Genomic DNA, 72,089 nt, shown 5'->3' on the forward strand with positions numbered 1-72,089 from the left:
AACCACACTTCTCTCGAGTTTCCTGTCAAAGTAAAAGCAGCAGCAAACTAAATAAGGATCATCTCACTAATGTATTACTTTTCAAAATTTCGTCTGCTTCTACCATTAAATGATGCTGACATTTTGAAGCCAGATTTACAGTGTTTTTTGAAATTTTCCTCTAATTTCATTCCGCAAACAGGTTTTTATAAAAACCATATATAGGATTGTAGTACTTGCGATTCTGAGTTATTTGATAGGAATATTGTGAATGTAGTCTGCAAAGCTTCATAGAAATCTGCATTCAAATTCGAAAATTTTGTGTGAACATTTTTTAAAAATCATATTTTTCGGCCCTAATTTTAACAATTGTTATTCGATTTCCTCGTACTTGATTGCACATTTTAGTTTTTTACGTTCCTGATCCAATAAATCATTCCTCGTGAAAATCCATCTACTAAAACGCGAGTTACGAGAAATTCCAAAGTAGAAAAATCACCTAAAATTGTTTTTGAAAATATCGCGTATTTTATCGCGTTTTCTGCGGATCGTTTCCAGTGCAATGAAAAAACTAGTGCAGCATCTTCATTTTAGGGGAAACAGAGATTTAAAAACTTCACTGAAAAGGGAGCTACATTCATTTTATCTCAAAAAATAGTGTGTGATGCTACATCCACGGTTCTTGATTGCTCGCCTTGAAATAGATATATATCGATATAGATTTTCATGGTGAACATTGAAATCGGATGCGGACAAAAATTGTATGCACTTTGCGCAAATTAGAGATATTTTATAGGTTTTTTAATGCTAGGATGCAGCCGATGCTACATCTTAGCCTCCAATGTAAATTTCGAAAAATATATATAAATTAAAAGATATGGCCTTGCTGTACATGAAAATCACATGCGGACAAAATGATTTTAATAATTACGCGATTTACACGTATTTCAAAATGCATATACATAAATTAAAATGGGTTATTTGACCTCTATTTCCATTTCAGAAGCTTTGAGATATATCCTCCTCAACCCAATTACCTTCCCTAATGGGAAAGCTTTAATATGAATGTCAATAAAGCAAAATCCGTCTATTTTATTGGGAGATTTAAGCAAAACTAAGGAAATATTTCTATAGATTTTTCCAATATTTTCTACTACATAATGCATGTGAAAAAATATGTTGTCAAATAAAAAATTCTTTTTTGACCAAAATATGTGATTATTTTGGCTGTAACATCAAAACTATAACACCAATCTGTACGATTGTAGTCTCATTTGATTTGCCGTGAAGTTTAGATCCACAACAAATTTTTATGTAATTTTATGACCACTAAATTGGCCTTAATTTTGAAAAAAGTTGACTTATATTCAATAATTTATCAATAATTTATCATTCCGCGAATTCTGTGTAACATTTTGCAGGTATTATGCAATCTACTCGCTGAAGTCACTTCGAGAGAACTTTTTTGTAACAATTGTGCATATTAAAATAATTAGCGTTTTTATAATATTTTCTTTCTTAAAAAGCGAAATAAAAGCGCCATAACTTTTGTCCGCAACAACCAAAAATTGGCTCGCGACCAGATTCGTACTGACAATTTTTTTCTTAACCTACATATCAAAAATCGTTGATGTAGCGCAAAAAAAATTATCCGTTTTTTCTGAAATGGAATATGAAATAATTGACAATATTCCTGATATACACTTTCATACGAGCAAAATGTGCCTCATCGAAATAATGGTTTTAGACCCCAAGTATGTTTGGACGAAATGTGTTTGGAGTCGACTGAACAATGTCCGTCCGTTTGTCTGTCTGGCTGGCTGGAGCGCACGATTCGGTTCAAACATGCGCCATATCGGTCTACTACTTTCGGCACCTCCCCCACAAAATTTCCAAAAAGTTCGGAAAATTTGTGGGCACGATAACTCTTGAAGGGAGTAACCGATTTGGTCCATACTTTGCACGTCGTGAAATTTCTACCAGACTTAGATAAGGTTCCAATATGGACTCGATCGGCCCACTCCTTCGGGTACCTCCCACACAAAATTTCGGATAAGTTCAGTTTAGGACCTGCTCTCGAATCGCTTTGATTTTTTTTTGCAGCAACTTGTATTCACTTGGGTGCCACCGTGGTGCAATGGTATGCACGCCCGCCTTGCACGCAGAAGGTCGGGGGTTCGATTCCTCGGCCAGGCAACATCAAACGTTTTTCAACGGTGGCAAAATACCCCTCAGTAATGTTGGCGACATTTCCTGAGTATTTCAGCCTTGAAAAACTTCTCCATAAGTGGTGTCTTAAGACACGCCGTTCGGACTCGGCGATAAACAGTAGGTCCCATATCATTGAGCTAAATATGAATCGGGGTGCACTCATTGATATGAGAGAAGTCTCCCTTGTCCCGTATGGGATGTTGTGGAACAATGTTTTTTTGTTTGTTTACTTGTATTCACTTCTCCCCATACGACGGAACAAGTTTCATCAGGGGCAAGTCCATACTTCCTGAGAGAATGGCCGGAAAGGTGCAAAAAGCCCCTATGACACCTTATGTAGTGGTTGGAGCGCCAGATAACTCTCGAACGGAATGACATGCTTTGGATCCAAATAGCATCTTTTGGGATCCACGCTCATATAAAATTCATTGCTAAAAACATGACATGCCAGATCACTTGCACCCATGATTGAATATCATCTTTGGCATTGAACATTTTGCTGGGAAACCTTGCTGACCTCTTACAAAGCAATTGGCCCCAGTGTGGAATGCGAATGTTAGCTCTACTTACCAGAGTGCCGCACTGAGGACTGCAACAGGGTGCCATCTCATGACACCAGTGTATCGTCTTCATGAGGAAGACGCAGTTTTTGCCGGTACATGATGCTGTAGTCGATGCCGTACCTCCTTGGGTGTTACCGCCTTGAGCGTGAGCAGCTCCAAGGCGAACACGAGTGATTTTAACCTAATTCAATTCTTGATACCCAACATGTCCCTTGCATGTGAGCTGGGACGACACTATACGCTGCCCACCTAAACCCCTGTCTCCCGATTTTTTGAAGGAAACAAATCCAGTTTGCAGAATTTTTGAATCATGATACAAAGGGGATTATTCTTATACGATAATTCGGCCTGAAATTTCGTATTTAGTCTTCGTTGGAGATATAAAACTTTTCACCTGAAGTTTGTTGGTATTTCCGATTTTCGGTATTTCGAAGGTTATAGCCTCAATATCCCACCAAAATTACTGAAATTTGGTTTAGTCTCCGTTGGGGGTATACAGCTTTCAACCTGAAATTTGTCGGTAGAGGTCCACGTTTTCATATAGTCTCCATGGAGCAGTACCACAGGATTTTCGGTATTATCAAACCGAAATGGGTGAAATTTTGTATTAAGTCTTCGATGAGGGTTTAAAATATTAGAGAAGAGAATTGTGGGTACAGGTCCACGTTTTGATACAGCCCCTACAGAACAGTACCTTCCGATTTTCGTTATTTAGAAAGATTGTGAACACAATATCCCACCGGAATGGCTGAAATTTGGTATGCGTTGGGGGTATAAAACTATTCACCATAATTTGTAGGTATAGGTCAACGTCTTCATATAGCCCCCATAGAATGGTATTTTGCTTTCAGCTTCATTATCAAACCGAAATGAATGAAATTTGGTATTTAGTATAGGAAACATTCCAAAACATAATTATCAGTACGGGGCCACTATTTGACATAGCCCACATATAAGGGTACGTCCTGATTTTTTGTATTTTTATCGTTGTGTCCTCTATGGCCTACCGAAATAGATGGTAGTTGGCATTTAGTCATCGGTGGGGGTCAGAAAAATTTGTAAGTAGCTGATTTCGACACTCATGAGCCATTTACCAAAAAACAAGTATAAAGGTCTGAGTATATAAGCTGCTCCGCCAGGTTGCCTTGCTTTCCTGCTTCATTTCTGACATAACGCAAAATAAAGAAATAAAGAAGGCCGAGCCATTTTCGAACTAGGTTGCCCTTTTCTTCATTATTCTTTTATTTTTGTTATGTCAGAAATTAAGCTGGAAAGCAAGGCAAGCAGGCGAGGCAGCTTATGTACCCAGGCCTTAAGTGTCTCTTTCCACTAAAGAAATAAGTATAAGTATCACTTGCCACTTGTGTACTCAATTACATTAAGTGATGTTTTCAACCCTTATCAACCAACCGATTGTCTTTTCCTCACCGAATGAGGGAGAGCAACGATCTCAAAGAAGATGTACAAGACACTTAAAAAACTTGCTAAGTGTTTAAGACACTTGTTTTTATTTTTGCATTTCTTATTCACAACATTTACATTTTTAAAATTTCAAGTGCAACAAATTATTTTATTACTTCGAATTGATGAACAACACTATTCCAATGGTTTACGGACACTTCCCCCTCATTTCATAGTCTGTTTGAACGAAGTTTCATAAAATTTTCCGTCAAACGTATAAAACCGAAATAAATAATTTCGAAACCACTTATCAAAGAGCAACCCATACAGATGCCAATTACACCGCCAATGTTTGCTGAAATTGGAGACATTAATTAATTCGATTTTATTAGAAAAATAAAATAAAAAAACGTACACAAAATTTGATACCAATTATAAAGCACATTCTTCTGGTAGCGGGTACCATAAGCTGTGGGATAATATATTTTTACCAAACTTATATCTTTGGAGGTTTTAGGAACAGAGTTGCTGAAATAAAAACGGGTAAAAAATTTAATAAGTTAAATGGAAGGATTAGATTTATATTCAAACTTACATAAATTTAATATTATCCGGAGAATCATAGTTATCCTTTAGACTACTCTTGGCCTTGTAAAAGTTGTAACGATAATATGTGCACAGAGGCAAGCACTCTGGACAACTTAACGAGTCTATAAGTTCAGCTTGTAAATGTTGATTCAAATTCTCTGCGGGCGGTTTATAGGTCTGCCAAGTAACTGAAAAAGGGGGAACAGCTAAGTACAGTACTGTAGGAACAAATTTTTCAAATATATATTGTTGGTGCAACAATATATGGTGCAATATGTATGGTGGCTGACACTAAATATATGGTTGCAACAACAATATGTATTTTCAGATTTTTGAAATACGCTATTTAGGTTTCAGAATATGATTGCTCCTACAATATATTTTCTCTGCTTGCAATTTACACCAGAATCTAAAAACTTACTTCGATATCTTTCCAAACATTCGGTATGGGCCAAAGAACATTGCACCTGTCCTGACTCACTATCATTGTTATGCTCCACACCATCTTCAAAGGCATAAAACGGTATACAATTACATAACGATACTATGCTACGAATTTTACAATTCATCAGACAACCAGCCTGACCATGGGCATCTCCTATATCTTCGTTGGGAAAATAACAGCCACGTTTTGCCACCGGATGACTTTTAGCTTCATTGGTGGTAATTTGTGACACTAATTTAAGTCGTATGTCGATGTCGTCGCCAGCATCAACCTGAACCATACCAACATGTCCAGTAGAGGAATCGGGTATTTGCTGTCTACCAAATATTTCTATCGTAAATCCTGTTAAGCTGTCATCGGCATAAAAATAATCCTTGTTGGTGGCATTTAGTAGAAGGACTAAACCCATATCGGCACCAGTGCGATTGATATAAAAATAACTCTCTTCAGTTCTAAATAGGTAGAATTTAAAGGCAGTTTAAATAAGAAGAAATATATTTTTCCCTCCTTACCTCTTATATTGGTAGTTGAAGACGCAGCAAAGACCTCTAGTGAAGGCCACCAATTGAAATTCCTCCTCACAACTAATGGCCTGGCCATCCCAATAACATTCCATTAATAAATCCTCACATTTGGGCGCCAATCTCCTTAAAACCTTGCCCACATTAAACGGCTTGCTGCCCATCCTATCGAGCAGATTTTGTAAATTTTGAGCTTCATCAAAATCAATTGAATCGGTATTAAAGAATCCGGCAAATAGTTTCAATTTATCCAGCCAATAATCGTAGAAATTCAAATCCAAAGAACCGCGGGATCTACAAAGAATTTGGGGGGTTTAATTTTACAGTGACACACAAAAGTCTTCGTACTCTAGCCATACACAATTTTCTGAAGAAGTATTTGTGTTGGCTTTACTTACATATTTTGAGCAAATTGTCTCATAGCACTTCGACTGAGCTTATTGTGACTGCAAACGGCAATTGAGGGAAAGGGTACTTCCCATATACTATGCTCTTGCGGATCAAGTGTGGTTACAGTGGGTTCGGCCAGAAATGAAGCCATTGTTGAGATGCAGACATACGTTGCAAATGACACACCCATCACAATAAACATAAACCAGAAAAGTCTGAAAGTAAAAGCAATTGATACAAATTTTGTTGTGGTGATGATTTTTTTTTTTTTAATTGCATATCCCTGCACCCAATGGACAAAATATGAACTATTGTGAGTAAAATATTCCAAACAAAATGTCTTAAAAATTAACACTTAGGAGGCTCCCCTATACGTCGATGTATCATATTTCGATGAATTTTTATTTTAAGATTAGATAATATCTTACATATAAGGTGATTCGAAAAAAAACCTCACGCCCAAAATTATTTTTATTTTTATACCCTCCACCATAATATGGAGGGTATAATTAAATTTGTCATTCCGTTTGTAACACATTGACATATTCGTCGGAGACCCTATGAAGTATATATTCAAAGATTTAAATTCATAAAGATTGGAAAACACAATTGTTAACATTTTTCAATAGATGGAGTTAAGCTCTGTTGCTACGATATGATAACAACATTCTGTTAAGTAGTTAACCATTTCAAGCGTTTTTAACCGCCAAGTTCATATTCAATGAACTGGAAACTGCTATGGAATACAATTCTGAGTCCAACTTTTTGCTTTCCTACAACTTGTATAAGCCGAATTGCTCTTTAATTTTATCATTAACATACCCCTGTTGTTGGTAAAATGTTTATATACTTTGTTTCATAAACATTAGTGCATTATGCATTATCTTTTCCAGTCTTTACAGTTCAATGTCTTTGATATATTCTTGGTCAGCATAAAATTCTAAGTCGATATAACCACATCCGTCTGTCTGTTGAAATCAAGATAGACCTTGCAATTTTTGTAATTTGATATAGAAGTTGTTAATGTTTGGTACTGAAAATTGGCTTTATCAGTGTACGTTTGATGTAGCCCCCATAGAACGGTACCTCCCGATTTTCGGTATTTTAAAGGTTTTAGCCTCATTATCACACCTAATGGCTGAGATTTAGTATAAAGTCTTCGCTGGAGGTATACAACTTTCCACGTCTTCTATGTCGGCATAGGTCCACGTCTTCACATAGCCCCCGTAGAACCGTATCTCCCGATATTCTTTATTTTAAAGGTAATGGTCTTAATATCCCACCGAAATGCCTGAAATTTGGTACTTACACTTCGCTGGGAATGTAAGTCTTTCTACTGGAATTCTGTTGGTACAGGTCTTCATATAGCCTCCATAGAACGGTTTCTCCCGATTTTCGGTATATTAAATGTTATTGCCTCAATATTCCACCGAAATTTGTGGGTATACATCTTTCCAACTGAAGTTTGTAGGTATTGGTCAACGCCTTCATATAGCTTCCACAGTTTATACAGTTGGCCATTCAGCCCAAACTAGTTAGCCCTGACTATTTAGTTTGCTGTCAAATACATAAAATACAAAGGAAATCAAATCATAATAATGAACAATCTATTATGTTTCTTGTCAAATGTTGTTAACAGAACTCTGAATGGCCAACTGTATAAACTGTGATAGCTTCCATATAACTGTACCTCCCGATTTTCGGTATTTTAAAGGTTGTGCTTTAATATCCCACTGAAATGGATGAAATTTAATATTAAGTCTTCGTTGGGGGTATAAATCTTTCCATCTGAAATATGTCGGCATAGGTCCACACCTTCATATAGCCCCCATAGAACCGTATCTCCCGATTTTCGGTATTTTGAAGGATGTGTTCCCAATATCTAATCGAAGGAAATGGATGAAATTTGCGGGTCGATTATCGATAGCAATCGTTGAGTGGAGTTGTCAGTTGTCAAAATTACTTTATGTATGGCAACCTTCAACTGAAGTTGCGAATCTCAGTTGACGAACCGGCTATTTTTCAGCAACCAGTTATTTTCAGTTGCATTGAATATTTTCGAGAAACAAGAAGTAAAATTGAAAGGAAAAAAACATTTTCTTAACAATTGTTGATTATTTGCACGATATATTAAAAATTAAAAAAAATGGAGTGCAAATCCAATGTGGACATGGGTTCCATCTTTACAGCCGTCTACACCACCAGGGAATTTCGTTTTTGAATAAAAATGATTTTTGTTTGGTCTTTTTTCCTCCTCCGGCAACTTCGAAACGATCCAATTTGTCCTTCATCAAGTGGACAACTTCCTTCAATACGTTCGACAATGTAGATAGAGCCATGCAATTGTTGTAATCATTGCCATGGGGGTATTGCTGTTGATCTGTCATCCTTTAAGGTTTCCAAAATGTTAACTACGGCATCCTTTGGCAATCGAAAATACGCCTTAAACCTAAAATAATTTACTGATTATACAGATCTACCCAACATCATCTTCAACTTACAGTATAGATGGCAATTCCAATGGATTCGACTTGTCCCTCAAATTCCTTCTAATAGATGTCATGTCCTCTACATTTTCATCAAAAAATAATTCCACCCCAGACATATCCATATAAGGTATATGCAAGAATTACAACAACTAACAAATTTACAAAAACAACATTGTTGTTATAGAAAATTAAATATCAAAGAAAATATTGAATAATAGGGTCGTTCTTAAAATTTTCTCATGAAAAACGTAAGCTGTGTTCCTTTACTTACCTGAGGTTACCATTTTTAACCTGCAAAGCGTTCCTCAACCCCGAAAAGTGTGCAAAACTGGAAGCAATTTTTAAGAGAGTGAGAGTGGGGAGAGATTGAAAATGGCTTTCTCTTCTACCACAGGCTACCAGCAAAATTTCTGCAGGTACAACTGATTTTTCGACTTTTGTTTGACGATTATTTCACAATGAAAAAGAAAATGGACGAAGAACAGAAGAACAGAAGAAAAAGTCGAACGCTGACAAAACTAAATTAAAAACTGTGAAATAAAAGACGAAAATTGATTTTTTTATATTTCTTTTTGACATTGTTGCCAGATCTTCCATTTTTCCGTTCCTTTACTTTTCTGTTAAAAATGTTCATGAGAGAGCAATTTTGACACTTTTCTCTTCTACCTCCCTTACCATTAAAAAAGTAAAGGAACAAAGCTATAAATACATTTTGAAAATCCTCTAAAATAGAACAAATTTGAATCGAAATGTAATTAAAAAGCATTCAGAACTGTCGTGGGAAAACAAGTATGTATTTCATCGTAGCAAATTTGGAAGTTTCAAATTTAATGAGTAGACCCTATTACATTTTGAAAACCAAATTTACAAAAAAAAAAAAGTAAAAATCCAGCTGATTGTCACTTCTACCTTCTATAAATATGCCTTGATTCCACTGAACCATTGCAGAACTACCAGGTAGTGGTATCACACCAGCTGATCGAATATGAAAAGTCAAATCCCTTTATAAAAAAAATTATTATAATTATTAAAATACTAATGAAAAGATCAGATCTTTTCATTAGCATTTGAACCAATGCAAAGGAAGTCGTGATAGATCCGATCTTTTCATCAGCATTTGAACCCATTCCATCGATCCAATAGAGATGAATTTTGTGTTTTTATTTATACACATTTTTCTAAAAATAAGAGACTAATTATTTACAACCAACGTTGATAAAAATCTCGTCGTTATGATAATGTCATTGTAAAGGGTTGGTGAAAATGACATGCCAAAGCATTGGTAGAAATGACATGCCAAAGCATTGGTGAAAATGACATGTCAAAGCATTGGTGTAAATGACATGCTTTGGATCCAAAAATGAACAGCATCTTTTGGGGTCCACGCTCATATAAAATGCATCGATGAAGATGCTAAAAAGATGACATGCCAGATCACTTGCACCCATGATTGAATGACATCTTTGGCATCGAACATTTTGCTGGGTATCGATTGAGTCCGTGCTTCTGTCGTAACAATCAAATATCGACTGGTTCTGATAAATCCATCATAGTCTGAACGTACTGTTATTCTGGCTTCAATGTTACAACTCGTCAGATGATTTAGCCACTTTATATTCTTTAAAAACCCGCGTTTATTGAGGTGGAGGTCGATGAAAAATATTCTTTAAAAAATCCACGTTTATTGAGGTGGAGATCGATGAAAAATATCTTTACTGAGTTGAAAATATTCGTTAAAACAAGTAAAAAGTGTCAGTCGGCTTTGCCGACAGATACATACCCTCAGCCAATGTGAAGTGAAACTTTCACCTACGGACAGATCGAATGTATTTAAGGTCTTGTGGTCCTTTTGAACTTGCCGACAAAAATCTGGATTAGGAGTTAACTGCACTAAGACACAAATGTTGAACTTTTGTGGGTGAGGTACCCTTAGAGAGGACCGATATGGGCCATTTTAGAAGTTAAACTAAATTTTGACAAAATATAAGGAGATCCAAAGTTTGGACCAAATTGGTTGCCCCATTCAAGTGATATCGTCATAGCATTTTAGGGGCCGGAAGTTGTGGACCAGTATTGCCCCATGAAAATAAGTTGGGATATAATATGACGAAGACCCAATGTTGGACCAAATCGGTAGAACAGTTCGAGAGTTATCGTGCTCTTCGACAGCCACATATGGTGACATAGGGTTTTTGTTTACACCTTTCGGGCTGTATTCCCAAGAAATATGGACATGCCCCTGAAAAAAACCTTTACCGTCGTAATGGAGGTAGCGAATGCAAATCGCTTGAATAAAAATCAAAGTGATTCGAGAGCAGGTTTTAAAGTGAACTTATTCGAAATTTTGTGTAAAAGTAAACAAATATAGTCCATATTCGAACCTGATCTATATCTGGTAGATATATTAGGATGTGAAAAGTATGGATTAAATCGGTCACTCCCTTCAAGAGTTATCGTGCGCACAATTTTTCCGAACATTTTTGAACTTTTGTGGGGGAGGTAACTGAAGGAGTGGACCGATATGGCTTATCTTCGAATTAAAATTATGTTTAGACAAAGGTCGAAGGCGAAATTGTGGACCGAATCGGCAAATCCATTCAAGAGTTATCTTGCGCTCCAACCACTACTCACGGTGCCATAGTGGCTTTTTGCATCTTTCAGGCTATTTTCTCAGGAAGTATGGACTTGCACCTGATGAAATTTGTACCGTCGTATGGAGGGCAGTGAATGCAATTTGTTGCAACAAAAGTCGAAGCGATTCGAGAGCAGGTCCTAATCTGAACTTATCCGAAATTTTGTGTGGGATGTACCCGAAGGAGTGGACCGATTGAGTCCATATTGGAACCTCATCTAAGTCTGGTAGAAATTTCACTATGTGCAAAGTATGGACCAAATCGGTTACTCCCTTCAAGAGTTATCGTGCGCACAAATTTTCCCAACATTTTCGAACATTTGTGGGAGAGGTACCGGAAGGAGTGGACCGATATAATCCATCTTCGAACTTAAACTAAGCTTGGACAAAATATTGCGAAAGCCAAATTTCGGACCAAATCGGTTCATCCATTCGAGAGTTATCGTGCGCACCAGCCAGCCAGACAGACGGACAGACAGACAGACGGCGGACATTGCTAAATCGACTTCAAATTGTCTGAAACACATTTTGTCCAAACATACTTGGGGTCTAAAACCATTATTTCGATGAGGCACATTTTGCCCGTATGAAAGTGTATATCAGGAAAAATGTATAAAATTGTCTTTTCCATTTCAAAAAAATCAAAAAAAAATTGTTGATACTACATCAATGATTTTTGGTACATAGATTAAGAAAAAAACAAGTTAAAAAGTATCAGTCGGCTTTGCCGACAGAGATATACCCTCAGCCTGTGCAAATTGAAACACTTTTTTCACAAGAAAAACTTATGTATTTAGGGGGTTTCAAAATTTTGAACCGACAAAAAATGTTGATTAGGATTAAAGTTCAAAAATTTTGCGGAAAAGGTACTTAAAGGAATGGACCGACATAGACCATGGGGGTGCCATAGGGGGTTTTTACACCCTTCGGACTGTTTTCTCAAGAAATATGGACTTGCCCCTGCAACAACTTTTACCATCGTAATTGAGGCAGCGAATGTAAGTTGCTTCAACAAAAATCAAAGTGATTCAATAGCAGGTCTTAAAGTGAACTTATCCAAAATTTTGTGTGGGAGGTACGGGATGGAGTGGATATTTGTCCACTCCATATTCCATATTCGAACCTGATCTATATCTGGTAGATATTATGAGAATGTGTAAAGTATGGACCAAATCGGTCACTCCCATCAAGAGTTATCGTGTGCACAATTTTTCCGAATATTTTTGAACTTTTGTGGGGTAGGTACCTGAAGGAGTGGACCGATATGGCTTATCTACGAACTTAAACTAAGTTTGGAAACAATATTATGGATGCCAAATTTTGGCCGGAATCGGCATTTTCGTTCGAGAATTATCTTGCGCTTCCACCCAAAAACATGCTGTCATAGGGTTTGTTTTTCAACTTTCAGGCTATTTTTCAGGAAGTATGGACTTGCCCTAAGGAAACTTGTACCTTCGTATAGGGGACAGTGAATACAAAATGTTACAACAAAAACCAAGGCGATTCGAGAGCAGGTCCTAAACTGAACTTTTCCGAAATTTTGTGTGGGTGGTACTCGAAGGAGTTTACCGATTGAGTCCATATTGGAACCTCATCTAAGTCTGGTAGAAATTTCATAATGTGCAATGTATGGACCAAATCGGTTACTCTTTTCAAGAGTTATCGTACGCACAGATTTTCCGAACATTTTCGAACTTTCCTTAAACCTGAACTAAGTTTGGACAAAATATTACGAAAGCCAAATTTTGGACCTGCTGATTCGGTCCAAAATCCGTTCGAGAGTTATGTTGCGCTCCAACCACTACACACGGTGTCATAGGGTTTTTTGTAACTTTCAGGCTATTTTCTCAGGAAGTATGGACTTGCCCCTAATGAAACTTACAGCGTCGTATAGAGGACAGCGAATACAACTTGCGTAAACAAAAATCAAAGCGATTCGAGACCAGGTCCTAAACTGAACTTTTCCGAAATTTTGTGTGTCATCTAAGTTTGGTAGAAATTGCACGATGTGCAAAGTATGGACCAAACCGGTTATTCCCTACAAGAGTTATCGTGCGCACAAGTTTTGCGACAATTTTTGAACATTTGTGGGGGAGGTACCTGAAGGATTGGACCTATATGGCCCATCTTCGAACTTAAATCGAATCTGGACAAAATATTTCGATACCGAATCGATTAATTCGTTCGAGAGTTATCGTGCGCACCAGCCTGCCAGACAGACAGACGGACGGACATTGCTAGATCTACTCAAAATTGTCTGAAACGGATATCGTACAAACATACTTGGGGTCTAAAACCTTTATTTCGATGAGGCACATTTTTGGTCGTATCAAAGTGTAAATACCCTCTTTAGCCTAAAAGCTGAGGGTATAAAAATCGACGTTTATTGAGGCCGAGGTCGATGAGAAAATATTCTTAAAAAATCCACGTTTATTGATGTAAATATTGATGAAAAAATATTCTTAAAAAAACACATTTATTGAGGTAAAGTTCGATGAAAAAATATTATTTAAAAAAGCCAAATCTCTGTAGTACCATTTAAGAGAAATAATCGGCCTATACTCTCATCAGGTAAATTATATAAAATTAATTTTAAAAGTGTATGCATATGGTGGTGTATGTCTCCTAAGCCAATATAAGATTTCACTTATTTAAAAATCTAAAAATTTAAACCTTTCACCCATCATTTGTACAACTCCCCAAAGTATTTACTCTTTAATTAACGCCAATGAACTTTAATCCCATAATTGCATTATTTCACATAAATCGACAATTGAACTCAACACCGAAAAACGTCAACTATCTGATTGATGACAATTTATTATTGCACAACATATTTCATAAATTCTTCCATGTCAATCCAACCGAACGGGTTGTCGTTGTCCATTCCATCTGAAAATACTTACATACTTACCAAGAAGCGCATTACCTACCTTTGATACTTTCGCCGTCGTATATAATACAAAAGGCCAAAACCATTGAGACTTGTTTTTTGGAAATATTCAACCAATGTCTCTTTGGCAGCTTCATAGAAAATTGAAGCTGAGCCTGAAGATGATGGCGGTGCTGGCATTTTCGTAAAGTTTATTAAACTTTTGTCACTTCGATCGATTCGTTACACGAAAAAAACAAAAACACAATAACTCAAATGCAATGTTTGTTGTTGTTGTAAAGAAAGTGCATTAGCAGAGAAACAAACTGCAAGAGTCTAATAAGTGTATCCGAAATGTCACCAAAAGCGTTGACACTGTTTTTAAGGCTACTACAGTACTATTACCACTGCGATTACTAATGCCGCCGTTAATGGTTGCTTTTCGCCTTTGAGGAATACAGGTGCAGACTGTCAACACCAACCTTGTTGGCATGAAACCTTAATTTTGGGGGATGGCGAATTTTTGGCTTGTTAAGATTCTAATCGGAGGTAATAATTGAAAAATAATTTAAGGGGCGTTTGTGAACACAAATGTTTCTTGATTTTGCTGGAAAGGGAAGATTTTTGTGCAAGAGTTGTTGTTGGGCGGGTGCCAACGTACTGCTATGGTATGCATTGCCTGGTGGTAATCAAAAAATTCACGTTTACTTGGCTAGTGATCCATGAAAAAATGTTTTTTAAAACTCCAAGTCCATGAAAAATTATTTTATAAAAATCCATGTCCATGAAAAAATATTTTATAAAAATCCACGTCCATGAAAAAATATTTTATAAAAATCCACGTCCATTTAAAAATATTTTATAAAAATCCACGTCCATGAAAAAAATATTTTATAGAAATCCACGTCCATGAATAAATATTTTATAAAAATCCACGTCCGTGAAAACATATTTTATAAAAATCTACGTCCATGAAAAAATATTTTCTAAAAATCCTCGTCCATGAAAAAATATTTTATAAAAATCAAAGTCCATGAAAAAATATTTTTTATAAAATCCACGTCCATGAAAAAAATATTTTATAAAAATCCACGTCCATAAAAAATATTTTTTTTAAAAAATCCACGTCCATAAAAAAATATTTTTTTAAAAAATCCACGTCCATAAAAAATATTTTTTTAAAAAATCCGCGTCCATAAAAAAATATTTTATAAAAATCCACGTCCATGAAAAATATTTTATAAAAATCCACGTCCATGAAAAAAATATTTTTTTAAAAAATCCCCGTCAATGAAAAATATTTTATAAAAATCCACGTTCATGAAAAAATATTTTATAAAAATCCACGTCCATGAAAAAATGTTTTATAAAAATCCACGTCCATGAAAAAATATTTTATAAAAATCCACGTCTATGAAAAAATATTTTATAAAAATCCACGTCCATGAAAAAATATTTTATAAAAATCCACGTCCATCTAAAAATATTTTATAAAAATCCAGGTCCATGAAAAAATATTTTATAAAAATCCACGTCCATCTAAAAATATTTTATAAAAATCCAGGTCCATGAAAATATATTTTATAATAATCCACGACCATGAAAATATATTTTATAAAAATCTACGTCCATGAAAAATATTTTATAAAATATCCAGGTCCATGAAAAAATATTTTATAAAAATCCACGTGCATAATATTTTTTTTAAAGCCCACGTCCATAAAAAAATATTTTTTGAAAAATCAACGTCATGAAAACATAATTTTTGAAAAATTCTCGTTTATTGAGGTGGACGCCAATTAAAAAATATTCTTTAAAAATAGAAGTTTATTGAAGTGGGCGTCTATTAAAAAAATATTGTTTAAAAAATCCACGTTTATTTGGATGGAGGTCCTTGAAAAAAATATTCTTTAAATAATACATGTTTGTTGAGGTGGAGGTCCATGACAAAATATTTCTTACCTTCCATTAAAAAATTCACAACGATCCCTAAAACAACAATAACTCAATTTTTAATATTTTATAGTTTTTTATTGTATTTCTCTTACAGAACTATAAGACACATGCTTATTCTTTTGTTTTTAGAAAATATTGTAAGTTTTTTAGTTCTTTATGTAGCATTTTTTCGTATAACAAAGTTATGAAACATAATAATGAAGATGTTTTGCTAATGACAATGTTCTTGTTTACAAAATGACAAATGGTTTGATATATGTATAAAGGATCTTCAATGTTTCCCTATTTATTTTTATTGTTCTACAATCTAGACATCACTATTTGAGTGTTTCACATTTCTTAGGACAAAAAAGGAAGAAACAAATAATAAAAAGGAAAAACAAAACATGTGTGTGAATTGAAACAGTGTTTAATGGAATGTTTAAAAATACGTATAAAACATATGCAATTGTTGTAAAACATGTACATACATACATTACACATAAGGACTAATTAATTTTAAAATAGCAAAAAAATAAATACAAAAATATAAAACGATGAAAAATACAATAAATACATTAGGTTAAGATTTGATTTATGGAGACTTTTTTCACTTTGATGTAATAGACATTAACGAGATAAAGTATCGTTTATTTTAAAGAAAGAAGAAAGCAAATAGTGGTCATATGTAACTGAGGCGTGGAAGTAGTTTTTGTTTAAAACAAATATTTAACACAAAAAATAAAACAGGAGGACACTATTGAGATTAAAACATCTTATATATTTTAACATATTTTATATGTATGCCGATTCATGATTTTGTGGTTTTAAATTTGTTGATATTTTTTCTAATTCTACTTAAATAGTAAAATTGTTAAAAGATTTCTCACTAATACTTTTTTGCTTTTCGTTTCTTTATTGTTGTTGTTAATTTATAAAAGATGAACTTTCAAGTGTTTTGTTAATTAAAGAAGGAGCGTCTGCTATTTGTTAGGAAAATAATCCTAGTCTATTACGTTAGTTACATGATCACACATAAAAATTTAAGATTAAGGGAATGTTGTTGTGTATAATTTTATGGGAAACATTTAAGTTTGTTTTTTACTACAAAAACAATAAGAATTCTTACTGAGGGCACCACAATTGTATCTTTGGATGACGGTTTGGCTGCTAAGGTTTATAATTGAAATGATGAGCCCAAGAATTTGTGTATAAAGCTACATAGACCTACATTTTTGTTTGGTTACAAGGCCAACAAATATTTTCTCGTCGGAGATTGTTTGACCTCAGGGTTGTTAATACAAAATTGAATTGACTTTCCGGGACTTAGGGTTTCTTATGTCCCGAGAAAAATATGAAGTCCCGAGAAAAATAATTGATTGTATTAGACATCACATCGACATGCGGTGAAATTTTAAAACGATCCATGATTAAGTCTTAAGCTGTTGTACCAGAAGTAAACTACAACACGGAATATACGAATATAAGATTTCGAACATTTGTTGATTAATTTAGAAGTTATAGGAGCGCTATGGTTATTTTTAAATTGGAATCTAGTAAGCCTCCGGACACTACGCGAAAAAATATCTTTCCATAAAATAGTTCACAATCCCTCCTATGAAAACTTTGGCTTTCAACACCCTCTCTCACCAACAAACTGACAATTGCCGCAAGGAAAATGGCCTAATGTAATTATGGACTAAGTAGGTGATTCTAGGATTTTTTTTATATCGGGGAATAAACACGTCCTGAAATATAGAAAATTTTGAGCGTTTGTAAAGGAGGTAGATCTAAATATGGACAGATACCACATATACTCAAAGTATAGACCTTTTGTGAGAGAAGTAAAAGGGTCAAATATTTTATGCCACAAAAATATCATAAATTTATTAGAGAGAAACACAACTATGGTTGGAGACCACAGGGGTTCTCGGGAAGTATTAGTAAGAGCCTAAAGAGCTTTGTGCGGTAAAGGTCAAAATACAGAGTTTTTATGACTAACGATTTTGGTTAGAAGCTATGGAAATTTGGAATCTATCTTGGTCAGTATTAACCCCTTGTAATCGCTAACGCTAACGCCAGTGCCTGGAGTGGACCAATATAGACCAAAGGGCATTATGTGAATTGGACTGGAATAAAAAAATATTACGAAAATTCGCACCACAAAATGAAAATTTGTCGAACGGGCCAACAATATATCGCGTCTAAAACATCTGAATCTTCTAGTTCCAACCATCTAGGATAATATTCGTGAGTCCGGATTTTACACCAAACACAGTCAAATTGTGCAGGGACACAATGTCCACATAAATAATTATATTTAAAACTCTCTCAACGTTGACCAATAAAACCCTCGACAACTTAATCAAGAGACTCTCAAATCTGAATCATAATCTCGAAACCGATTCGCGATCGCAAAATGATTCTGTATGACTTACGAAATTTCTGGTTGGTATTCATAAGGTCTACGCCAAACCCCATATGTCTACTTCGAAAAGGCGGGTCGTAGATAACACGGGACAAACAATATGACGAAGATTTTTGATCACTCATCCATAGTGTAATTGTTAGCAAAATTGCAGCAACAAATCAACTGCCTGCCCTTGGCCGAAATTTGAGACTTTCTGTTATGGAAAGATGCCAAACATTGCTACGAATTAAGATTTCTTTGACTAGTTTTTACACTCAAAGTAGAACCTCATATGGGGTTTAAGGCTTTCTTCTGAACTTTGAGGGTATAATTTTTCGGGACATGGGCTATATACTTGAACTTCTCTATAACGAACTTCCCTGTAACAATTACTTCTCCATATCGAAGTTGTTTTTAGGGTACAAGTGGGAATTTCAAACAAAATAATATCTCTTTAACGAATTTTCTATATAACGTAATAATTTTCTGTCCCCAACCACGTTATAGAGAAGTTCTACTGTAAATCGGAATCAGAACAAAAAGGGCTACATACATACATATGTTTCCACAACATCCCCGAAGGGACAAGGGAGACTTCCCTCATATCAATGAGTGCACGCCGATTCATACTGGCTCAATAATATGGGACCTTTTACTTTTTATTGCCGAGTCCGAACGGCGTGTCTTACGACACCACTTGTAGAGAAGTTTTTCATGGCTTAAATACTAAGGAAATGTCGCCAGCATTACTAAGGGGAATTTTGCCACCGTTGAAAAGTGTTTTGATGATGCTTGGCCTGCGATTCAAACCGCAGACCTTCTGAGTGCAAGGCGGACGTGCTAACCATTGCACCACGGTGGTCCCCACAAAAAGGGCTACGTTTGACAAAAATATTGACATCTCACGTAAGGAGCCGCTGATGAGAAGATAAGCCAAATTGCATTGAACAAAACTGGCGTAAGTTCGAAACAGCAGAAAGACATCATACAATTTTTACAGGTGGTTATATCCGCCCAAGCTAGATTTACGTACTATTACAGTCAAAAAAAAGCTCTATAATTGCTGTCATACCGTGCTCGACACGCGGAAGAAGATTCAATCTCTTAGTGGAATAGAATTTAGAAGGTTTCCTCAAGTCAAAAATTTACTATATCCACATTAATACTAGCATCCAATTTGGTCCAAACTTTGGAAGATAGATTTAATCGGAATCAGAAATATTGTACCTTATTTAGTCTTTGTGTCCTGCTCACAACAATATACAGTCGGACCTCGATTATCCGTGATGGTCGGGACCGGAGGCATTACGGATAATCGATTTTCCCGGATAATGGAGGCAATGCTTTTATGCAGTATTTGAACATATTTTTTAAGTAAAAATTGCATAATATTGTACAATAATATGAAAATCTGCAGTTTTTATTAAATTTGTTACGGTAATCCACCAATTTTAGAAGGAAACATAATATCAACATCAACAGATTCATCTGAATTGACTTTGTCCCATGTTTTTGTGATACGGTAAATACACAAATTGTGATATACCGGAGAATTTTCAGTTTTCGTTTGTTTACTTTTTTGTAAGCTTAATCAAATTAATTGGAAAGTGTGTTTTTACTCCCGGGTAATGGAGTTTATAACGAAAAATAGAAGAAATGGAAAAAAGTCCAACATTTCTTTTCTATCACGGATCGATTCGATCGATTCACGGATAATCGAGGTTCAACTGTATATAAAGATTTTGTACAGTAAGTTGTCTAAAGATGGGAAAGAAAAAAAAAAACAATTAAAAAAGTATCAGTCTATAGAATTATACCCTCAGTGTGTGACTTCCGTATTGTCAGTTTCTTTGTATTCGTGCATGAAACTAGGGGTTCTTTGCACCATATTCAGGACTCCATTTAAGATCCATTTTAGTTGGTGTCCGTAGGGCTTTAGGGTAACGATCTTCGTCAGTATAGACTTTCACACTAAAAAGAGGACTACCTGCTGTTAAAATGTCAAAACGATCCCAGGTCCCTAAAGATCACATTTGCAAAATATTTTGAAATTTTGTATTGGGGGTTACCAAAAAGAGTGGATCGTCATTTATTTTTAATATTTTAAGAGTGAAAGAAATGTTACCATGCTCAAAGGTTGAGCCCATGCCAATGGCAATCGCTTCGTTTGATAGTTATCGTCAGATATTTGGAACATTCGTGGAAGCATGGATTTGCCCACGAAAAGGACCACAAGAAGTACATTCGGTAAAATTGTCAAACGATCCACAAACAGCCCAAACTGCCCCTAAGCAAGAATGGTAAACTTTGGTGAGGGATGTTCCCGAAGATGGTCTATATTTACGTCGACCATAAATGCCCAAAGACGTAACCCACAAAACCAAAACTTTACAGGAGGAGCAAAAAACGTTATAAAATGAAAAGCTATTCTATAGAATATCAATCTTAAGAGGCCGAGTATTTGGAGTATTATCAATCATGTACGAATGGTTGTAAATAATGAATCTAAAACCGCGAAAACGCTTGGTTTTGGGATCCGTCATTACATAAATATCTGCAATTTTATCCCATTTTCCGAAATGCCATTTCTTGAATAGGATCGTTATTTTTGAACGTAGAAGCTTGAAATTTTGCCAGAGCATGTATTTTAGCTTTATGTATCAGATTCAATAGAAAAACGAATTTCGATTTTCATGTGGGTTACTTCGGGCATTTATGATGACGATATACAAATGTGTAAAAAGTTACAGACCCAAAAAGAGGACAGAAAACCTTTGGATGTCTTCTAAAGAACACAGAAGACTTTGGGGTCTTCTAATGACAACAGAAAATCTTTGGAGGTGCTCTTAAGACAACAAAAGACTTTTGAATGGACTTCTAAAGCCAATAGGAGGCCTTTGGAGGTTTTCTTAAGATAATACAACACCTTTGGAGGCCTTCACCTTTGGTTCCCTTCTTGGAACTTGATGTACGTTTGTAAGAAATACGCAAAGTTTATGATCATCAGTCATTTGAGTTGGTGCCGGCGAGACTTAGAGCTTTAGGGACATTATCTCTGAAAGTATGGACTTGCCCCGAAAAAGAAAAAAATGTACCGCCGTGAAAGATAAGATAATAACGATCCGAGAAGTTTACCTAAACTGCTGATCTATGTTTGAAAGAAATATTACGATGGGCAAAGTTTGGACCAAATCGAGTTCTCCCTTTCCCTGTACCACTTTAACGAAAAAAGTTGAACTTTAATGGGGGGAAGGACCCAAAGAAGTGGACCGAAGTGGAATTTTCCCTTGCCAATAATTTTGATTGGTATATTTCCTGACCATAGAGAAATTAAAAAAAACGAATTGCAGCTGATTCGGCTGAAAAGCTTTGGTGGCTACACCAAACCTTGGAGGTCTTCTAAAGAACACAAAAGACTTTTGGACGTCTTCTAGAGGCAACTAATGACCATTGGAGGTCTTCTATATATAGCAGTAGACGCTTGGAGATCTTTTATAGACAACAGAAGATCTCTTGAGGTCTTCTAAACACAAGACCTTTGGTAATCGTCTAAAGGCACTTAAAGATCTTTGGAGGTCTTCTAAAGCCAACAGAAGATCTATGGAGGTCTTCTAAAGACAATCGCAGGCCTTTGCAGGTCTTCTTAAGAAAACCGAAGACCTTTGGACTTCTAAAGAAAATAGAAGATTTTTGGAGGTCTTCTTAAGATAATACAACACCTTTGGAGGCCTTCAAACACCATAAACGGGTACTTCCCTTCTTGGAACTTGATGTACGTTTGTAAGAAATATGCAAAGTTTCGGATCATCAGTCATTTGAGTTGGTGCCGGCGAGACTTAGAGTTTTTGGGACATTATCTTGTAACGTCGTGAAAGAGGTCGCAAGCACAACCTGCTGCAAAAAAAAATTAATAACGATCCGAGAAGTTTACCTAAACTGCTGATCTATGTTTGAAAGAAATATTACGATGGGCAACGTTTGGACCAAATCGAGTTCTCCCTTCCTCCCTTTACCACTTTAACGAAAAAATTGAACTTTAATGGGGGGAAGGACTCGAAGAAGTGGTCCGATATGGCTCATCGTCAAACTTGATCTAAATTTTGGACAACATATTAGGAGAACCAAATTTTGCATCAAATCGGTTGATTTGTTCGAGAATTATCATGCGTGCCAGCCAGTCAGACGGACGGACGTAGCTACATTGACTACAAATTGTCTGAAACGGATTTCGTCTAAACATTCTTGTGGTCTAAAACCATAAAACAATTTCGTCGTATCAAAGTGCACTATTAGGATAGCTCAGCATAACATCGTCAATGCTGCTGAGCTACGATATCTTTTAATTTTCCAGTTGCGTATTCGCTGAAAATATGAAAGCTTTGCAGTTAGTAATAGAATGGACTGATCATCTTACTATCATTGACGCAACTTGAAATGGACGAATTGTCTTGTAAATGCAAATGTATGATTCATTTTTAAATTACACTATGCAACACTGAAAATGCAAACAACTTCTGGTATGCATTTTTTACCATATTTAGACTAAAAAAAACCCTAGTAGGGTTTTGTCCTGTCAGATCCAGTTCGGGTTTTATGGCCTCATCTAAACCGGGCTAAATCTATACTTTTTTGCAATTATCAGGCCTTTATCTCAGAAACGAATAGGAATTTGGCCTTGCTGTCTTTAGCAATATTGTAGCCCTAAACTAGTTTGAAAAAACCACATAAGAAAAACTCCATCTAGGGCATCAAAATATAGAAAATATTACATAATTGCTGAAATTCTGTTCAGTATCGTCTAAACTATTGGGAGTTGAACAATGTAACCTTTTGCAAAAATCTTCCAAATAAAGTTCTCAACATTTCTATAGAACATTCTGAAACTCTAAAATGCTTACTTCATGTTGTTTCAGCGGTATTTTGCTTTATATCTTTTACAGCACCTATTTCAAACACAGTTCACACCAACAGTTTTTTCTCGCATTTCGGATTTCACTACATTATTGACATTTTCATTAACCCCCTGTTTTTGTAACTATTTTTTGTTCGTTCGTCTATGTTCGTAATAATTTGAGCGTCCATAACTCTGCCCTTAAATGACATACAGATCTAATTCTTCGTAAACACGTTCTATATATAGTTAAGAATTCCTCATTCAAAAATCAGCGTTCCACATTTGCGCTAAGGCGAGTAAATCGATCTTAAAAATTTGACAATTCGTGTGAGAACATAAAATTTTTTTACAAAAACTGGGGGTAAATCATCTTTGAAAAATATACTGAAAACAACGGCATAGAGGCATTCTACAACAAATGTTCTGAAGAGTTGTGTATTACATTCCAGGGAATATTTTTCCAGAAGAAAAAATTCAGAAAAATTTAACGGTTTTGGAGATACGGTGCGAAACGGTGTGAAAGCAAAACTGAACTAGGGTTTCTTGTCGTCTGGGTTGTACTTTCAAAAAATCCTCAGTTCGAATTGTTTGCACAAGATCACCTTAAAAATGTTGCACAGTGTTACCAACAATAGATAGAAAATAATCTATTTTGGCTTGTTGAATGTTGCGATATTAATAGGCAAAATTGATTTTTCATCACAATCTATAAATAAGTAAAAACTATATGTAGTAAATAAAATAAATTAGAAGTGTTCTTCATAATTAATTTGTGAATTGTTGCATTACATGATATATGTATCTTCTCTCTCCCAAAAGAGACAAGAGAAACCAATAAGTATACTCCGAATCATATTACCCCAATGATATAGGACAAAAATGCTTGCATTTAAAAAATTAAAATTTTCTCCCAACTTTTACAAATTGTGTAGTTTAGCGGTGAGATGTCTATATTTTTATCACACTATAATTCAAATTTTAAGCCTATGGGAACATTTTGCAACCCATATATATTTCATTATTTCCCTAAAGTACAATCAAATATACAATTAGCAAAAGTGGTGTGGCGCTCACTCAGTAAAATGGATGGTAAAAATGTCAAACAAAAGCTATTTTGGTGGTTTTGGCTAACAAAGTTAAGTATCCAAAAGAAAACTTAGATGCTTTAGAAACTATAAAAAATGTGTGTTTTAAAATAATCGTTTCTTTATATCAATAATAATAATAATAAAAAATAATATAATAGTTAAAAATAGTATATATTATGTGTATAATAATGTATAATGTAAAATACAACAAATACCGATTGTGTGTGACAATTGATCTTCTTATGTGAATGACGTACAATTACAATACATAATAGTAATAATAATAAAAAAAAACTAAAAACAGAAACTATAGGAAAGCGTTAGGAAAGACAGGGGGAGTAGTTTTAAGTATGTTTTCTATACAGTTGCGTTTGTATGAAGGCGAAGGGGTGGGTGGTGGATGGCGGAATGTGTAGCGGTCAATATGCTTACTTGGTATTGGGGTGTTGACCGGAAATTGTGAATTTTGTTTTGAAATTGTTGTTGTTTGATTGTTTGGCTTTAAGAAAGCTCTTCACAATTTGCAATTTCATGTACAGAGAAAAAAGTTAAGAGATATGTTTTATTAACATTGGTTTATTTAAAGTGCTACTAACACGATTGTCAAGTATTATATATAGGATGTAAATATCTTAACGGGGGAGGGGCATCGAAACGACGATATGGAATGCTTGGAATAAATTTGATTTGTTGCATCAATGTCTTTTTGTTTTTCTTCTTTTTTGTTTGGTGTTTTAAGTAACGGCCGTAATAAAAAATTGTTGTTTTTTTACATCAGTTCATTGGCCAAAGCAATCAACGGACGGAAATTTTTTCAAACAGTAGTGATAGGTAGGTAGTTCATAGTCTTAATAATATTAGCGCATAATCATTTCTGTGCTGCTTAACAAAACAAAATCATATAGCAAGCAGCAGAGTTAATAGTGATAATCATAATCATAATAATATTTGTGGTAATTGTAAAGGAGATACGTCAAAACAGTTGAAGTTGAATTTTGTTTAGCAAAAGATAACTTAGGTTCCCATACAATACACGAATTGTTCTGTTCTTTGTTGTTGTTATAGTAGTTAACATTACAATAAAATACATAGACCTTTCAAAGATGTAGAACACCATCTCTGGACTCAACAATTGGTGGGCCACCGGCTACCGGACCACCAGCAGCTAATTGATGTGGATGTGTTGGTTGATCATCTAACGTTATACCTGTCATATCAACAATCTCATCTTGATCATCCTGATCCAATTCATCGGATGTATTTGTGTGATTGGTATGATGAGAACCGCTCGATAATTGACTAGTCCGCGAGAAGGAACCACGACGTGGAGATGTCAATGTCCTTTGGTTGGCCGGTTTAAAGGTGATGATTAGATTTGAGCTATTGGCCACCATCATATCAGTAACCTAGGTACGAAAAATACATATATATGGCAACATTTAATTAGTATCATGTTAATTGTTGAACAATGTTAATTATCATGGAGATGTTTATGAAGAAATAAATAAAAAACTATAGCGGTATTCACTCATTGTGGTAGATTTACAACTCTTGTTAATGTACTATATGTACCAGGGTTTTTTTACAACGAAGTGTGAATGTCTTTTTTGTGAATATCGTAAACAAATCAAAGCATCTTAACGTCGTCGAAAGTCTATCTTTTAGTTTCAGTTTTATTACACTTTTTTCATAAAAAATTATTTTTTTCTTGGCCTCCATTATTTTATTATCTTTTATTCTTTTTATTTTTCCCATTTTTCCACCAAAAAACAAAACTCCAACATAAAATAAAACTCACAACAAAGTGATGGCACAACAATCAGCTGTTCTAACCCTTGTAAAAGTACAATGGAATGTTTACAAGACTTTTAGGTCGAGTAAATTAACAACCCTGTGGTAAATTAAACTTTCATGTATTTTGTTGTTGTGGTATTGTAAACACTTGTAGATCTACAATATTAACAACATGTACAAGATCTACAATGCCACTTTACAACGATGAGTGAATACCGCTTATATATTTTTGGGTTCAGTTTTAATACTGTTTGCCTATCATTGAAATCACTCAAAGTAAAAAATGTTTTTAGATTTTTTTTTTCAAAATTTTGTGAACTTCTTTCGGGATGTACGAAATTGACGAAAAATATTGGCCTCTTTGGAATTTTGTAAATATCCCCAATAAATGTGGACCCTTGCCAATAATTTTGATTGGTATATTTCCTGACCATAGAGAAATCGAAAAGCCGAATTGCAGCTGATTCGACTGAAAAGCTTTGGTGGCTACACCAAGGACAGAAAAACTTTGGAGGTCTTATAAAGAACACAAAAGACTTTTGGATGTCTTCTAAGGGTAAATACACATTTTTCAGATGTAATTCGAATTATTTTACTTGTAATTCGAGAATTTTATTTGTAATTCGTAACATTTCATTTGTAATTCGAATTATTCCACTTGTAATTCGAATTATTCCGTTTGTAATTCGAATTATTCTATTTGTAATTCGAATTATTCTATTTGTAATTTGAATTATTCCATTTGTAATTCGAATTATTCTATTTGTAATTCGAATTATTCCATTTGAAATTCGAATTATTCCATTTGTAATTCGAATTATTTTATTTGAAATTCGAATTATTCCATTTGTAATTCGAATTATTTTATTTGAAATTCGAATTATTTTAGTTGAAGTTCGAATTATTCCATTTGTAATTCGAATCATTTTATTTGTAATTTCAAATAAGATAATTCGAATTACAAATGGAATAATTCGAAATTCAAATGGAATAATTCAAATAACAAATGGAATAATTTCAATTACAAAAAGAATAATTCGAATTACAAATGGAATAATTCGAATTACAAATGGAATAATTCGAATTACAAATAAAATAATTCGAATTACAAATGGAATTCTCGAATTACAAATGAAATGCTACGAATTACAACTCAAATGTTTCGAATAACATCTGAAAAAGGTGTAATGACCATTGGAGGTCTTCTATATATAGCAGTAGACGTTTGCAGGTCTTTTATAGACAACAGAAGATCTCTTGAGGTCTTCTAAAGACGATACAAGACCTTTGGAAGTCGTCTAAAGGCACCTAAAGATCTTTGGAGGTCTTCTAAAGCCAACAGAAGATCTATGGAGATCATCTAAATACAATCACAGCTCTTTGCAGGTTTTCTTAAGACAACCGAAGGAGGTTTTCTAAAGACAACAGAAGACCTTTGGAGGTCTTCTAAAGCCAACAGAAGACCTTTGGAGGTCTTCTAAAAACAACAGAAGACCTTTGGATGTCTTCCAAAGCCAACAGAACACCTTTTGAGGTCTTCTAAAGACAACAGAAGACCTTTGGAGTTCTTCTAAAGACAACAGAAGACCTTTGGAGGTCTTCTAAAGCCAACAGAAGACCTTTGGAGGTCTTCTAAAGGCAACTGAAGAATTTTGAGGTCTTCTAAGCCAACAGAAGACCTTTGGAGGTCTCATTAAGGCAACTGAAGACCTTTGGAGGTCTTCTATATATAGCAGAAGACCTTTGGATGTCTTTTATAGACAACAGAAGATTTCTTGAGGTCTTCTAAAGACAACACAATACCTTTGGAGTTCTTCTAAAGACAACAGAAGACCTTTGGAGGTCTTCTAAAGCCAACAGAAGACCTTTGGAGTTCTTCTAAAGACAACAGAAGACCTTTGGAGGTCTTCTAAAGCCAACAGAAGACCTTTGGAGGTCTTCTAAAGGCAAATGAAGAATTTTGAGGTCGTCTAAGCCAACAGAAGACCTTTAGAGATCTCCTTAAGACAACAGGAGACCTTTGAAGGTCTTCTAAAGAGAACAGAAGATCTTTGGAGGTCTTCTAAAGACAACAGAAGACCTTTTGAGGTCTTCTAAAGTCAACAAAAGACCTTTGGAGGTCTTCCAAAAGCAACTGAAGACCTTTGGAGGTCTTCTAAAGCCAACAGAAGACCTTTAGAGATCTCCTTAAGACAACAGGAGACCTTTGAAGGTCTTCTAAAGAGAACAGAAGATCTTTGGAGGTCTTTGAATGACAACAGAAGACCTTTGGAGATCTTTTTAAGGCAACTGAAGACCTTTGGAGGTCCTCTATATATAGCAGAATACCTTTGGAGGTTTTTTATAGACAACAGAAGAACTCTTGAGGTCTTCTAAAGACAACACAAGACCTTTCGAGGTCGTCTGAAGGCACCTGAAGACCTTTGGAGGTCATCTAAAGCCAACAGAAGACCTTTGGAGGTCTTCTAAAGGCAGCTGAAGACCTTTGGAGGTCTTCTAAAGCCAACAGAGGAGTTTGGAGGCCTTCCAAAGCCAACAAAAGACCTTCGAATTCTTTTATATACAGCAGAAGAGCTTTGGAGTCTTTTATAGACAAAATCTTTAGAATTCTTCTAAAGACAACAGAAGACCTTTTGAGGTCTTCTAAAAGCAACTGAAGACCTTTGGAGGTCTTCGAAAAGCAACTGAAGTTCTTTGGAGGTCTTCTAAAGCCAACAGACGACCGTTAGAGATCTTAAGACAACAGGAGACCTTTGAAGATCTTCTAAAGAGAAAAGAAAAGATCTTTGGAGGTCTTCTAAAGACAACAGAAGACCTTTCGAAGTCTTCTAAAGCCAACAGAGGACTTTGGAGGCCTTCCAAAGCCAACAGAAGACCTTTGGAGGTCTTCTAAAGCCAACAGAGGACTTTGGAGGCCTTCCAAAGCCAACAGAAGACCTTCGAGTTCTTTTATAAACAGCAGAAGAGCTTTGGAGGTATTTTATATACAAAATCTTTAGAATTCTTCTAAAGACAACAGAAGACCTTTTGAGGTCTTCTAAAAGCAACTGAAGACCTTTGGAGGTCTTCTCAAAGCAACAGTAGACCTTTGGAGATCTTCTTAAGACAATAGGAGACCTTTGATGGTCTTCTAAAGAGAAAATAAGATCTTTGGAGGTCTTCGAAAGACAACAGAAGACCTTTGAAGATCTTATTAAGGCAAATGAAGAGCTTTGGATGTCCTCTATACATAGCAGAAGACCTTTGGGGGTCCTCTAAAGCCAACAGAAGACCTTTGGTGGTCTTTCAAAGCCAACAGAAGACTTTTGGGAACGGTATTTAAGACAACAGGAGACCTTTGAAGGTCTTCTAAAGAGAACAGAAGATCTTTGGAGGTCTTCTAAAGACAACAGAAGACCTTTTGAGGTCTTCTAAAGTCAACAAAAGACCTTTGGAGGTCTTCCAAAAGCAACTGAAGACCTTTGGAGGTCTTCTAAAGCCAACAGAAGACCTTTAGAGATCTCCTTAAGACAACAGGAGACCTTTGAAGGTCTTCTAAAGAGAACAGAAGATCTTTGGAGGTCTTTGAATGACAACAGAAGACCTTTGGAGATCTTTTTAAGGCAACTGAAGACCTTTGGAGGTCCTCTATATATAGCAGAATACCTTTGGAGGTTTTTTATAGACAACAGAAGAACTCTTGAGGTCTTCTAAAGACAACACAAGACCTTTCGAGGTCGTCTGAAGGCACCTGAAGACCTTTGGAGGTCATCTAAAGCCAACAGAAGACCTTTGGAGGTCTTCTAAAGGCAGCTGAAGACCTTTGGAGGTCTTCTAAAGCCAACAGAGGAGTTTGGAGGCCTTCCAAAGCCAACAAAAGACCTTCGAATTCTTTTATATACAGCAGAAGAGCTTTGGAGTCTTTTATAGACAAAATCTTTAGAATTCTTCTAAAGACAACAGAAGACCTTTTGAGGTCTTCTAAAAGCAACTGAAGACCTTTGGAGGTCTTCGAAAAGCAACTGAAGTTCTTTGGAGGTCTTCTAAAGCCAACAGACGACCGTTAGAGATCTTAAGACAACAGGAGACCTTTGAAGATCTTCTAAAGAGAAAAGAAAAGATCTTTGGAGGTCTTCTAAAGACAACAGAAGACCTTTCGAAGTCTTCTAAAGCCAACAGAGGACTTTGGAGGCCTTCCAAAGCCAACAGAAGACCTTTGGAGGTCTTCTAAAGCCAACAGAGGACTTTGGAGGCCTTCCAAAGCCAACAGAAGACCTTCGAGTTCTTTTATAAACAGCAGAAGAGCTTTGGAGGTATTTTATATAAAAAATCTTTAGAATTCTTCTAAAGACAACAGAAGACCTTTTGAGGTCTTCTAAAAGCAACTGAAGACCTTTGGAGGTCTTCTCAAAGCAACAGTAGACCTTTGGAGATCTTCTTAAGACAATAGGAGACCTTTGATGGTCTTCTAAAGAGAAAATAAGATCTTTGGAGGTCTTCGAAAGACAACAGAAGACCTTTGAAGATCTTATTAAGGCAAATGAAGAGCTTTGGATGTCCTCTATACATAGCAGAAGACCTTTGGAGGTCCTCTAAAGCCAACAGAAGACCTTTGGTGGTCTTTCAAAGCCAACAGAAGACTTTTGGGAACGGTTTATTTGAACATCTACAATGATGTATGTGTACTCACCTGATCTAATGTCTTTCCAGCAACTTCAATACCATTCACTTCAATAACCTCATCGTTGACTGCCAACAGACCAGTACTCTCGGCCAAACCACCCGGCACCAAACGTGATATAAATATACCAGGCTGTTTTTCCAAACCCGTTGGTGTTACACGCACCGATGTACCATCGCGTATATAGAAGCCCAATGGTTTATCACTACCATGCTTTAACAAACGTACCCTTCGATGTGTTTCGGGTACAATATGTACATCGATAATCTGGGATACTTGTCGAAAATCGTGTGGCATTGATATAGGAGGTGCTCTCGGTCTACCAGGTGTTTGTCCCAATATATGACTGATACTGAATGGTGCTCGTCGGCCATTGTTGCTATATTCTAAATCTTCTTCACGTTGTACAATAACTCGTAGTATGGGTTGGGCGGTTTTCAAGGCACGTGCAAAATTGTCATCATTATTGATCGGCAGTAGTCCTTGATCTCGTGGATCGATATATTGTATGACAAATTTGATATTGGCTAAGCCGTGTAATTGACATAGCAGATTGTTGAAACTTTCAAAACTTGGCGGTTCATCGCTGCGTTTTAGACCGATTCGTCGAAATTCGGCATCAAACTGTAAAAAGAAAGATGAAAAGGAAAGAATTGGTTAGTAAGTAGTTATGATACGTAATTTTGTACGAAAAAAAACATGGAACGAAATAAAAAAACTGTAAATCAAATATCATCCTAGAAGGTGTTTATAGACAAGGGGACAATTGGAACAGAAGAGGGAATGCAACAGTATTATGGTTACCAGAATTGATTCTTCTTCTTTATTTGCGTATCCGATATTCGGATGTAAAGCGATCATACAATATTATTGTTTACATATTCAAAAATGTATTTCAAAATATAGATATTATCTAAGTGTATGTAAGTTCTCGATTTTTAGCGGCATATAGTAAGTTGGTTTCATCTCTGTATCCCGTCCAATCTTGAGTATAATTTCTGTTGTTTTGTGTAACTAGATGGCAAAATGTACTTTGTTACTATAACGTTAAATAAATAAATAAAAAAATAAATAAATGTTTTTTTAGCCAGTATGTCTCCCTCCTGCCTCTGTTTCGGTTTCCTTCTATTTTGCTTTTTATAATGTTTTGTATAAATTTGTATTTTTCATTTCTCCTAAGACCTAAGTATGAGATTTTTCGCGATTTAACAGTATGCAGGAGTTGTCTGTCATGGTTCATTCTTCGAAGAACTTCCTGGTTTATTATGTGTGCAGTATATGGTATTCTTAAAATTCGTCGATATATCCATATTTCGAAAGCTTCGAGTTTCTTCTCATCTGCACTTTTAATAGTCCAGGTTTCGACTGCATATAGTATCACTGACCAAATGTTACATTTCACAAATCTTATCTTTGTTGCTAAGGTTATGTCATGATTTGTTAGCACGGTTTTATATTTGAAAAAGTTATCTCTAGCCAGAATTGATTAGAAATTACTTTTGGTTCCGAATTTTGTTGCATCGTATCGGATTGAGAAGAAGCCGTACCAGGCTTTGGGCCGACTGAGAGATCATAATCCTCATTGTGAGAGTGGGAAACACCTCCACAATACCCAAGCATTATCCGACAAGATTTGCTTTGTAAAGACCACAGAGGTTTCAATGGTGGAAGATAAATTGTGGTTGCCGCGATCCAGGGTAGCAGAAAGGAATCAATAAGGAAAAAGACATCATTAATGCTGCAGCTGATTCGTAGTACGAACTATAGTCTCCCCATAGATATAGAAAGTATATTTATTTGAATTCAATGGGCTAGCCGGTGAACGAAATTGGAAACGGAACTAATTATCTGAGGACGACGGTTATTTACACCGGCAATTTTTAAAACAACCACCCTATTGTGGTCAGAGAAGACTAGTGTCGTTTGCGATTTCCTTCACAGTATATGGCGCAGACACCCCGACAATGGTGAAATGGACGGAATTAAAACGGTGATAGATTAGCGACGGGGAATTTGGTTTCCTATTGCACCAGTCTGTTCAATACAGACCTATCTCGCTTGAGCCTCGCTCTAATGCCCCGTACATGGAATGTATGGGGGTAGCAGTCAGGTATAGAATTTACGAGGTAGGGTTGCTGAACGTGGAGTTGTATTGTTATCCCTCCCTTAAATTACTTAATTTTAAATTATAATGGCATTATGTTGTAGTGTACAGCCTTAAGGTCGAACGACTGGGCATACGAGAATTGAAATAACAAAAAAAAAATGGGGATGTACGATTCTATGGGGCTATATGAAGACGATGACCTATAACGACAGATTTCAGGTGGAAAGCTATAACCCCCCAACGAAGACTAAATACCAAATTTCAGCAATAATGAGGCTAAAAGCTTCAAAATACTGAAAATCGGAGGTACCGTTCAATGGGCGATATATCAAAACGCGGACCTACACCTACAATTCTCTGTTGGAATGTGTCATACCTCTGTCGAAGACTAAACAACAAATTTCAGTCATTTCGGTTGGTCATTGTGACTAAAACTTTCAAAATACCGATAATCGGGAGGTACGGTTCATCCCAGTTGTTTGTCCTGCAGATTGTAAGTCAATAATAAGTACATGTACCAAAATGTATGCACCTACGATAACTTCTTATATTTTTGGCCACAGTTAATATGAACTCGCGACATAGTGAACCGTGTGATAGAACAGTGATGGTGGCGCACTACTTTTTAGAATCCTTTGATACTGTCAAGCACTCCACACTATTTAAGGATATCGAACAGCTAACTCTCCGGACATGTTTGAAACGTCGGATAATCAATTATATGTGTGGACGTCAGTCGTACGTGTGATTCAGGAACAAGAAGTCCAAGCCCCGTAGAGTGAAACGGAGTTTCCCAAGGTTACTGTTGTATCTTCCGCCCCGTCCAGACGGCACTGAGATAGTAACGTATTCGAAGGATTGTACGATCTTGGCATCAGTTAAATTAACAAAATTTTTCACGCAAGGAATATGCAAATATCGCCACTAAATCTACGGCCACTCTGTTCACCACGTGGACGGCAGAGGTGAGAACAGAGTTGAATGGATGGTATAATAATTCTGACCACAAACTACCCCAATATTCTTGTCTGCGACAAGCTGAGATGTAGGAACAAGGCGTCAAGTCCCTAGCCGGCAGCACTTGGTATACAGATAATGAAACCTCGTCTATTTTAGACTTAGCTTAACTTAGAGGTTTTGGACCGGTATGTCAGGAAGCAAAAATTTGCTCACGAAAAACATATTGGGTGTACAACTTAATACTGACCATTTTAAAACATATGACAATACCATTCAGACATCGATCATTCAAACTCAGTATTCGTTTGGAGCCAAATTGCAAGCACACTTACTTTTTAAAGCTTTGAATATGTCGTACTTTGTATCGAAAAATTATGTTTTGCGTGGACGTCTGAAAACTTTCTTTAATTTCAAAACAACTTCGGCTGAAAGTCATAGATTATTGGCAGAGGCTTACGGTAATCACACTCCCTCTGAAAAAAACTTTTTGAAGATGGTTGGCGTGATTCAATAGCGGTGATTTTGGCATAGATGACAAGGAGTAGCCTGGTTAACCAAACAAATTTTAAAGCTGAGGAATTGGAAGCATTACTCCATGAAGATTGGTGCCAAACACAAGAAGAAATTGCATTACCACTCTGAGTCACAGAACAAGCAATTCCAAACGTTTGAAGGCATTAGAATTCATTCAAAAGCAGGGATTGGGTCCGAGAGACTCAATTCAAGAAGACAACGCTCGGCCAAAGGTTGCAATACCGACCAAGAACTATTTGGAAAGCGGTGGGAAATATTGACCCACCCGCTGTAAAGCCCAGACATTGCCCCTTCAGACTACCTCTTGTTTTAATCGATGCAGAACACCCTATGCGGAACGCGTTTCACTCCAGAAGTGGATATCAGAAATTGGGTTTATTCATACTTTCCCTCGAAACAGAAGAAGTTCTTTTGGCACGGAATGCATATGCTTCCAGAAATATGTTAAAAAGTATGTATTGGCAAATGATTTACAATACTCTGAACAATGTAGTTATTTATGTTGGTATCCAACGTTTCGTGACCAGTAAGGATACCTGCTAGCCTACTAACAGGTATCCTTACTGGTCACTTGGGCCTACAAGCTCATCTGCATAAAATTAAATGCGCAGATAATAGCTTATGCAGGGCATGCGGAGAAGACGACGAAACGTTGGAACACTTTCTTTGATAATTCCCAGCTTTCGCAAAATCAGAAATTTGTTAAAAAGTATTGGCAAATGATTTACAATACTCTGAACAATGTAGTTATTTATGTTGGTATCCAACGTTTCGTGACCAGTAAGGATACCTTCTAGCCTACTAACAGGTATCCTTACTGGTCACTTGGGCCTACAAGCTCATCTGCATAAAATTGAATGCACAGATAATAGCTTATGCAGGGCATGCGGAGAAGACGACGAAACGTTGGAACACTTTCTTAGCCAATTCCCAGCTTTAGCAAAATCAGGTCCCTGTCTTTAGGGACCGACACTATACCGGGACTTAATCAGATACCGGTAAATGATGTTAAACAGTTAAGGGATTTTGTTAAGTGCACAGAATTCCTAAACTAATAAAGAGACCAAATATGACCCTTTCTTCAATTAGTCTAGAGTGCACAACAGGCCTACTCTGGCTTAAGTCTATGTCTATTGGACATGTGGCGACTTGCGCCCCTCTTTTCAACCTAACCTAACCTATGTTGGTATCTTAATAAACGCGCATTTCAAGCAAAAAAATGGACATTATTAAGTTGTACACCCAATAATAACGATGTAAACAGGACCACAAGGAGTAGCAAAAGAATCTTTGAACAGATTCTGAACTGCACTTTAATAAAAATGTTGAACTTTTGTGGCGAGGTACCCTAAGGAAACGACCTATATGGACCATTTTGGAAGTTAAACTATAAAGGACAAAATATTACGAAGGTCAAATTATAGCCGAATCAGCCACTACACTTTGCACCATAGGGGTTTTTATATCTTTAGAGCCATTTACTCAGCCCCTGAAAAACTTGTAGCGTCCGTAATGGGGGCAGCGAATTCAACTTGCTACAACAAAATCAAATCGATTTGTGGGCAGTTCATAAACTGCACTTTTCCGAAATGTTGTGTGAGAGGTACCCGAAGAAGTGGACCAACATAGTCCATATTTGAGCCTAATCTATGTCTCGCAGAAATATTACGATGTGCAAAGCATGGACCAAACCAGTCACTGCCTTCGAAAGTTATTGTGCACACCATTTTAGCGAAAAGTTTTTAACTTTTGTGGGGGAGGTAACCGAAGGGTGGGCCGATATGACCCATCTTCTAAGTTTGGTCAAAATGGTGTCATAGGGAGTTTTAAAAATGTTTGTACCATTTTCTTAGGAAGTAATGGGGGCAACGAACACAAGTAGTTGCAAAAAGAATCAAAGTGATTTGAGAGCAGGCCTTGAATTGCACTTTTCCGAAATTTTGGGTTGGAGGTACCCGAAGGAGTGGACCGATATGACCAATTTTTCGAACTTAAACTAAGTTTAGAGAGAGTATTACCAAAGTCGAATTTTGGACCAAATCGGTTAATCCGATCGAGAGTTATCGTGCGCTCCAGCCAGCCAGACAGACGGACATAGCTAAATCAACTCCAAATTGTCTGAAACGGATTTCGTCCAAACATACTTGGTGTCTAAAATCATTATTTCGGATGACACGTTTTTATCCCGCTATGAAAGTGTATACAACATACCATCATTAGCATAAATGCTAAGGGCATAAACACTGTTACAACAACAAATATCTTACCAGATTATATTGACTTAATAAGTCGATCAAATCGGGCCGTAATATCCATCTTGAGACAACAATATCATTGTTAGCGGCTATGCGATAAAATATATCGTCATCATATATGATGGTAGGCCTTCGGTCGGGAATTTATGACTTTACCTATGGACAGATTTCATCACCGGCTACATCATAAAATCAAATCAAGGTTACTTAGTAAACTTTTCGTAAACACGGTCCCAAGGGATATCGAAGAGATCATAAACCACACTCAAGCAGGACTGTTCAGCAATGCCCCAAATTTCAAGAAGTATGTACTACCTTACAAAATACATATTTATATAATAGTAATAAGGATAGTAATGGCTAAGAACGGTGAAAATGTAATGGTAATCCGACAGATGACCTTAAAATTATGTCCCTGAACCACGACCAATAAATCTTGTTTACACCGACAATAACAATAGCTCCTCAATTCTCCCTCCTTCTGTAACGCCCTTTAATTGTTGATCTTACAGTCTGTTCTGAGTAGTAGTTTCGATATTATTCTGCACCCTAATTCTACAGCTTAATGATTTGCATACTTGTTGTTTTTATTTGTTTAAGTTTTCATTCAAAAACACACATCTATCTACAAGTACACAAACTTTTGTTAATTATAAGAATTGCATTAGAAATTATTTAAGCATACCTATTGAATGATTAGACACAACAACAACGAAAAATATTTATAGCAACATTGGCATTCAACAAGTCACTGACACGAACGAAATACTTACATATCGACATTGTATTGAAATTAAATTAAAATACAAATAAAAAGCGATCAACTCCCCCTAACTACTAATTTTACCCCACCACAATGCATCAGTAACAGAGCAGAACAGACTTCTTCTAATTATATTTGCAATGCCTGTAAATGAAAGAACGATAGCAACAGGTATTGTTGGCTTTTCGATATAACAACAACACTTTTCATCATAACAAAAAATATCTTTTCACAAGCGATATGATATAAAAGACAGAAGAATTTAATGTGGGGCCTAGTAAACATGGAAAACGGGCGTATACAAAAGTAACAAAAATAACAGGAGAGAATATGCAAACTATGAATCACTGACATCCGTCCATTCCATAACACAGATTACACATAACACACGGCCAAGCACGTCCAACAAAACATGATTTAAAACACAGCATATCCAAGTTCCAATTATTGCCATTAAACTTGAAACTTGGCTTACACACCACTCACTTATGTGCGTTGCACAAAAAGTTTTTCCTTGGTTTTTATTACCTTTGATTTCACTTCAATTATATTTGTTGCTACATTTGGTAATGTGTGAAACTTATTTTTCGACATTTTCTGTTCACAAATTCACTGGAGATTTTTCTTTTCTTCGGATATTTCGATTTAAACCATTTACAGTTTCCCGTGTTATGGTTGTTATTGAGGCACTTGTAGGTGGTTTCTTAATTGTTGGAATTTATGATTTTTTCTACTTGAATTTAAAATAAAAATAAAAAAGGAAAAAATGTTTTACAGTAGAAAATATGAACACACACACACATTTACAAAAACTTCATAAACCGAGAAGAAGAAGATGCAGTGGCGTATTCATTGGGAAATGATAGCTATCATATTATCGGAATTGATGGAATGGAACGAATAAGACCGATAACATCGAATACTAGCGTGTTATGGAGATGCCATATTGGAGAAAATTCATGTGGAATTTTAATTTGTATCTTTGTTCCTTTACGTTAAAGTTTTAGGCCCATTATTACATCGACAGATAACCCTGTTTTGTTCTTACATGTTTCCTTTAATAATAGCTGTGTTCCTTTACTTACCTGAGGTTACCATTTTTGCCATTTGTTACCATTTTTAACCTGCAAAGCGTTCCTTAACCCCGAAAAGTAGCAAAAATGGAAGCAATTTTTAAGAGAGTGAGAGTGGAGATAGAGCGAGAATGGCTTTCTCTTCTACCACAGGCTACCAGCAAAATTTCTGCAGGTAAAAATGGCAGAACTGATTTTTCGACTTTTGTTTGACGATTATTTCACAATGAAAAAGAAATTGGACGAAAAACAGAAGAAAAAGTCGAACGCTGACATAACTCTTGTGCCAGACATTGAAAATATGACATGAAAATTTCTGAACTTTTAGGAGAGAGAGGAGGTGAAGGAGCTCCCTTTCTCCCTTCTTACCCACAAACTAAAATCATTTTCATGAAAATTTTCATAGTTTGGCACAAGATAAACTAAATTAAAAACTGTGAAATAAAAGCTAGCTATGCAGGTACAACTACCATTATTATTGTACCATGCCATTTGACGTTTTAAGCCATGGCTGCAGGGTGGCACTTCTCAGTGATGTTCATACCTGGCCTACCTCTACTTTATTGTACCATGGTACTCACCCCTTCAAAGTCTGCGTTCACCTTGCTACTTTTTAAAAATGATACTTAAAAGCTTTGTTCCTTTACTTTTTTAATGTGCTCTGTTCCAGAACCTGCAAGAAGCTACTATTTTTTACTACGATAACATTTTTTCCTTTATGTTATCGAAAAAAATAGTAAAAAATAGTAGATTCTTGCAGTACTGGAACAGACCAATGGTAAGGGTGGTAAAAGATAAAAGTGTCAAAATTACTTAAAATTGCTCTCTCATGAACATTTTTAACAGAAAAGTAAAGGAACGGAAAAATGGTAGATCTGGCAGCAATGTCAAAAAGAAACATAAAAAATCAATTTTCGTCTTTTATTTCACAGTTTTTAATTTACAGCCTGTTTCTGTATGTCGAAAGAAGAATGTGTGCGAAAGAAATACGTCCAAACTCTTGTGTGTTTTTCAAATTTGTTTTTTGTTTTGAAGCAAAGGCAAAGGTAAAATTATTTCGAAAACTAAAGTTCGGGGCTGTTTCATTCGCACACATTTTTCTTTCGACATACAGAAACTGGCTGTTAGTTTTGTCAGCGTTCGACTTTTTCTTGTTTTTCGTCCACTTTCTTTTTCATTGTGAAATAATCGTCAAACAAAAGTCGAAAAATCAGTTCTGCCATTTTTACCTGCAGAAATTTTGCTGGTAACCAGTGTTGCCGTTTTGGGCATTTCGGCCCAAATTTGGGCCGAATAAAAAAGAATTTTTAATTTTGGGCCGATGGGCGGCCCAAATCCATTTTGGGCCGTTTTCATACTAATAATTTTAAATAATATTTTATAAAATATCAAATATTAGTCTTTGGGCTATTATTACATGCTTACTTTTACTATTGGATGGATTTGAAAATGTAAAATAAAGCAATTTGGTGGCATTAAAAATATAATTTTCACATTAAAACTTAATGCCAAGAAGGTGCTCCTAGTAGTTTAATGGTCACTTTTAACTTTAAGTTACCCGGGTTTTGAAATATATTTTTCATGATACTTAAGTATTTGATAAAGATTCATGCATTGTGTTCATAAATAAATAAATTTCATAATAATTTGGTGGCAACGGAATCATGCCAAGCTAGGGGTTTTTTCTTATATTTTTGGCATATATTTTACCTATAATTAACAACCTTAATGATGAATTTCAAGCAGATAGTTCAGGTTTATCCTATTTATATCCGAGTGTCATCTCAAATTGTCTTTTTATACCCTCCACCATATGGAGGGTATAATTAAATTTGTCATTCCGTTTGTAACACATCGAAATATTCGTCGGAGACCCTATAAAGTATATATATTATTGATCAGCATAAAATTCTATGTCGATTTGACCATGTCCGTCTGTCCGTCCGTCCGTCCGTCTGTCTGTTGAAATCAAGATACAGCTCGCAATTTTAAAGATAGAGAGTCAAAATTTGGTACAGAAGTTTTTATTACTTGCAGGATGGTTGGTATTGAAAATGGGATATATCGGTCCACGTCTTGATATAGCCCCCATAGAACGGTACCTCCCGATTTTCGGTATTTTTAAGGTTTTAGCTTCATTATCCTACCAAAATGGCTGAAATTTGGTACGTAGTCTTCTTTAGGGCTACAAAACTTTCCCCCAGAATTTTGTCGGTATCGGTCCACACCTTCATATAGCCCCCATAGAACGGTACCTCCCGATTTTCGGTATTTTGAATGTTTTAGCTTCATTATCACACCGAAATGGCTGAAATTTGGTACTTAGTCTACGTTGGTGGTATAAAACTTTTCCTCAGAACTTTGTCGGTATCTGTCCATGCCTTCATATAGCCCCCATAGAACGGTACCTCCCGATTTTCGGTATTTTGAAGGTTTTAGCTTAATTATCCTACCAAAATGGCTGAAATTTGGTACGTAGTCTTCTTTTGAGGTATAAAACTTTCCCCCAGAATTTTGTCGGTATCAGTCCACACCTTCATATAGCCCCCATAGAACGGTACCTCCCGATTTTCGGTATTTTTAAGGTTTTAGCTTCATTATCACACCGAAATGGCTGAAATTTGGTACTTAGTCTACGTTGGTGTTATAAAACTTTACCCCAGAAATTTGTCGGTATCTGTCCATGCCTTCATATAGCCCCCATAGAACGGTTCCTCCCGATTTTCGGTATTTTGAACGTTGTGGCCTCAATATTCCACCGAAATGGCTGAAATTTGGTATTAAGACTTCGTTGCGGGTACTTAAACTTTTCCTTTAAAATTGTCGGTATAGGTCCACGCCTTCATATAGCCCCCATGGAAAGGTACATCCTGATTTTTCGTATTTTGAAGGTTGTGTCTTCAATATTCCACCAAAACGGCTGAAGTTTGGTATTTAGTCTTCAATGTGATATAAAACTGTTCGCCAGAAATATGTCTGTACAGGTCCACGCTTTTATATTGTCCCATTTCTGACTAAAATTCGTCGGTATAGGTCCACGTTTCGATATAGCCCCCACAGAACGATACCTCCGGATTTTCGTAATACTGAAGATTGTGACGTCAATATCCAACCGAAATGGCTGAAATTCGTTATTTCGTCTTCCAAGAGTTATAAAATATTCCAGAAGAGTATTATCAGTATAGGTACACGTCTTCCTATATCCCCATAGAAACTTACTTCTTGATTTTCGGTATTTTTTAGTTTATTCTCTTACCGAAATATAAGAAATTTGGTATTTTGTCTTCTTTGAGCCTAAAAACTTTCCGTCAAAAATTTGTCGGTATAGATCGACGTTTTGAAATAGCCCCCATAGAATGGTGCCTCACGTTGTTTTACCGCAATTACTGAAATTTAGTATTAAGTCTTCTTCATACACGAAAGGAAACTAATTATTCCATTTTACTTCAATACAACTTGTGGTGGAGGGTATAACAAGTTCGGCCTGGCCGAACTTAACGCCGTTCTTACTTGTTTTATAAACAGTTTGGAATTTGCTAAGACTCGGTGAAACTGTACTTTCTTTCATCTCAAAGAGCACATCTTTGGAATTTTTGTTGTTGAAAATAGTGCATATTCTTGAGGTAAACGGCTACCTGCGTTTTGCGGTGCCAACGATAGCTCGAAAACGGATGGGCCGATCATAGTATATTTTTGTAAGCGTTTTAGGAAACTAATAAAACAGAATTACAAAAATATTTTTAAACAAATTTTGAGCTGTCAAAGTCAAAATTTCGATTTTAACGAAAAAAATTGATTGCTTTTGTCAAAAAATTGGGCAAAATAATTTTTTAATCTGTCTCGCTTAAAGGCCATCGTTTTATGTATTTAATAAGCTCATTGAATAATATGATAAGGACATATGAAGATCGGTCAATTGGTTTGGAGCTATCGTTGGCACCGACTTCAAAAACGCCATTTCGAGAAACACGCACTTAAAGTTTATATGCTACATTCAAATCACAATAAATTGTTGGCTTTCAATCATTATATCTCAGACAATTTTTTGCAGCATACTACCTTTACGTAAAAATAGACAATATTTTTTCGATTTTTCTAAAAGTAATAAAAGGAATCTATGAGAAATATATATTTTTCTTTTAATTTTTAAAGTTGGGCCGTTTTAGGTCGTTTTGGGCCGTTTTTAGGAAAATTTTGGGCCGAAAAATTTTTTTCGAACGGCAACACTGCTGGTAACCTGCGGTAGAAGAGAAAGCCATTTTCGTCCCCTCTCCACTCTCACTCTCTTAAAAATTGCTTCCAGTTTTGCCACTTTTCGGGGTTAAGGAACGCTTTGCAGGTTAAAAATGGTAACCTCAGGTAAGTAAAGCAACACAGCTAATTTGATGACAAAAGAAATGTAACTGTTTAATATGTTTTAATTACTAGATTCTCGCGAATGCCCAAAAAGATGTTGTGAATACAATGGTGAAGATATCGAATGGTGAAGATAAGTACGAAAATTGCAACAAATAGTAAAAACAAATTACTACAAAAACAATAGCATATTAATACAAATCTATGAAAACCGTTGTTCAATAATGTATGCGTCTAGCAACAGACAAAAGTGGCTGACTTTCTGCTATTTCCGTATTCTCTATAATGATTATAGATTCTTCTACAAATATATTGTCTAAAATTGGTTCTCTATACTTTGTTTTCATATTATGTAATACTGTACAGGCATTAACTATCTTTCCTGCAAATGAAAGGCTATACTGCAACGTCCGATGGCGGGAAAGACATCTCCAAGTATTCTTTATTACCCCATAAGACCTCCATATAATGTTGCGAGTTTTGCACAGGGCTTCGTTGTAGGCGAATCTCGGTGTTCCGGGAGTTTCGTTAGGCAAAGGTATCATAAGCCACGGTTCCAGAGGATATCCCATATAACCTAAAATAATTTTATTGAATTTATACAAAACATGAAATATATCTTTTTTACCAATTAAGAAAGTTCTCCTTTCGCTATTATTAGAAGCATTTTCCAACGACATCCTGACTGGGCTTGAACCCCATATATAACTATCATGCCTTGAGCCTCCGTATTGAGCATTGACATTTTAAATCATGAGATTAGAATCACATATCTGAGAATATGTTAGTAAATGTTCCTTAAATGTAGTTTTTTTTTTCAAAACATACCATTTGTACATTTAAAGAATGGTATCCATGATGATTTACATACGCACCCTCGTTTCTTTTTGGAGCTAGAATTGCAACATGTGTGCCATCTTTTGCGCCAATGCATCCTTCGAACGGATAGGAGCTATTTCGAAACTTCTCTTTCATTATGTTTCTTTTGTACGTCGTTTTTGGAAATTTTACCCACTCCCTTAGAAGAACTTCATTCATAGCATTAGTTACAGCGTGTTTTTGTAAAAAGTTTTTGTCCATTCGTTCGTCGACTTCATGAACGAAGACACAATTTGGTTTTCATAGCGGTTGACGTTTGTATTCGTGTGACAAACAAATGAAAGCTTTTTATTTTCGTAATTTTTTTGGTTTTCGTAACAAAATCAGACGAACGAATACGTCAAAAATAAAAGAAAGAAAAGTAAATGTTCCTTAAATGTAGTTTTTTTTTTCAAAACATACCATTTGTACATTTAAAGAATGGTATCCATGATGATTTACATACGCACCCTCGTTTCTTTTTGGAGCTAGAATTGCAACATGTGTGCCATCTTTTGCGCCAATGCATCCTTCGAACGGATAGGAGCTATTTCGAAACTTCTCTTTCATTATGTTTCTTTTGTACGTCGTTTTTGGAAATTTTACCCACTCCCTTAGAAGAACTTCATTCATAGCATTAGTTACAGCGTGTTTTTGTAAAAAGTTTTTGTCCATTCGTTCGTCGACTTCATGAACGAAGACACAATTTGGTTTTCATAGCGGTTGACGTTTGTATTCGTGTGACAAACAAATGAAAGCTTTTTATTTTCGTAATTTTTTTGGTTTTCGTAACAAAATCAGACGAACGAATACGTCAAAAATAAAAGAAAGAAAAGTAAATGTTCCTTAAATGTAGTTTTTTTTTTCAAAACATACCATTTGTACATTTAAAGAATGGTATCCATGATGATTTACATACGCACCCTCGTTTCTTTTTGGAGCTAGAATTGCAACATGTGTGCCATCTTTTGCGCCAATGCATCCTTCGAACGGATAGGAGCTATTTCGAAACTTCTCTTTCATTATGTTTCTTTCGTACGTCGTTTTTGGAAATTTTACCCACTCCCTTAGAAGAACTTCATTCATAGCATTAGTTACAGCGTGTTTTTGTAAAAAGTTTTTGTCCATTCGTTCGTCGACTTCATGAACGAAGACACAATTTGGTTTTCATAGCGGTTGATGTTTGTATTCGTGTGACAAACAAATGAAAGCTTTTTATTTTCGTAATTTTTTTGGTTTTCGTAACAAAATCAGACGAACGAATACTTCAAAAATAAACGAATGGAAAAGACCCATCGTTTTGAATGAAAATTAAATAATTTGAGTAATAAATGACACAAAACACACGAAAACTGGAAGGGAATGCAATTTTATTTATTTCCATAGAAGCACACGCGTATATGTACATCCGTTTCTTTATATTATCACAATTATTTTTGGACAAATTTGATTACATTTTTTTCTTATTTTTTGTTTGTCATCTGTTTATCGGGGTTGCCATCAAGTAACACATTTTACGTGCAGATGCCTATGAAAAATTCACAAAATAAGTATCATGGAAACCCTGAAATATAAAAGCTTTTATAAAATAGAGCATTTTTACAAAAACACGCTGTTACTTTATGCAACGAACGACACACGGACGTCTGACTCAGTGAAATTCCCCAATGCTCTCCAAGTCCGGGTCCACTAGAGTGATTTCATTGAAAAAATTGCATGAAATTATGCGTCTCTAGATCGACTTCCATAGTAGAGTAAAATCATAAAATTGCTGTAGTGTGGAATTCGATTTAAGAACGCCTAATTTCATGAAATTTGTTAATGAAATTCACGCTAGTGTCTCTAGATCGACTTCCATAGTAGAGTAAAATCATAAAATTGCTGTAGTGCGGAATTCATTTTAAGAACGCCTAATTTCATGAAATTTGTTAATGAAATTCACGCTAGTGTGGACCGGGACTAACAGGCCTTTGGAAACAACCAGTTGCATAAAAACGAATGGATGATAGTACCTATAAACATACTCACACAAATTTGTAGTAATGTAAATACAATTACCGCTTTTTCAGGTTTTATCCCTGTAATTCTTGTGGATCCTAAGCGGGTTTCAATAGCATCTATTATTTCATACACCGTAATTCTCGATCACTTAGGTCAAACGGATCTTCCATCTGTCTCAGGATTTGTCTCTCTTGCGAGCGAAGTGTTCTTTGAGCTTGCATTTCCAATTGCAAGCCAATGTATTCAAATGCCATTGTAAATTGTTTGAAATAATATTATTGTTCAATTTTGAAATATTGTCGGTAAGACGTTGTGAAGTCTTTTTTTTTGTTGTTAACTTAACAACAATTTTCGGTAGTTAAAGACAAATTTTACCGACAAAAATCGTTAAAATTTGTATACAGAATACAGCACTTACCGAAAATTATTGTTAACTACCGACATTCGTTGTTAATTCTGTCGTTAAGGAGTTACAGAATCGCACTACAGGTTAATTATTTTTTAGGTTACTATTCGACTACGCACATGTTAAAGGCCTCGACAAATATGCTCTGCTCCAGAACCTGCAAGAAGCTACTATTTTTTACTACGGTAGCATTTTTTTCCTTTATGTTATCGGAAAAATAGTAAAAATTACTAGATTCTTGCAGCTCTGAAACAGGCCAATAGTTATGTTGCAGAACTTACAAGTTTTTACACATTTTGACCACGTTTGTGCATTTTTTCCAAAAACGCGTTCCTGTGCACCAAAATAGCTGCAAAATGTTCACTTCTCTTTGAACAAAAATGGCGCTGCATAGCTTTCTCTTTAGTAACTTTTTACACGACAAATTTGGGCGAGCACAAATGGCAAACATGTTTGCCGGCTTCTGATAGGCTGACACGCCGACTTTAATATCCCAGTGTTTTTGACGCTTTTGTAATTTTACACTTTTACCATTAAAAAAGTACGGGAACGAAACTTGCAGGTCTGAAATCATCATCATTATTACTTGCATAATTCCCCAACATTTTCATTTCTCTGGCAACACTACAAATCAGCATCTATCATTTTCGATAACACTGAAAAATGTCATCGGCCGGCGAATGGAACAAACTGAAAATGAAAGGGGAACGTTGTGAAGATTGAAATGTCAAACGCGTGAAGCTGGAAAACGATTAGGGAAAATTGTATCGAGAAAATAAATAAATAAATATTTTTAACAAAAAATATAGTTAAAACCAATCGCCATGGATGTACGGCCCAACCAAACGATATACATCAACAATCTCAATGAGAAGATCAAAAAGGAAGAGCTAAAGAAGTCGCTGTACGCCATTTTCTCACAGTTCGGACAGATCTTGGATATTGTGGCGTTGAAAACACTGAAAATGCGTGGCCAGGCATTTGTTATATTCAAGGAGATAGCAAGCGCATCAAATGCCCTGCGAACAATGCAAGGTTTTCCCTTCTACGACAAGCCAATGCGTATTGCATATGCCAAGACAGATTCCGATGTGGTTGCCAAAATGAAGGGCACTTACAAGGAAAGACCAAAGAAAGTTAAACCACCCAAGCCAGCGGCGCCGGCTGAGGATAAAAAGTAAGTATATGTTTACATACATAGAAGAGGGGAGCCACTTAACTTGATTTATTTGTTTTACAGAGACAAAAAGAAGAAAACCACCAATGCAGAGAATTCCAATCCCAATGCCCAAAGTGAACAGCCTCCAAATCAAATTCTTTTCCTTACAAATCTACCTGAGGAAACCAATGAAATGATGTTGTCTATGTTGTTCAATCAATTCCCCGGCTTCAAGGAAGTTCGTCTGGTTCCCAATCGTCATGATATTGCCTTTGTCGAATTCGCCACTGAGTTACAGAGTAATGCTGCCAAGGAAGCTTTGCAAGGCTTTAAGATTACACCTTCACATGCAATGAAGATAACATTTGCTAAGAAATAGTTTAAGGAACATCTAAGAGTCTTATTACGTGTAATTTCTAACGGATTCCCAGAGGTCTTCGATAACACTACTTCGCCATTGAAACCACTTGGAATCGTATTTTTAATTTAGGTAAACTTTTTTTGTAAGACATTTACAAAAGTATATGAAGAAAATATACAAAGAAAACGGATTTCAAATTATTTGGAATTATGTGGAGTTTTATTGTTCTTTAGAAGATTATTCCTCATCTTGAGGTATAGCTTGATTGTTTGGAATCGCATCGTGCACGTATTTCTCAATATTTTTGGTTAGTTTCTCAGAGTTACCACCAACGATTTGATCTATAATTTTGTGATTCTTTACAAAAACAAATGTAGGCATACCGGTCACATTATAGTCCATTGCAATTTCTTCACATTCATCCACGTTTATTTTTAGCACTACAACATCTTCGGAATATAATGTTGACAGTTCTTCCAATTGTGGTGTTATAAGTTTACATGGGCCACACCAAGTTGCGTAGAAATCTAAGACCACCAATTTCTCAGAGGCACTATTAAGGTACTTCTCTAGATCTTCTTTGCTTTGAATGTTATAGATCATGTTTGGAAATCTTGAGGGATTCAATCTTGGAATTGGACTGAGTTTTATGCAGACAGACAAAAAATAATTTTTTCAATCACTTATTTTTTGTTTGAATTTGATTTTGGATTTCAAAAGTTGTTTGGAAAAGAATAAAGGGTTTGTTTTAGAAGTTAAAAATATTGTGGGTAATAAGTTTTGTGGCCAGATGCTGAGTTCATTAAAAAATCCACGATTTTGGGAAGAAAATATTTTTTAAAAAATCCACGATTTTGCAAAAAATATTCTTTAAAAAATCCACGATTTTGGAAAAAATATTCTTTAAAAAATCCACGATTTTGGAAAAAATATTCTTTAAAAAAATCCACGATTTTGGAAAAATATTCTTTAAAAAATCCACGATTTTGGAGAAAGTATTCTTTAAAAAATCCACGATTTTGGGAAAAATATTCTTTAAAAAATCCTCGATTATGGGAAAAATATTCTTTAAAAATCCACAATTTTGAGAAAAATATTCTTAAAAAAATTCACGATTTTGGGAAAAATATTCTTTAAAAAAACCACGATTTTGGAAAAAAATTCTTTAAAAATTCACGATTTTAGGAAAAATATTCTTTAAAAAATCCACGATTATGGGAAAAGTATTCTTTAAAAATCCACGATTTTGGAGAAAATATTTTCTAAAAAAGTAAGTTTTTGGGAAAAATATAATATTCTTTAAAATATATCTACAAGTTTTTTTTGGAAAAGAAAGAGGAAATATTGTTTGAAAAATCCACCATTTTTTGCCATAAATAAAAATCGAACAAGTTCCAAAAATATATAGGATTTTTGTTTTATTTGTTGTTGTAGTTTTTGTAAATATAATGTATTTACATAAATTAAGTATATATAGTTTAAAAACACACATGGGGGACGAAATTTGAAACATAATTTTACTTGGTTAAAAATTTACGAAAATCTGCATTGCTTTTTGGTGCAGGAGCAGGGGCAGGAGTAGTTTGTGATGGTAAAGGTGCTGCTGCCGCCGCACTTTTGTTCGTTAAATTCTTACGCACCGCTGTTGGTATTAAAGACATTCTAGGTTTTTGTTCAAAAACTTTGTTGCGTTTGCTAACCAAACCTAACATTTTCATGGGATTTGATGTCGTAGCACCAGCCGTGGGTTTGGGAGGAGGTGCAGAAATGGCCACAGAAATCTGTTTGAAAGAAGAGAAAGGATATTGGTATGAGGTTATATGGTTTGGAATGTCCTTTAGTTTACCTTATGTCCTCTGATGTCTGTACCATCTAATGCCATAACCGCTTTACCTGCTGAGGATTCTTGTTCGAATTCTACATATGCGATTTGCTTAAATTTACCAGATCTATGGAAAATATTAAAGGGATAATTTAGAATGTTATATTGGGGGCTTTGTTTATGTTTTGAACTTACTTATGATATACCAGTCTCACATCTTTCAAACCTCCGAATGGTTTGAATAAAGCTTCTACTTCATTTTGGTTGGCATCTTGGGGTAGGCTTTTGACAAATAACTTTTGGGGTTCCATTTCCGCTGAAAAGGAAAATTAATATAAAAATTTGATTTCAAGGGGATAACAAGTGATTTTTCTCCCGCATTTTTTGTCACGTTTGCCAAGGTCAACTTCGTCCAGATTATATGACATGAGAGAAGTTTCTCTAGTCCGAGAAAAGTGTTCTCTTTGCGGAAATATATATCTTTGTAGTACGTAATTGCTTTACCTGAATATTTGAATTTCTGCCGTTGTTCTTTATCTCTCAAAACACTGGATATGAATACGGGTCGACCTCGAACATCTTTACGATCCATACTTAAAGCCTTTACCACCTCAGCCTAGAAGAGAAAACCCCTAAATTGTACTATAATTCAACACATCCACGTGCCGACAACTTACCTCACTTGGCAGCACCGCATAACCAAAACCACGACTGCGACCATTACCCGAACGTATCAATTCAATATCGACAATATTCAATTCTGGCAATTCGCCACGAATTTCATCTTCACTGAGATTATAATCCAAATTGGAAAGAAAAATACGTAAATGATCTTTGGATAAATCAATTTCCTGATTTTCATGTTCTTTGAAGGCTGACTCTTTCTTTGGGGGAGGGGCTTTTGCTGCAGGTTCTTGATGTTCTTCAGTTGTTTTTGCTTGCTTGTTTGGCGGCGGACCAGAACTTTCACTTTGTGTAGTCATTTTTCTTTTCGCCGTAGCCTTTGCGGATGATTTTTGTGCCTTTTGTTGTGTAAAAGTTGTTGCGGCTTGTCCACTGTATTGTTGTTTGAATTTATTGCACTCTTTTAGGCAATTATTGAGGGTCTTTACATTGCCATTGCAACGCTCAAATCTTTCCCAGGCAGATGTTATAACCAAGGGATTGTCTAGGCCAGGGGTGTTCAGAGCTTTACTAAAAAGTCTGTAATGGAATATATTTTTTATTTAATATTCATAATGTAGTATTTGTGAGGTACTTTACCTTCTTGTGGCTTCTAAATCCCTGCGCATTTCCAATAAGGCAAACTCAATCCAGAGACCAGATTTTAAAGCATTGTCGGCACTCTCTGTTCGATAAGAAAAAAATGAATTACTAATTTTTTCTCAAAATCTTCAATATCTAACTTACCCATCACAGTGGTCCACAATTCCTTTCCCTTCTTGGGATCCTGCAGGGGACCATATTCCAAGCGTCCCCAAAACTGCAAAATCTCACAATTGCAATCAGCCAAAACACCCCATTGTTGACCCAATATTGTCCAAGCCATATTAAAGTTTTTCCTAATTATATCACATTCATCCGCATTGGTCCAATCGGTATGACGTCTCAAATATGTGAGATATTCCAACCACACAGCCACCGCTGGTTCTGGTGTTTGGAAACCTGCCACGGCTGCACTCTCCAACACTTCTTGTACCTCGGTTTTAGGTCTGTCTATTTTTTCCAATACCTGTATACGTTTTATATACAATTCCGGTGACCAGGTACAATTACGTAAAGCTCGCTGGCATATCTCATCAGGGGTTTGTTCGAATAGTGGTAACTTTTGCAAATCCTTGGGGCGACCAAATTCATCACGATAATCAATGAAATCAATATACTTAAGCCAGCAATCGGCATTTAGGCAACAATCAGCCACCATACGCTCATAGATAGTTTGCAGAACATTTTCATCTAGATATTTATCGGATTCTTTAATGTATTCGAAATACACTTCAGCACGTTCCCGATATAAATTGGTCCCCAAGGATTGTAGTTTTTCTTCAAATGGTAGGATTTGCTTCAAATGATCTTTGGCCTTAAAATATTTTGCATCAATTTCTTCCCAATCAATGTCCTCCCTGTCGGCGAATTGTTCCTTATTTTTCTCATAATAGACTTTGAATTCAATATAGCTTTCTTCCATTTGATTAAGAGGATAGCGCAGCTCCTTAAGAAAGCTATTGACAAATTCATCTCTGTGTGTTTCCTCTGGGTATTGCTTTCGGTATAATTTGAAAAATTCTTGTCCTTTGTGGCAATTCAGTCCATAAGTTCCTAATATTTCTTCCCAGATTGAAGCACAATCGGCTGTGCAACGCTTGGCAAAGCTTGCATATTCCAAAGCCAGATCACAAGCTGATAAGAGAAAGATATTAGAAATATGCCTAAATACTTACAAAAGTAAAACCACTTTTGGATAAAGATTATTGAAAAATCGTTGGACACAGATCCATCTAAAAACAGTTGTCCCCATTAAAATCGAAACCAATACCAGGACAACCTTTCAATCACAAACAATCCTCAGATTACAATGCTGGACCAGGTGTCCATCGGTATTTTTGCAGGGAGGTTTTTTTTTTTACATGGACGTCCACATTTTTCCCACCTCGTTCACCATACAAAATTTGAGCTTTCAATCTGGTCGTACTGGTTTTAAATGCTGTTAATTTCGCGTCAATTTTGAAATGTAGTCTATATCTCAAATTTTCAATAATCTCTACCCACTGGCGTGGTATATAAATGAACATATTTTTCTTACAATAATAATCCTTCAATGCCCTTTGGAATAGATTTTTGACTTGTTGAATTTCACTTTCCGATTGGGCCAAGGTAAGTTCCACACTAATATAACGCTGCCACAGTTCCGGTGTAAGGGGATAAACATTTGAGAAGGTTGTATAAGCTTTACGAATATTATCCAAATCGCCAGTGGTGCTATTATTCATAGAAATGAAAGAGAACACAGAAATATGGATGAGTATTTTGTCCTTGATATACAAATATTTCACAAACACATACTGCGACAATTCACACAGCCTCACATATTTATCGTAGGCATATTGATTGACAGACAATTCTTGTAGTATTGCTTGAAATTCTTTTAAAGCTTTAATCTCTTCATCCTCATCTTCAGATGAGGACGCCTCACCATCTACTACATCAACACTTGCTATTTCCTTATCCAAAGACATATCTTCATCATCTCCATTATCTAATTGGTCTATGGGTAAGGGACCATTTAGCAAAGAATTATCTTCCATTAGTTCCACAGCTGAGGGTGGCCGTAGCACTGAAAGAGATACATTTGTTTTGGGTCCATCATTTTCGTCGTCGGACTTTAGAAGAGCCTCTTCCTGTTAGAGAAAAAAACACATTAGCATCACTTTTCTGTCTGCCAAATAAGCCCACTTACTTCAGCCTCATCTATTTCTTCTTCAAACATTTTATTGCTGGGATCCTCCATTTGAAGTTGCAACAGGTTCCAGTTATACTTACCAACTTAACACCCTATTTTATTGTTAATTTAAAAATAATAAATTGTGTGATGTGAGAACTGTTTATTTTTACACGCAGTTCTTCTTCTTTCCACGCTGATAGAGATTTGTAGATGGAAAACAATCGGAATCTAAAGAGATCTGTAGGAACTTAATAAACTTAAATATATTAGAGTTGTACAATCTAGTTAATTTGAAAGATCTAGTTCAATAATTCATCTAGTACATAGGTCACTATCCAGTTCAATCATTCGAATCGAAATCGTTCACCGGCTAATCGTTCGTTTGATGAAAACGCATAGGTTGACATCCGTATCGTCAATTGCTTTACAAATGACTGAAAATCTGCGATGTATTATGTTTCTTAACGCCGTTGCAATTAACAACTACGAAGCTACGTGTTTCTAAACATCAAATATAGGCATTTTCAACGCAGGTAAAATGCAAACACCCAGCAAAATGTTCGATGCCAAAGATGCCATTCAATCATGGGTGCAAGTGATCTGGCATGCCATCTTTTTAGCATCTTCATCGATGAATTTTATATGAGCGTGGACCCCAAAAGATGCTATTCATTTTTGGATCCAAAGCATGTCATTTATCTTCTTCTTTATTGCGTATTCGATTTTCGAATGTTAGCGATCATATTACAATTGTCAAAAAATTACATATTTATGTTTTTATAAATTATTAACAAAATAGGAAAATATATCTCTATTTCTCGCTATGCTTATTAAATTTTAGGCGTTCTGGAATTCTGTCCATTGCTGGATATTTTGAATCCATGACATCTCTTTTCTTCCTCTGGTACGTCTTCCTTCTATGTTTGCTTGTAGTAGTTCCTGGAGAATGGTGTATTTACGGTTTCGCATAATGTGCCCTAGATATGCTGTTTTCCGTTTCTTTATGTTGTTTAATAATTCTCTTGTTGTATTCATTCTTCGCAATACTTCAATATTTGGTACATGCAGGACCCATGGTATTTTTAGTGCTCGACGGTACACCCACATCTCAAATGCTTCGAGTCGTTTGATATCTGCCGATTTTAACGTCCACACTTCGACTGAATATAACAAGACTGGCCATATATACGCTTTTATGAAACGATTTTGTTGCAACATTTATATCATGGCTTATTAGGACTTTTTTATATTTATGAAATGCATCTCTTGCCATTTCTATGCGACATTTGATTTCTTTTGAGCAGTCCCATTGATCATTTAGCAAAACTCCCAGGTATTTGAAACTTTGTACCCTCTCAATATGGAAATTTTGTATTTTTAAAATCAACTCGTTATGAGCGTTGTTCTTACTTATTATCATAAATTTTGTTTTGAGGGTGTTTATTTTTAGCCCATACAACTCACTACTTGATGTTAGTCTATCAACAAGATTTTGTAGGCCTGATATGCTGTCGGATATTAAAGTAGTGTCATCAGCATATCTGATATTATTTAGGTAATTCTTGTTTATCAATATACCTTCTTGGATGCCATCTACTGCTTCGTGAAAAAATTTTTGGGAGTAAATGTTGAAGAGTAGTGGAGATAAAATGCATCCTTGTCGAACTCCTTTAGATGTTGCTACATCTTCAGTTAAATCTCCATTTATGTTGACTTGGGCAGTCTGGTGCCAGTACAAGCTTTTAATACACCTTATCTCTTTCTCATCGATTCCAATTGCTGTAAGAATTTCCATGAGCTTATCATGCTCCACAGTGTCGAATGCTTTTTCGTAATCTATAAAGCATAAAAATACATCTTTGTGGACATTTCTACATTTTTGAACGAGTATTTGTATGCAGAATAAAGCCTCACGGGTTCCCTTTCCTTCCTTAAAACCAAATTGAGTTTCTCCCATTTCCTTTTAACATTTCTCATATATCTCTTCTGGATAATTTTAAGAAAAATTTTAAGAGCATGACTCATTAAACTAATGAGACGACAGTCATTGCATTTTTTTGGCATGGGGTTTTTTGGTATTGTTATGAAGGTGGATTTTAGCCAATCCTGTGGGTATATACCAGTATCGTAGATGTAGTTAAATAGTTTTGTCAGTAGCTCAATGTTGCTGTTATTTAGCATTTTTAATAATTCAATTGGAATTTCATCAGGCCCTGTAGCTTTTCCATCTCGAAGGGATTTTATTGTTGATTCTACTTCATTATTTGTGATGCTGTTTCCTGTCATATAATCTGATGCATTGTTAACGTAGGTTGATCTGTTATCATCCTTAAATAGTGTTTGGATATATTCTTTCCAGATATGTTTCTTTTCTGCAATTTCAAAGATCGGTTCATTGTTGTTATTGAAAAGGACAGATGGATTTGTATTCCTATATTGTCCAGATGCTTCTTTCAATTTCTTATGCAGGTTGAAATCGTCATGTAGGCTCATAAGTCTTTCAATTTCCTGACATTGAGTATTTAGGTGATTATTTTTAGCATTACGTATCTCCCTTTGTATTTCTATTTAGTTCCCAGTATTTTTCGTAATCTTTATTTTTAAATGCTCTTCTTTCATCCATTAGCTGCAGGATTTCTTGAGTCATCCAAGTTTTGGTCTTTGGTTTTATAAAATTGCCTAGGGTGTTTCTGGCAATTGAGTTTATAGTATTCTTTACATTATTCCATATATTTTCTATATCTTCGCTGTCGACATTATTCAGCTCTGTATTTAGTTTTGTACATACATCCGATTTTAGTGTTTGGTTTTGAAGTTTTCCTAAGTCAAGTTTTTTACTTTGTACCTTTTTAGAATGAGTTTTAAGTTTTATGCGTATCTTTGCCATTAAAAGGTTATGATCAGATGGTACATCAGCACTCGGATATGTTGTGGCCTTCCTAATTGATGAGCAGTGTCGCCTGTTGATAAGAATGAAGTCTATTTGGTTTCTAATGATGTTGCCAATTCTGTCTTGTGGAGATTTCCAAGTGTAGAGCTTTCTTGGCGGTAGAGTGAAAAGTGTATTTGCTATCTTCATGTTGAATTCTTGACAGAATTGAATGAGTCGTTCGCCTCTTTCATTTCTTTCGTCCAATCCGTATCGTCCTGTAACACCAGTTACTTCACCTCTCCCTACTTTTGCATTAAAATCACCTTGGATGATATTTATATCATGTGGTTTTGTAAGTTTAACAAGACTTTCTATTTCATCATAAAACATTTCTACTTCTTCATTGCTTCTGTCTGATGTGGGAGCATATACTTGAATTATATTGATGTTGTGTTATGTATGATATTGTGTTGCTTAGTTTGCCTGACTCATAAAGGCTTCTAACATTCCAAGTACCAATGTTAAGCGTCGTTTTAGTTTTACCTCCGGGGATTCTTAGCACCCTCGAGTTACCGGAGATTGAGGGCCATATGTTTGTTTCTGCATTCATTGTAATATGGTTTTCAAGGGATAATATATACCAATTCTTTGATACATATGTAATTTTCACCAATGCTTTGGCATGTCATTTTCACCAACTCTTTGCAATGATATTATCATTACGACGAGAGTTTTAACAACGTTGGTTGTGATTTAGAGTTTCCGACAATATCAAGCCTACAAAACAAAATTCATCTCTATTGGATCGATGGAATGGGTTCAAATGCTGATGAAAAGTTCGTATTTTTCACGACTTCCTTTGCATGGGTTCAAATGCCTATGAAAAGATCGGATCTTTCACGACTTCGTTTGAACCTATGCAAAAGATGCCATGAAATCACGTCATCGCATTGAACCCCTTCCTCCAAATTTTGCTGGGCTTGTATCATTTTTATTTCTGATACATTTAGTTGCATTTTCGAGGAACAATGTATGTGTATACAACTGAAATATCTTGGCGAAGTTTAAACAACAAATAGCAAATGACGATACGGAAGTCAGCCATACATACACAATTATTTTAATTAATTTTACCGATTTTTGTCGGTAACCAAAAATGCGTTAGAGAATGCCACTACAGGGTTCAATTCCATTTATATGAAAATGTGAAATGAAAAATTTTATAAAGGGAAAAACTGTCAAATGAAAAAATTATAAAGGAAATATTTTTCTTTTCAAATTTTCATATAACAAGAATCCAGCCCAAACAACAATATTACATTTATAGTACGTTTATACTCGTATAAGTTACCGAATTAAAGTGGGAATATGCATCGTAATCATATTCCCAAAGTCACAGGTAACAAGAGATACCAGCCACAACAGCACCACCAAACAAAATGCAATTTTCAACAGCAGTCATGTCATAACAGCTCAAACGGTAGCAACGGTAAGTCCCAATTTACATTGGGCGAGTTTACTTGCGGCAATTGTCATTTTGTAGGAGAGAGAGGTGAGGCATATGGTAACCCTTTGCCTCTCAGCACCCTCTCTCACCTACAAACTGACAATTGCCGCAAGTAAACTCGCCTAATGTAAATTGGGACTAAACCTAAGCTACCCCAACTACGTAAACAACTGGCCTGTTCCCGTACTTTATAAAGTGGTAAAAGACGTAAAAGTTGTAAAAGTCGTAAACGATTTTCATATAAATTTTGTGTACGGGAACGCAAAATGTGTAAAAGTGGTAAAAATTGTAAAAACTTTTTAGTTCTGGAACAGAGCTAACATAAACAAAACAACCATGGTACAATAATACAGGTAGCATTATCAAGCCAGCTGATGGTAATATAATGTGTCAATTGCATTGAATTGATGTCAAATTTTGACATCTTATGTTACTAACAATTGCCGATGCGGCTACCTGTGTATTTGTACCATGAAAACAACATCATCAACAAAACAATAGGTCTGTACGATAACCCAAAAGTTTGTAAAAATTTGCACAAACTTTTACAAAATGCTGTTCGATAACAAACTTGTAAAGTAAAAGAGAGCGAATTTAGAGACAATTGTGAGGGAATTTTGGAGAGTTTTGTTTGCAAGTTTGATCAGCTGATTTAAATTCGAATTCTTTGTGGCGGACTTCTTGGCAAAAACATAAACAAACGTTTGGTTATTAAAATAAATAGAAATAAAAAAGGAAAAAAATATTAAATAAACTATGAAAAACAATAATGTAAGTAAAACAACTTATTTTGTAGTTTGTGGTGACTATTTTTTTTATTTTATTATTTATTTATTTAATCATTTCCCCCAACTTCTTCTTCTTCTTCTTCTGACATATGTTTCCATATGTCAATTCCACCAACTTTGGGGTGGAATTTTAAAGTGACATGAGACACTAAGTCTATGTTGCCACTTTCACGGGTATTATTATGCTTCTCGGGAACTTTGTAGATTAGTTGAAATTTGTTCATGGGTATAATGTAAATTTTGTATGTTAAATTTAAATTCTGATATTAGCGTCTTTATAAAATTTCCATAAGGCAGAATATGCTTCGATGTTGTTGTTTTTTAGTATTAAGTCAATAGTTGGTTGGTGTATATTCAGTGTTCTCAGTTTTTGCAGCAAGGAAAACCTTGTGTTGTTGTGTATATCTGGACAATGAAAGGTGATGTGGTCTGCAGTTTGAACTTCACCGCAATCACATCTGTCGGTGCTGGTTATATTAATTTTATGCAAGTGGCATTTCATTTGATTATGGCCGAATCGTAGTCTTGTAGTATTTGTTATGACACTTCGGGGTAATTTTAGGTTCCGGAACCAAGGACGGCAGTTGACCTTGGGTGAAAATGTGTAAAATCTTCTTCCAAATACACTGTTATTCCATTTTTCTTGCCATGATGTAATGTCAGCGGATCTATCTTGCCGTTTTAAGTCCGATGGACATATTTCTGGGTAAGAATCATCAGGGCTGTGATTGGTGGCAAGAGAGTCCACGTACTCGTTTCCATCAATGCCACAATGGCTTGGCACCCATAGAAAGTGCACGGAGAAGGCCTCCCTTGACATTTCATACAACTCATTCTTTATATTGTAAATAGAGTGATGGGTGTTTTTACTGTTTTGGGAACTGATGGCCATAAGGACTGACTTGCTGTCCGTAATTATGAGGTATTTTCCAGTTTCTTCCCCCAACTTCTTCTTGTTTATCAAATCAGCTGACTTCTTGCAAGTGTTGGCAAATTGCTGTTCGATAACAATCTGCAAATTGTTAGCTTCGAGAGAGTAAAATTAGTGGCGAGAGGTTACTGAGAACTTGCTGAGTACTTGCAACATTGATGCTCAAATTATTTTGCTCATTTGACTCTCTGAGAGTGTCTTTCCTTTGCTAAACCACGGCACGACAGAAAAAAGAGAACGTGTGTTGTTGTTGTAGTCACGTTAACGTATATGGATGATCTTGGCTGACTTGCAAGTACTTTTCACTTGCGGAGTTATCGTACAGACCTAATAGTGCGGTTACACTACAGTTTTTTGCCGGGTTAACCCACTTTATGAGGATTTATTGCTTAATCTGGTCAAATCTGACCAGATTTGCCATACAAAAATTAAATCCTCTCACGACTGGGTTTATTTTAAATCCGGCACAAATCCACCAAAAATACAGTGTTGTATTCGGTATTTGTGCAAAAAAATCCAACTCTACTCAAAAAGTACCAAAAGTTGCAACTGTTTTTGCAACAGAGTTTGTCGTGTTTTACACGTTTACGATTGGTCGCATGAGATTTTATGGAGTTAATAAATCTAAAGTTATTTGAAAATCATAAAATTATTTATTTTTTTACATTAGACACTTTTTTAACAAAAAGTACGCTTGATACCATGATACAAAAATGTATCCCTGTGTGTAAAATATACCAATATGAGCAAAGAGGGGATGATATCTCATACGAGAAATTGTAAAAGTGTAACACACGACTTTATCAGTTATTTTGTATGTATACGTAAACAAACATCAGCTGACAGTTTATATCCTCGAAAAGCTAAGTGTAACCAGCAAAGATTAACCCACTGGATCTATTAAGCCCAGTGGGTTAACCTTCAATAGTGTAACCGGGGTATAATATTAACAACAGCAGCGGATTTAACAGCAACAATAAAGAAGAATAATTTAGTGTTTAAAATTAAATAGTTCGTAGTGGAAAACATAACATATTATAAATTAAATAATTTGTAATAATTAAATAAAATATTATAATCAATATAAAAATATTAATTTACACAACAGCATCCTAGCTGTGTGCTGTGGAAGCAAAATGGAGTGCATCCTAGCTGCGCGCTCTCTTGTAAAATTCATAAGTGAATTCATAGGAAAAGATGCACTCCAACGGCAAATGTACTGTACACTTGTAGTGATTCAACTGCATCCGCGGATGCAAACTTTTTGCTGGGTATGAGAGGGAACAACGTGATTCAAATGCTGGTATGAACATGACATAAAAGTTTGTGCACATTTTTAGGTTATCGAACAGACCTATTAATATGCTAACACTTGCTTGTGCATTCATTGCTCTGTTCCATTACTGCAAGAATCAAGTAATTTCTACTTTTTCGATATCATAAAATTGTTATCGTAGTTTCTGGAACAGAGTATATGTGTTTAGTCGATAATAATGTGTTATACGTTTGTGTCTCGGATAAGCACACACATGGTGACACAGTGTTCAAAAATGTTGGTTTTTCGTCCACAGACAGTGTGTGTTTGGTGGTTAGCACTGCTTTATCTGCTACTAGCAAAATGCCCGCTACTTCGTATGCGGAAAAGGAATAATATACAAATAAACAATATTTAATATGGAGAAAACTGAAAATTTTGATGTACTAAAAAGACCTCTACACTTCAACAGCGGCCTACATTTTAAATTCCCAGTAAAATCTTCGATGAAAAATCATGAGTTGAATCATGGGTGCAAGTGATCTGGCATGTCATCTTTTTGTCATTTTCACTCAAGAATTTTATATGAGCGTGACCCCCAAAAGATGACGTTCTTTTTTGGATCCTAAGCATGTCATTTTAACCAATGCATTGACATGTCATTTTCACCAATGCTTTGGTATGTCATTTTAACCAATGCATTGACACGTCATTTTTACCCATTCTTTGACATTTCATTTTAACCAATGCTTTGACATGTCATTTTCACCTACCCCTTGGCATGACATTTTCATGGCTTGTTTGGAAAATGGAAATGCTCTATTGAAATATGGACAAACAAAACTCTTTATTAATTCAAACGAATTCACGAAATAACTACAATTAATTGATCATCAAAAAGTTTACATCCAAAATTGCAATACATCCAAAATTGCAGTTCCTCCGTTCTCCGCAACTGATATTCTTTCATCTTACAAAAGGTTTTTTCTAATATCTTCCCATAACCAGTTCAGATTTCGACATGGACTCCAAATGCACTCCTTTAAGTATTTTTATTTCGTAAATTACTGTTATTTTATAATTTTGTTATTTTATAACAACATTTTGGAAATTTATGCTCTTTTGTTTAGTGACGAAAATATGTAGGGATCTACAACCCGGCTTGCTTTAGGGATCTCTAAGAACAAAATGAAACGAACGGGGAGGAGAGACTTTTTCTGGAAAATACCATTTATGCTTAATAAATTTATTTTTAATTGTTTCTTTCCAAAAGTCGTTTCTTCTTTATTTTCAGATTATTGTTTCTTTTCGTTTCGGACTTTTTTCAAATTCCAAGAAGCGAGATTTGATTGCTTTCGTTCTATGTCAGATTTAGAACAGACAAGGGATCTTCTAAAATAGCAATGTGTGCAGTCCGATTCTATTTTTAGCTCGATGATTGGGACTTCATTTTTATTGCAGACATTTCGAGCTTCATACAATACCAATTGTTTAGAAGTTTTAGTTGTCTGATATGCAGGAAATGTAAGACAACATCACAGTTCTAACAACTTTGGTCTGTTCCAGAACCTGCAAGAATCTACTAATTTTTACTACGATAACAATTTTTCCTTTATCTTATCGAAAGAAAAAAATAGTAAAATTAGTAGATTTTTGCAGTTATGGAACATACCAAAATGAAAATAAACAGGCGTGTAAATAAAAACACAAACATAATCTCTATTGAATCGATGGAATGGGTACAAATGCTGATGAAAAGAACGGATCTTTCACGACTTCCTTTGCATTTTTTCAAATCCTAATGAAAATATCGGATCTTTCACGACTTCCTTTGAACCAATGCAAAAGATGACATGAAATCACGTCATCGCAAAGAACCCATTCCTTCAAATTTTGCTGGGTTCCAGTCCATGTTTTATTAGAACGGTATGGGTATTCTAAAAATTTTATCCACACTTTCCAACCGAATTTTGGAATTTGTAATATCAAAATGTAGAAAACCATTATTCAGAAGATGTTACCCTATATAATACATAGTTAATTTTTGAGACATTTTATTTTAGGCCTTTTTTTCTCAGGATGTAAAACCTTCTTGTAAAACATTAGCCGCATAAATCTACCTTTTCAAATGAACTTACTATAACGTTCAGAATATACGACAACGATAAAAACAATGTTATTGAAAAGGTACGTTTAACTTTTTGATTTTAGTACATTATTTAGAAACCGAATTCGTTTTAACCTATTCATTCATTCATTTAAGGGCGGATTTAAATAAATATTCTGATCCAATCTCAACAGTGATCCTCATAACAAATTTCATTTATCGATTCACCCAATACCATTGCTTCAATATTGAGTATTATTTAATACTTCTAGTATACTTATTGCACGACCCTCTCTAACAATGAAACTGACAAGTCAATATTATATCAGAATTTCACTTCTAGTCGTTAGCCCAATACCAAATTTATTGCAATTTTGTACTTTTCACGCACTAATGATATAATTTCATCTTCATTGCTACACCCAACGTCAAATTTAATAGCATTTAGTACATTTCGTATTTCTCAATAAATCATCCAGCCCTCAGCCTAATTTTAGAATTTGTATACATTTAACAAAATCCGTATCTAAACACCAACACAATCCCTCTTACAACAATTCGAAATCCCACCTATGTATATGGTACCAAATTTAGTACTTATAGTATGTATAAGTTTCAAAAATTACTTCCTTTTATCAAAAACTATATCCCAACCGCGATTTAGTATTTTTCGAATACATTAGTACGAATTTCCAAAACTTTCTCTCTATCTCCACTCTAAACGTCAACTGCTATACTAATACCGAATTTCACAATTTCATTTCTACCCCTTTACACAATAACAATTTGGACCAAATTCTGTGCCATTTAGTAAAACACTTTTTGTACTTATATCCACAACCACATCCATATCTAAACCCTACACACAAACAGCGGCTATAATGCCAAATTTCCGAATTCCACCTCTATTCATAATACCATTAATACTTTTCGTATGAAAGTACGAATTTCAATAACTATCTCCAACAGTAATTGCGAATTTCAGAATTTCACCTCTATCCGTCCACCCAAATTTAAATTGTACCAAATTTAGTACCATTTAGTACTTTCCGTACCCATAAGTAAGAATTTCCAACACTAAGTCAATCCTACAGTCCAACAGTAATCTTTATTCCAAATTTCAGGATTCCAGCTCTGTTCGTTCCCCAAAATCCAAATTGTACCAATTTTAGTACTTATCGTACCCATAAGTACGAATTTCCCAAACTTCCTCAATCCTACACTCCAACAGTAACCTTAACACGAAATTTCAGGATTCCAGCTGTATCCGTCCACCCAAATATAAATTGTACCAAATTTAGTACCATTTAGTACATTCCGTACCCATAAGTACGAATTTCCAAAACTACCTCAATCCTACACTTAATTATAAATTTCAGGATTCCAGCTCTATCTGTTCACCCAAATCCAAAATGTACCAAACTTAGTACCATTTAGTACTTTCCGTACCCATAAGCACGAATTTCCGAAACTACCTCAATCCTACACTCCATAAGTAATCTAAATTCCAAATTTCAGGATTACAGCTCTACCCGTCCACCTTTAGTACCATTTAGTACTTTACGTACCAATAAGTACGAATTTCCAAAACTAAGTCAATCCTACAGTCCAACAGTAATCTTAATTCCAAATTTCAGGATCCCAGCTCTATTCGTTTCCCCAAATCCAAATTGTACCAAATTTAGTACTTTTCGTAACCATAAGTACTAATTTCCAAATCTTGCTCAATCCTACACCCCAATAGTAATCTTAAATCAAAATTTCAGGATTGCAGCTCCATCCGTTCAACTAAATTTAAATTGTACCAAATTTAGTACCATTTAGTACTTTCCGTACTCATAAGTACGAATTTCCAAGACTATCTCAATCCAAAATTAATTAAATTCCAAATTTCAGGATTCCAGCTCTATCCGTTCAACCAAATCCAATTTGTACCAAATTTAGTACCGTTTACTACTTTTCGTACCTATAAGTAAGAATTTCCAAAACTACCTCAATCCTTCACTCCATCAGTAATCTTAATTCCAAATTTCAGGTTTCCATGTCTACCTAAATCCAAATTGTACCAAATTTGGTACCATTTAGTACTCTTCGTACACATAAGTATGAATTTCCAAAACTACCCCCATATCTCAATCGTACACTTCTACGGTAATCTAAATTCCAAATTTCAGGTTTTCAGCTCTATCCGTTCACCCAAATCCAAATTGTACCAAATTTAGTACCATTTAGTACTTCTCGTACAAATAAGTACGAACTTCCAAAATCATTTCCTTAAATCAACACCACTTCCCAACCTTGATTCCCATACCAAATATGAAGATTGTAGCTATATCCGCTAAAAATATACAATTGGTACCAAATTTAGTAACTTTACGTACACTTATAGGTCGAATTTCCAAAAACCCTTTGGTATATCTCTCGAACACTCCATAAGTGACCCTCGTTCCAAATTTCAGAATTCTAGCTCTTCCCGTTTGCCTAATACAAAGGGTACCATATTTAGTACCTTTTAGTACTTTTCGTACCCTTCTAGGTCGAATTTCCAAAAACCCAGCCTTATCTCACCCCTACACACTGACAGCAACCCACAGTCAAAATTTCAGCTTTCTAGCTTCAGCGGTTTCGTCTAGGCGATGATATGTCAGTCACTCACTCAGTCACTCAGTAACTCACTCACTCACTAAGCTCTTTTATATATATAGATATCGTATCATCTATTTCTTCTTCAAACATTTTATTGCTGGGATCCTCCATTTAAAGTTGCAACAGGTTCCAGTTATACTTTTCAACTTAACACCCTATTTTATTGTTAATTTAAAAATAATAAATTGTGTGAGTGAGAACTGTTTATTTTTACACGCAGTTCTTCTTCTTTCCACGCTGATAGAGATTTGTAGATGGAAAACAATCGGAATCTAAAGAGATCTGTAGGAACTTAATAAACTTAAATATATTAGAGTAGTACAATCTAGTTAATTTGAAAGATCTAGTTCAATAATTCATCTAGTACATAGGTCACTATTCAGTTCAATCATTCGAATCGAAATCGTTCACCGGCTTGTAATCGTTCGTTTGATGAAAACGCATAGGTTGACTTCCGTATCGTCAATTGCTTTACAAATGACTGAAAATCTGCGATGTATTATGTTTCTTAACGCCGTTGCAATTAACAACTACGAAGCTACGTGTTTCTAAACATCAAAAATACGCATTTTCAACGCAGGTAAAAAGCAAACACCCAGCAAAATGTTCGATGCCAAAGATGCCATTCAATCATGGGTGCAAGTGATCTGGCATGCCATCTTTATAGCATCTTCATCGATGAATTTTATATGAGCGTGGACCCCAAAAGATGCTATTCATTTTTGGATCCAAAGCATGTCATTTATACCAATTCTTTGATACATATGTAATTTTCACCAATGCTTTGGCATGTCATTTTCACCAACTCTTTGCAATGATATTATCATTACGACGAGAGTTTTAACAACGTTGGTTGTGATTTAGAGTTTACGACAATATCAAGCCTACAAAACAAAATTCATCTCTATTGGATCGATGGAATGGGTTCAAACGCTGATGAAAAGTTCGTATTTTTCACGACTTCCTTTGCATGGGTTCAAATGCCTATGAAAAGATCGGATCTTTCACGACTTCGTTTGAACCAATGCAAAAGATGCCATGAAATCACGTCATCGCATTGAACCCCTTCCTCCAAATTTTGCTGGGCTTGTATCATTTTTATTTCTGATACATTTAGTTGCATTTTCGAGGAACAATGTATGTGTATACAACTGAAATATCTTGGCGAAGTTTAAACAACAAATAGCAAATGACGATACGGAAGTCAGCCATACATACACAATTATTTTAATTAATTTTACCGATTTTTGTCGGTAACCAAAAATGCGTTAGAGAATGCCACTACAGGGGTTCAATTCCATTTATATGAAAATGTGAAATGAAAAATTTTATAAAGGGAAAAACTGCAAATGAGAAAATTATAAAGGAAATATTTTTCATTTCAAATTTTCATATAACAAGAATCCAGCCCAAACAACAATATTACATTTATAGTACGTTTATACTCGTATAAGTTACCGAATTAAAGTGGGAATATGCATCGTAAACATATTCCAACAGTCACAGGTAACAAGAGATACCAGCCACAACAGCACCACCAAACAAAATGCCATTTTCAACAGCAGTCATGTCATAACAGCTCAACCGGTAGCAACGGAGAACCTAAGCTACCCCAACTACGTCAACAACATAAACAAAACAACATCATCAACAAAACAATAGGTCTGTACGATAACCCAAAAGTTTGTAAAAATTTGCACAAACTTTTACAAAATGCTGTTCGATAACAAACTTGTAAAGTAAAAGAGAGCGAATTTGGAGACAATTGTGAGGGAATTTTGGAGAGTTTTGTTTACAAGTTTTTGCAAGGAAAATTTTTCTTGTAAGAATTTGCAAGTTTGATCAGCTGATTTAAATTCGAATTCTTTGTGGCGGACTTCTTGGCAAAAACATAAACAAACGTTTGGTTATTAAAATAAATATAAATAAAAAAGGAAAAAAATATTAAATAAACTATGAAAAACGATAATGTAAGTAAAACAACTTATTTTGTAGTTTGTGGTGACTATTTTTTTATTTTATTATTTATTTATTTAATCATTTCCCCCAACTTCTTCTTCTTGTTTATCAAATCAGCTGACTTCTTGCAAGTGTTGGCAAATTGCTGTTCGATAACAATCTGCAAAATTTTAGCTTCGAGAGAGTAAAATTAGTGGAGAGAGGTTACTGAGAACTTGCTGAGTACTTGCAAGTACTTTTCACTTGCGGAGTTATCGTGCAGACCTAATATTAACAACAGCAGCGGATTTAACAGCAACAATAAAGAAGAATAATTTAGTGTTTAAAATTAAATAGTTCGTAGTGGAAAACATAACATATTATAAATTAAATAATTTGTAATAATTAAATAAAATATTATAATTATTAATTTACACAACAGCATCCTAGCTGTGTGCTGTGGAAGCAAAATGGAGTGCATCCTAGCTGCGCGCTCTCTTGTAAAATTCATAAGTGAATTCATAGGAAGAGATGCACTCCAACGGCAAATGTACTGTACACTTGTAGTGATTCAACTGCATCCGCGGATGCAAACTTTTTGCTGGGTATGAGAGGGAACAACGTGATTCAAATGCTGGTATGAACATGATATAAAAGTTTGTGCACATTTTTAGGTTATCGAACAGACCTATTAATATGCTAACACTTGCTTGTGCATTCATTGCTCTGTTCCATTACTGCAAGAATCTAGTAATTTCTACTTTTTCGATATCATAAAATTGTTATCGTAGTTTCTGGAACAGAGTATATGTGTTTAGTCGATAATAATGTGTTATACGTTTGTGTCTCGGATAAGCACACACATGGTGACACAGTGTTCAAAAATGTTGGTTTTTCGTCCACAGACAGTGTGTGTTTGGTGGTTAGCACTGCTTTATCTGCTATATCGTATCATGCTCGATAACGAGTTGTTTTGATAGAAATTTGAATTTTCTGTATTACCGTATCCATGATCGGAAAAAATTATCGATATATCGAATAAAACTATTCGAGTTTTTTCCGTTTTTTTTCGTTGAAAACAGGCAAAACAGAAGAAAAATAATATGCACGTATTAATAACAACAATTAAACTAATAAAATTAATATACTTTAAGTTTTTTTGCTGTGTTCCAGAACCTGCAAGAAGCTACTATTTTTTACTTCTCTTCTTTATTTGCCAATTCGTTTTCCGAATGTTAGCGACCAATACAATTATAAATAGATTTGTTTTAATAAATACGTATATGTATATACAATATTTGTTTAAAGATTGCTTAGTATGTCTGCAAACGCATTTGTATCTCTAGCCTTTGATAATAGGGTTGTAGTATCTCGGATGCCTGTCCATTCTGTAATATTATCCATCCATGTTGTCTCCTTTCTTCCTCTAACAGGTCTTCCTTCTATCTTTATGTGGATTATATTTTGTAGCAATTTATATTTTTGATTTCGCATTATATACCCCAGGTATGCAGTCTTTCGTCTTTTTATTACTGAGATAAGTTCTCTTTCGCAGTGCATCCTTTACTACGATAACATATTTTCCTTTATGTTATCGGAAAAATAGTAAAAATTAGTAGATTCTTGCAGTACTGGAACAGTCCACATATATATAAGACACAACATCAAGTTTGATTCTGTAAACAAAATTTTAACCGTTAAAAGCTTCGTTCATGTTTTTCGACAATTGTGGCATATTTTGCAACCAAATATGTGAAAATGGTTATGACAATAGAAAATAACATTTCCCCAAACTATTGGTTGTTGTTGTTGTAGCAGCATTTAAACCGGGTCAATCCGGTACGTAAGAACCCGCTGCCGCGGGATTGCAAACTATTGGTCTGTTCCAGTATTGCAAGAATCTACTAATTTTTACTATTTGTTTTCGATAACATAAAGGAAAATTTTTTATCGTAGTAAAGTATAGTAGCTTCTTGGAGGTTCAGGAACATAGCATATGTTTTGTGAAAAATGTCAAACCTGTGGAAAATTAAGGGGAGTACACACTAACAGTCAAAACTGACAGTCAACGTACTTTAAGGACAATTTTCCGGCAAATAACAACTTTTATTTAGCTAAAAACGTTTGAAATACAATATTTACGTTATTATTTACAGATTATAAAAGAAAGAATAGACCTCGATGACTGTCAGTTTTGCTTGTCAATGTGTACTATACTTTATGAACGAAGCTTTTTACGGTGAAAATGTTGTATACAGAATCAAACTTGAACATATACAGTATCGGCCAAAACTAAAGCACCCCCTCAGTAAATTTTTTTATGAAAACTAAATTATAAATTTATTTTTTATTTTTCTTTTTATTTATTTATATCTTGAAGCAAACCATTATTTATATTTTATGAATAATCTTATTTAGTTTATCTTCTCATTTGAATTCAACGTTTAGTATGTAAGTTTGTACATATTCCATACAACTCTGTTTATATTTTCTATGTTTTGAAATTTTAACGGTTTCTATGCAACACTGTACATATTTCTATTATCATACTATTTCATTACAACATTGTATTTACTACTAAAATACACATCTATGTAAGTCTAGACGACTTTTGCGATTCTCAAACCGAGTACCTAAATAGAATGAAAGCTAATAAAATCACTTTGAGATCAACCTTTGAGAAACCATCTAGTCAACCAGCTTTTTATAAGTTTCGGACATTGCACTAGTTGAGAAACCAAGTGGAAGATACCAACCAAAGTACAAAGTTAAATAAAACATCATTTAAACAGCAATAATCTTCGTTTTAATGGACATTGGGTATAACCTTAGGCGAAGAACTGTTTCATTGACGCCCAACTTAGTGGCCACGGAACACGACCACAAAGAAGAAGAACCCGATAACAACGCATCATCCAACAGCGACGAGTACGATTCAGGAGAAGAAATGGCACAGCTTAGTGAGGCTCAGTTCCAGAAACTCATCCAGGCAATGAACAACAACAAGCGTATTGGATCGTTTGCCCATTGCACTGCGCGGTTTAGAGGACAGAGAGAACCTGCTGCTGTTGAGGAATTCCTAACTGCCATCACCGTGTTTAAAGACATCGAGAATATCTCCGACGCCGATGCTGTAACAGGATTGCAGTTACTACTAGAAGGCTACGCAGCGAATTGGTGGATTGGCGTTAAGAAGAATGTCACCACCTTCGATCAAGCAAAAGCGTTAATCAGAAAAACATTTTCCCCTCCCGTACCAGACTGGCGGTTGTTTACACAAATTTACGAGCACAAGCAGCAGAGAGCAGAACACACAGACACTTTCATCTGTAAGAAGCGGTTGCTGTTCTCCCACCTCAAGTCAGCAGTTGACGAAGAAATCCAAATTAATTTGATATTCGGTCTACTCCGGCAGAACATTAGAGAACGCGTGAAACGAGAGAGCATTACCTCGTTTGAAGAGTTGCTATCCGCCTGCAGAGAAGCTGAACTATCGCTGGCTGAGTATGATGAAACAACAACAACAACCCCCCTTGCTGAAACGAAAGCAGAAGCGAAGACTATTCGATGTGCAATGTGCCGCACATTTAAACATGAAACTGCAAAGTGCTGGAAGAAGAAAATGAGGGACGAACAACATCAAGTACAGCGCAATAATGTACAACAACAACCACACACAAAACAGCAACAAGACAATGCACAACGGTCAACCGACACACAACAACAACCATCACTGAGAAAAGCAACGATTGCTTGCTATGGCTGTGGCGCGCCTGGTGTTTTCAGGTCGAACTGCTCAAATTGTAGCAACAACAACGCAGGTAGCCCACAGAACCTTTCGTTCAATTCATTTTCGCCAACGATCATCGGTCGCACTCTACCAACAACACACATAGAGATCTTTGGTTTGTTGGGTGAAGCAGTGTTTGACACGGGTGCAAAAGTAAGCGTCGCGAGTTTGAATTTGAAAAACATTTTGGAAGAAAATGGATGTGTGTTCGAGAATGTGTGTGCAGATGTGTGTTTGGCAGACGGCTCAGTTACAACATGTGTTGTGAAATCCACCATGTGTAACGTAAACATTGGAGGCCGCGAGAAGAAGATACGGTTTGTTTGTTTACCAAACGCAACCAGAAATCGTACGTTGCTTGGTACAGATTTCTTGGAGAAAGCCGGTATCGTTCTTGATATGCCGCAGCGCCTTTGGTATTTTGCCGATGAACCAAGAAGGAAGAATAGCTTTACCAACCCATTGGAAATGAGTTTATTTTCTTTGGATGTGATTGGTTATGAGAACTCACCAGCCAATAAAGCTATGACTAGTATGTCAAAATTCATAGAATTTGTGGAGACGAAGAATCTGGTATCACCCTTGCCTGCAACTCCAGTAGTACCACCGAACGACTACTCCCCGCATACCATACAACAAGTGTTTCATGGAGCTTTGCGTTCTGGAGAGAGTACCCCGCAGCTGGTATCCGACTTGTTTCCACCCTCACATAAAATGAATTGTGATGATCCAATTCCAACAAAACCAATACGACGACCACTGGCTGACAAAACAAATGATTATTCACCGCACTCTATACAGAGCATATTCCGAGGAGCGATTCCACCAAATGAAACAACGCCCGGAAACACATCCAGACTATTCGGACCGCCTGTTAAGATAAGCAAAAAGGAGCAAGATGATTATTTGGACTCAGTCTTCATGCCATTGTTTTCCGTCGACATATCTACACTCTAGGGGGAGCCTCAGAAGAATTTAACAACCCATCAACCCTGATGAAGGTCTACTCTAGGGGGAGCCTTCAGATGAAATCAACAGCCCATCAATCCTGATGCATCATCGGGACGATTTCAGCATCAGAGGGGGAGACTGAAGCAAACCATTATTTATATTTTATGAATAATCTTATTTAGTTTATCTTCTCATTTGAATTCAACGTTTAGTATGTAAGTTTGTACATATTCCATACAACTCTGTTTATATTTTCTATGTTTTGAAATTTTAACGGTTTCTATGCAACACTGTACATATTTCTATTATCATACTATTTCATTACAACATTGTAT

At 35.5% G+C, this 72,089-nt stretch overlaps 5 protein-coding genes across 6 annotated transcripts; 1 reads left to right on the forward strand and 4 right to left on the reverse strand.

Moving 5' to 3' along the window:
* Positions 1-4,360: 4,360 nt before the first annotated feature.
* Positions 4,361-14,425, reverse strand: ppk27 (pickpocket 27). The gene is made up of 7 exons (XM_073973512.1): positions 14,153-14,425; positions 6,107-6,313; positions 5,700-6,002; positions 5,164-5,639; positions 4,750-4,930; positions 4,570-4,682; positions 4,361-4,509 (listed from the first exon to the last, which is right to left on the reverse strand). Exons 1-7 carry the CDS (start codon positions 14,290-14,292, stop codon positions 4,385-4,387), a joined length of 1,545 nt encoding a protein of 514 aa, XP_073829613.1. The 5' UTR covers positions 14,293-14,425; the 3' UTR covers positions 4,361-4,384.
* Positions 14,426-24,974: 10,549 nt separating this feature from the next.
* On the reverse strand, positions 24,975-38,352 carry par-6 (partitioning defective protein 6). The gene is made up of 3 exons (XM_073977763.1): positions 38,020-38,352; positions 30,882-31,496; positions 24,975-25,824 (listed from the first exon to the last, which is right to left on the reverse strand). The coding sequence occupies exons 1-3, from the start codon at positions 38,083-38,085 to the stop codon at positions 25,516-25,518; spliced, it is 990 nt and encodes a 329-aa protein (XP_073833864.1). The 5' UTR covers positions 38,086-38,352; the 3' UTR covers positions 24,975-25,515.
* Positions 38,353-46,895: 8,543 nt separating this feature from the next.
* On the forward strand, positions 46,896-47,912 carry snf (U1 small nuclear ribonucleoprotein A snf). Its single transcript, XM_073973513.1, has 2 exons — positions 46,896-47,362; positions 47,426-47,912. Exons 1-2 carry the CDS (start codon positions 47,010-47,012, stop codon positions 47,721-47,723), a joined length of 651 nt encoding a protein of 216 aa, XP_073829614.1. The 5' UTR covers positions 46,896-47,009; the 3' UTR covers positions 47,724-47,912.
* Positions 47,834-48,390, reverse strand: LOC141397363 (thioredoxin-2-like). Its single transcript, XM_073973514.1, has one exon. The coding sequence runs from the start codon at positions 48,306-48,308 to the stop codon at positions 47,943-47,945; it is 366 nt and encodes a 121-aa protein (XP_073829615.1). The 5' UTR covers positions 48,309-48,390; the 3' UTR covers positions 47,834-47,942.
* A 707-nt stretch (positions 48,391-49,097) lies between these two features.
* On the reverse strand, positions 49,098-53,199 carry Rnp4F (RNA-binding protein 4F). 2 transcript variants are annotated; one of them, XM_073977764.1, is made up of 10 exons: positions 52,985-53,199; positions 52,591-52,925; positions 52,331-52,506; positions 50,938-51,927; positions 50,791-50,875; positions 50,205-50,730; positions 50,032-50,143; positions 49,723-49,843; positions 49,552-49,654; positions 49,098-49,486 (listed from the first exon to the last, which is right to left on the reverse strand). In XM_073977764.1, the coding sequence occupies exons 1-10, from the start codon at positions 53,033-53,035 to the stop codon at positions 49,223-49,225; spliced, it is 2,763 nt and encodes a 920-aa protein (XP_073833865.1). In that variant the 5' UTR covers positions 53,036-53,199; the 3' UTR covers positions 49,098-49,222. The 2 variants fall into 2 exon arrangements, with proteins under 2 accessions (XP_073833865.1, XP_073833866.1); XM_073977765.1 differs by having other exon boundaries at positions 52,591-52,861; positions 53,068-53,181.
* Positions 53,200-72,089: the final 18,890 nt, after the last annotated feature.

This window comes from Musca autumnalis, unplaced genomic scaffold, assembly GCF_047663935.1.
Source record: "Musca autumnalis isolate F117 unplaced genomic scaffold, ASM4766393v1 scaffold_3, whole genome shotgun sequence".
Lineage (NCBI taxonomy): Eukaryota > Metazoa > Arthropoda > Insecta > Diptera > Muscidae > Musca > Musca autumnalis.

Excerpts from the sequence above, each read along its gene's own strand:
- Rnp4F (XM_073977764.1), bottom strand. The coding sequence starts at position 53,035 with ATGGAGGATCCCAGCAATAAAATGTTTGAAGAAGAAATAGATGAGGCT. Across the intron at positions 50,731-50,790 it reads GATTTAGAAGCCACAAGAAG|ACTTTTTAGTAAAGCTCTGA; the intron begins GTAAAGTACCTC and ends ATTCCATTACAG. Across the intron at positions 49,487-49,551 it reads CAGACATCAGAGGACATAAG|ATTTCTGTGGCCATTTCTGC; the intron begins GTAAACTAAAGG and ends TCTTTCAAACAG.
- LOC141397363 (XM_073973514.1), bottom strand. The coding sequence starts at position 48,308 with ATGATCTATAACATTCAAAGCAAAGAAGATCTAGAGAAGTACCTTAAT.
- snf (XM_073973513.1), top strand. The coding sequence starts at position 47,010 with ATGGATGTACGGCCCAACCAAACGATATACATCAACAATCTCAATGAG. Across the intron at positions 47,363-47,425 it reads GCGCCGGCTGAGGATAAAAA|AGACAAAAAGAAGAAAACCA; the intron begins GTAAGTATATGT and ends TTTGTTTTACAG.
- ppk27 (XM_073973512.1), bottom strand. The coding sequence starts at position 14,292 with ATGCCAGCACCGCCATCATCTTCAGGCTCAGCTTCAATTTTCTATGAA. Across the intron at positions 5,640-5,699 it reads TTCAACTACCAATATAAGAG|AACTGAAGAGAGTTATTTTT; the intron begins GTAAGGAGGGAA and ends CTACCTATTTAG. Across the intron at positions 4,683-4,749 it reads CCGGATAATATTAAATTTAT|CAACTCTGTTCCTAAAACCT; the intron begins GTAAGTTTGAAT and ends TTTTTATTTCAG.
- par-6 (XM_073977763.1), bottom strand. The coding sequence starts at position 38,085 with ATGTCGAAAAATAAGTTTCACACATTACCAAATGTAGCAACAAATATA. Across the intron at positions 31,497-38,019 it reads TAATTGAAGTGAAATCAAAG|TTTGATGCCGAATTTCGACG; the intron begins GTAATAAAAACC and ends TTCTTTTTACAG. Across the intron at positions 25,825-30,881 it reads CTGGAAAGACATTAGATCAG|GTTACTGATATGATGGTGGC; the intron begins GTGAGTACACAT and ends TTTCGTACCTAG.